At 33.0% G+C, this 72089-nt stretch overlaps 3 protein-coding genes and 1 non-coding gene across 18 annotated transcripts in view; 1 reads left to right on the top strand and 3 right to left on the bottom strand.

The window, feature by feature from the left end:
- The window catches only part of LOC133034848 (plasmodesmata-located protein 3-like), a 2187-nt gene extending 87 nt beyond the window's left edge, over positions 1 to 2100 (top strand). The window contains exons 1-2 of the mRNA XM_061110304.1: positions 1 to 720; positions 816 to 2100. The exon at positions 1 to 720 is cut by the window's left edge and continues 87 nt beyond it. Of these exons, the coding sequence (XP_060966287.1) occupies positions 1 to 720; positions 816 to 967 (872 nt within the window). The 3' untranslated portion in view covers positions 968 to 2100. The remainder of the gene's footprint in view (positions 721 to 815) is intronic.
- LOC133034847 (polygalacturonase At1g48100-like) lies at positions 1590 to 3946 on the bottom strand. The gene is made up of 6 exons (XM_061110303.1): positions 3223 to 3946; positions 2945 to 3112; positions 2811 to 2855; positions 2514 to 2721; positions 2335 to 2416; positions 1590 to 2223 (listed from the first exon to the last, which is right to left on the bottom strand). Exons 1-6 carry the CDS (start codon positions 3634 to 3636, stop codon positions 1722 to 1724), a joined length of 1419 nt encoding a protein of 472 aa, XP_060966286.1. The 5' UTR covers positions 3637 to 3946; the 3' UTR covers positions 1590 to 1721.
- Positions 3947 to 24310: 20364 nt separating this feature from the next.
- LOC115720831 (histone-lysine N-methyltransferase SUVR4) lies at positions 24311 to 44653 on the bottom strand. 15 transcript variants are annotated; one of them, XR_009686198.1, is made up of 10 exons: positions 43205 to 43900; positions 42652 to 42913; positions 41737 to 42157; positions 40219 to 40862; positions 39817 to 40079; positions 39361 to 39427; positions 39166 to 39216; positions 38973 to 39067; positions 27006 to 27072; positions 26240 to 26481 (listed from the first exon to the last, which is right to left on the bottom strand). XR_009686198.1 is itself a non-coding variant. In XM_030650015.2 (9 exons), the coding sequence occupies exons 2-9, from the start codon at positions 42832 to 42834 to the stop codon at positions 24553 to 24555; spliced, it is 1728 nt and encodes a 575-aa protein (XP_030505875.2). In that variant the 5' UTR covers positions 42835 to 42913; positions 43205 to 43900; the 3' UTR covers positions 24311 to 24552. The 15 variants fall into 15 exon arrangements, 14 of the variants coding, with proteins under 14 accessions (XP_030505875.2, XP_060966282.1, XP_060966281.1 ...); XM_030650015.2 differs by lacking the exons at positions 26240 to 26481; positions 27006 to 27072 and adding an exon at positions 24311 to 24556; XM_061110299.1 differs by lacking the exon at positions 27006 to 27072 and having other exon boundaries at positions 43205 to 43899.
- Positions 31401 to 31507, bottom strand: LOC133035300 (small nucleolar RNA R71). The gene has a single exon (XR_009686575.1). It is a non-coding gene; the product is annotated as a small nucleolar RNA R71 (small nucleolar RNA).
- Positions 44654 to 72089: the final 27436 nt, after the last annotated feature.

Below are 72089 nucleotides of genomic sequence, written 5' to 3'. Positions count from 1 at the left end.
TCACATTCTTCTTTGTAACACTTTATTATTTATTACCTTATGCTAACCCCATTTCAGATCATAACTTCGTATTCAAAACTTGTTCAAACCAAAAAAATCTTACCACTTCAACATACCAATCTCACTCACAAGCCCTCTCATTCCTTTTCCAAGAGCTAGTCTCTCGATCCTCCAAGTCCAAGTTTTTCAAAACAACCCAATTAAGTGTCTTGGATGACCAAACAGCCATTTCTGGCCTCTTCCAATGCAGAGAAGACATCACTAATGAGGAGTGCCTAAACTGCGTCAAAACTCTACCCGAAACAGCCACCACCAACAGGTGCTATGCTGCCCGGGTACAGCTTCAGCAGTGTTATATTCGTTATGAGCCAGAGGAGCTTGTTTTGGACGTGTACTCTTCCTCACAAGACGAACTAGTATTACTGCACAAAACTTGTGGCCCGGAATCAAACCATGTCGACGGGTTTGAGGCGATGAGGGACGCCGCGTTATTGGCTTTGGAAGATTCTGTTGTAGAAAAAGGCGGGTTTCGTAAGACTAACATGGAACTGGTTCAGGCAATGGTGCAGTGTGAGGGGGAAATGGAAGCTTGTGAGTGTGGTTTGTGTGTGAACAAGGCTGTTGAGATAGCTCAAGAAGAATGTGGTAAAGCTGTTTCAGCTGAAATTTACTTGGACAAGTGCTTTTTAAGTTATTCTTATTATCCCCAAGGCATACCTGGTATGGTTTTAAAACATCTCTTTTTAGTCATCAATTAATAATTTTGAATTATTTTCTTTTTTTTTTCTTAATGGAATTGCTCTGTTTCTAAACAGAGGATGGAGAAAACAAGGGAGGCAATAATAGTAGCAACAATGGGAAATTAATGGCCATTGTTATTGGAGGAGCAGCTGCTTTGGGTTTTGGGTTTATTTTTTTATTGTTCATCAAATCTCGAACAGAGAAAGAAGACGATGATTTGGTGTAGATTGTATATGTATTTCACTATTTTGTTTCTTTCAAAATAAGTTACTGTCCATATAGGTGTAAAAGTAGGTAGACTTTGGTAAATTTAATCTAAGGTTGGCTATCAGTTTGAGAATTTAGGGAAATTTACAAGGGGATAAAGAGCTGTAAAATTTACATTTATTTATTTATTTATTTATCCTCTGGCTCTAGCTACTATAAATTACGTCACCTAGGATCTATTGCCTTTCCCATTACTTGAGTGTCACTTACAATATTACCCCATATAGTAATATAAAATTTGGACAAATCTCTACACTAAGGTAAGTTTAATCTTCAGTATTTCACAAAAAGATATTGTTGGCTATCAATTTCAAGAATCTTAGAGTGGGATTTAAGGGCTGTAAAATTATATTATGGAAAAACAAAGAAAATTGATGGTTATATTTTTAGTTATTTATTCTTAATGAAAACCTTGCAGTGATGTCATTTAACATACTTGGTCCCCTAGCTGCTATTTATGTTGCCCACTACTTGAGTGTCACTTTCATATCCCCAACCCATATAATCATTTTTGGACAAATCTCTACAGTTTAGTACTCCAATTATTAGAATGGAAGAGAAGCAAAAAGCAAGCAAAAGAATAACAAGATACAGTGGCTTCTTTTCAATGGCTTTTACTATAAATACATGAGTAGTAATGACATATTCATACTTTTACTTTCACTAATACAGCTATAAAAACTTAACTCTTTTTTTGGTATCCATACCAATGGTCAACACTGGTCAACATCCCTGTCCTGCATTACTAGTGGATTTCCATCCAAGAGACAAAATGCTGGTGGTATAGAAAGTGTCTCCATAATTCCATAAGCATTCCAGCAAATTGGGTTTGACATAAACTCTCCTTTGGCTGGAAGAAGCTCTATTTCCGAAAGAGTAAGATTTGTGCAAGGTACTGAGTCACTGCAAGAAAAGTGTATAGCAGGGCTTCTTATGTCATAAGTTCCTTTTATGTTTGAGTAAACAATGTCTGAAACATGTACTGCAGAGGTTTGGTTTTGACAGCTCTTGGTGGAGCAATAGTACTGGTCTACAATAATCGGATTTCGAACTGTGTCCATGTGAATGTTGTGAAATTTTACTCCAGAAACTTGTCCTGATCCCCCTTGCCATGTTTTGATTCGAACTCCGTTGTCTGAGTGTTTGATGATCGAATCGCTCACTGTAATGTTTGAAACACAGGCTCGCGAATTGCGCATGCCAAGGCTTCCAATGCTGCAAAAAAAGAAAGAGAAAAACATTGTTTCAGTGGATTGGCTTTTGATTTTTGAAAAAGCGAATATTATATGCTGCTACTAACTCTGTTTTGAAGCAGGGGAATTTTACCTAATTCCATGACTTGGGCCACAAGTAAGGTTTTTTATGTCTACATTGTAACAACCAGCTCCAATTGAAACACAGTCATCTCCTGTAGAAAATAAAAAGATAATGAGTAATTTGAGAGTGAAATATTGAGAAGAATAGAAAAAAAAAAAAATGACTTAGTAAGAGCTTGAAATAATTACCATTGGCTATGAGTGAATTATGTATTCTCACATTGTTAGTGTTCTCTATATGGATTCCATCAGTGTTGGGACTCATAGAAGGTGATTTTATCGAAAGTGATTCGACATGAACGTTTTGGCAACCATCGAATCTAAAATGGAACTGAGGACTGTTCATGACTCTTATTCCTCTTACTGTCACATTGGAGCTCATGAAGAACCTTATAGCCTGTAAGGAAAGATAATAAGCACTATTAGTAAATAGATAGTAAATAATTTTAGGTTAATTTTAGCCTTTTTCTTTTTTTGTTAACTTACAACTGGGCTATCACAAGGACCAGGTGCTGTAGTTCCATTGACTCCCTGTAACATTGATAATGTGATAATAATGTCAGTTCATAAGTTTAATGGAGAAAGATGATGTTAGAGAGTACAAAGAAGAAAAGCCTTACTTTGTGAGGCTTGCAAGGAAGATCCCACCATTTCTGTCCTCTCCCATCAATAAGACCACCACCTAACAATGCCACACCATTGACTCTATAGAAAACCAGCCACTGTCTCTTAGTGATATTTCTTGGCCAGAAATCAGGTCCATCTGGTGGCATCAGTGTCCCATCAATCTTTTTTTTTAAAAACAAAACCAAAAAATGTTGAAATGTTATTCTTTTTGTTTTCACATATAAAGTAGTAGTAATAAAATGAATGTGACATGAACTATACTATTCTTTACCTGAAAAGAAATATTTGATGATTTGCAAGGCCCTGTGAATATTGTAGATTGTATCATGAAACTATAGCTTCGAGGAACAAGAATAACAATGGCTTCTTCTTGTTGTTGCTGTTCTGTCTGGCATGCTGTGTCCCAAGCCATCTTAAAGGCTTGAGTTTCATCGCTAAAACCATCCCCAACAGCACCAAAAGACAGTACATTGAAAACAGTACTGACTTTATTATTAATAGAATCATGTGCATTGTAACTTGGGCTAACAGCAGCAGCCTCAGGTGCAGGAGAAGGTGGCAATGAAATTCTAGATATTGCTAGCAAATGGTGGTGAGGTTTAGTATTATAACTAAGCAGCCTACATTGTATTGGAATGTAAAAAAGAAAGAACACCCAAATGAGAACCAAAGAAAAAGATACCATTTTTCTAATTCTTGAATGGTTTTCTTTTCACTAGATGAAATGCAAAATGTTAGGCTATACTTATAGAGACAAAACTAGATTAGACTATAGGACTTAGTTCACCACGCTTTGGATATTTGAGAGAATTTGAATTAAAACTTGTGGTACAAAATTGTCATCTTTAATTAGCTATAGGAAGTATCATAGGGTATTTATAGACACTATAGAGCAAGGCACCCACGTCCTTGGGAAGCATAAGACTTTCGTTAAGCTTTTTTATGTGACCACTTTAAGCACTAAAACAAGTTGCAAAGATAATAGAGAATGAGTTAATGAAGTCTCTTGTGTTATTTTTATTGATTAAAAGAAAAATGTAAGACTAAGATTTACTAGTGGAAACAACTTTTTAAAGGTCGGTCCACGCCTGACACTATTATCATAATGGAGTGAAAACCGACCATTACCATTTCAAGTTTGGCTTTCTTTTTCTTTCATTCTTTATATATTTGTTCTTTTAAATATGGGAGTCAGCAATGTATATGGACAGTATAAGAAGAAGTGTATAAGATATGGGGTAGTATTTGATTCAGTTTCTCCATGTTCAACCCCATTAGTTTCACTTTGAAAGTTTGGAGCATTTTAACTTATCCCAATTTTCTAGTATTGGCCAATCCATTATCAGTATCACAGCCCCATTTTAGAGAGTTTCATAGAAAATCCCACTTGAGCTTTCTTTAGTGGAAAGCCAACACTTAAGTGTGCATGACAAAATAGCTCAAAAGGAATATGTCACTGAATGATTTTTTTTATTCCCTATGATGTGTATCCTATTAGGCTATTAGTAACTAAGTACCATTATTACATCTATAGATCCAATCCAAGTTGGTATTAAAATATTGTATGAATATACTACACTTCGGATAATATTCCTTAATCATTGATATGCTACTTGTAATCAATTTAAAATCAACACTTTTACTTTGATGAGACTAACTTGTTAAGGAGCTAGCTCAACCTACTTAGTTACCAATCACACTTAGTGAGTGGTAGGTACTATTGATTTGAGTTTTGTCTCTTGTCTTGTTTTATTGACACGTGTCGTATGCCCACTTTAGTTTTGACAAAATAATTCAATAATAATAAATTAAAAGTAGTCATTTTGAATGGTTTTATGAATCATCAAATTTAAATGTTGAAGTGGGATATTGGGAAAGTTTTATTGTGAAGAAAATAGTGGTGGATAATGTTGTTGGATTAAAAAATGCAAGAATGTCACATGCTTTGGTAAATTAAATAATTAGGCTACCAACTTTTGAAGTGTACTAATTCAGCAAAAAAATAAATAAATAAACTTTTCAAGTGTACATATGTGGCTAAGACAAGGATTTGTGGTCGATAAGATAACACCTCATGATTAACTTTACAACTTATATATTTATATCATTTCAAAATGTACATAAACTAGAACTGTGTAAAAGATTCGATGCTAATCTCAAAATTACATGAGATTGTTTTGTAACTTGGTACATAAAACTTAAATTCACACAATAAGTATATTGTTTTTTCAAAAAAAAAAAAAAGAAAGCATCCTAATTGATTATTACTTCTTTTTCTCAAACCCAATCTTTTCTTCATAAGATACAATAGAAGCCATCCCTACAGGGCAGAAGCCCACCAACAACCAATTATATCCTTCTTTTTATGTATTTATTTTAAAACAATAATTTTTGGTGATTTTACCATAGCTTTAATGAAATATAATTTTGGAATGGATTGAGTTTCCTCATTGTACTTGTTGGAATCTTTATTCATATTAAGTGTAATGTTTCCGCTTTAAATTTTTATTGGGCTTTTACATCTATAGAATGATAGCTCTTATACACGAGTACGTCACTCTTGCTGCTTCATAAAATGACGACTGACCCTACAAACCAACACAAGTGTTTCTAGCATGTTTTGTCCTCACTCGCATGCTTCTTAGAAAAACTTCCTAGGAGGTCACTCATCCTAAAATTATCCCAGGTCAAGCACGTGTAACTGTGGAGTTCTTTCATGATGGGCTACCAGAAAACAAGATGCACCTTGTGTTAATTTTTTATGGTCCATATCAGAGTTAGAAAAGCGGAAGCAAATTTGTTAAAAAAAAAGGAGTTTTATCTAATATGAACTATAAGCCAAAGAATCTCATCATAATATAAATAGATTAAATCTAGACTAATAAAATGAAGACAATACCTCTTGTAGTCTATTAAGGGATCTTTGGTATCTTTTAGTATAATTACGATCATCCAACCCAAGAACTTCGCTGAAGAATTCACACTACAAGCTTCCAAGCCAGCCTCAACACTCATGAATAGAGTGGGATATTAAATTCTCTAGGATGAACAAATTTATGTATTACAATGTATTCTTAACTCATGAGATAGTATTGATCACAATCTCACACAACACTATACTGTGTGTGGTGTGTGAGGTTTAGGGGAGAGAGAGAAAGAGAGAGAGAGAGAGAGCGTGAGAGAGAGAGAGAGAGAGAGTAATTCAATTCTTAATTTCTCTCAATTGACACTTAATTTTTCTCTACTTTTTCGTATTGTCTCAGGTTGTTAGTTTATAATGATATGTCTTATATATAATGTTATAAACAAAGTCTTTTAATTAATCCTTTAAAATAAAAGAAAATATCTAAACTGATTAAAATTCATAATTCAAATTCAAATATAAATATCTAATAACTGAGTAACAAATATTTGTTAAATCCTTTATTTTATTATTATCTTTTTAATTAAATACATTATCCAATAATCTATTCAAATTAATAATTAAAAGATAATTAATTAATTTAATTTGAATTATTTTAATCAATAAAATAATCAAAGAAATTAATAAAATATGGCCAATAAAATATGGTCCAAAATAAATTATGGCCTACACGTGTGGGCCATATTTTAAGGTCCAAAATAGATTTCTCAATTTTTTTTTTTTTTTTTTTGAACAAAGGGAAGATTTTATTCAAAAACAGAACCAACGCAACAAGCTGGAAAAAACCAGCAGCAACACAGCCGAAAGGCCACTGCCAGCAACAAGCAGCAGCTGCAACCTACCAATCCTTTACAACATTAAGTAAGAATCTTGTCATTCTGTCCTCTTTGAAAGGACCTAAGCATAAAATTCTTATCTTAACCAAGCTTCTAACAACTCTACTAATCTTACAAGGAATGGCACAAGTTAGATTAAAAATACAATCATTCCTATTTAGCCAAATCTGGTATAGAGAAGCAGCAATCACAGAGTTTATCACTCTATTCCGGAGGTTAAACTGAGTTGTCGAGCATTTTTCGCTGAGATCTTTGACAGAAATCGGCCAGTGCACTTGCCCAAGCCACTCTTTCACTTTAGCAGCCACCTGTTTGGAGAAAAGACATACAAAAAACACATGATTATGGTTTTCCTCTGCTTGATTACAAACTGGACAATTTACATCTAGAATTGGCACAAATTTGTTCAGCAGGTCTCAGGTTATAAGCTGGGTGTTCACAACTTGCCAATAGATAAATCTATGTTTAGGCAACACAAGTTTATCCCACACTGCACCAGCATACTTGACTTTGTTCTCTTTCAGCTGCATGTTGTAAAACTTTGAGGCATGAAATTTCTTTCCATTGACAGCAAGGTTCAGATCAGCTTCACTCGTTGAACCCCTGAGATTCAGCAACTTCTTGAAGTACCAACTAGCATCCTGCTTTGTGTGGTAGCTCCAAATTGATTGACCTTTGAGATAGATCGAGTTAACCCATTTCACCCACAAGTTGTCTTGTTTACTCGAAATAGCTCGAAATAGCCCAAAGGTACTTCGCTATCAAAGCCTTGTTCCACTTCTTCCCTTCTCGAAACCCAATTCCACCTAACTTCTTAGGGAGACAAACTTTCTCCCAAGAAGCTAAATGAAATTTGCTTCTATTCTCCTTCTTGCCCCAAAGGAAATCTCGACAACTTTTGTCTATGGCTTCAGCAATTTTTTGGGGGATTATGAAGATGCTCATCCAGTAATTACGAATTCCAAGCAGAACTGAGTGAATTAATTGAGCTCTACCTGTAAACGAGAGATTCCTGCTTGCCCAACAGTTCAGATTCCTGTTAACTTTCTCAAGAATTACACCACAGTCTGAAGCCTTCCACTTTGTTGTTCGGAGATTGACCCCTAAGTATTTCAGAGGAAAAGTCCCCTCTTCGATTTGCACAAGCTCCAGGATCTTCTGCTTTGCATCTTCTTTGACTCCACCAAAGAAGATCTGCGATTTAGCTTTGTTTGCTGATAATCCTGTAGCATTACAGAATTTAGAAAAGGGTTCTTGAATTATTTTTACTGAATTCAAGTTGCCTTTGCTAAATAGGACAAGATCATCTGCAAAACAAAGATTCGTCAAACGAAGGTGTTTGCACAAAGGGTGATAGCCAAATCCTTCTTTCTCCGAATAGAAGCTTAACAGTCTAGATAGGTACTCCATTATTAGCACAAACAAAAGTGGGGACATAGGATCACCTTGTCGGAGATCCTTTTTACCTCTGAAGTTACCTTGGATTCTGCCATTCATTAAGAGATGGTAAGATTTCTCAATTTTACCATCAATAAGATTGATTATTTATTCTACCAATAAATAATAATTGATTAATTCTCATTAATCTCTTATTCTACAGGATTAAAATAAATATTATTTTTACTAAAATAATATATTTCTCTCCTTAATATTATTTAAGAATAATATTATATTTAACTAATTAATATAGTTTTATCTAATAAAACTAAATAGTTAAGTACTATTAATTATACAATTCATAATTATCATAATTATTCAAATGGGAGTTATATTTGCACCCCATAAAATTATAATTATACCCTATTATTATTAAAATTTAAAAATTACTCTTAATATTTTATTAAAAAAAAATTTCTCACATTATTTTATGTTAATTTGAATACTTATTTTGATTTCATTTTCATAATTTTTTTCTAACGCATGTATATATTTTTTTTAATTTTTACTAAGAAAATTCCATAAAATTTTTAATTTTAATTTTTTTTTATCATAATATTTAAAATATAATTTAATTTTGTTTGATAGGTATATTTTTTAAGAATATAAATTGGAAGAAAAAAAGTTAAATAACTTAGTACAATTAAATATATAAATTTTATATAAAATAAAATTTATAAAATGGGGTGTCTTTAGAAATTTTAGGAGTGTAAATAAAATTTTCCTTATTCAAAACAATAATTTCATAAATTACTATTTTGCCCTTAAAAATTTATTTCTCATAAAAATTAATTCTCACTTAAATTTACTCACCTAAAAAAACCTTCCCCTAGACAGTGTTGTATAGAGGTGACTCGAGAATCATGGACCTATATTTTGAAACTCCAATAAACACTTAATTATTATCGATCTCATCAATAGAATAATTTGGTTTATTAATTCTATTATTACTCCGCTATAAATATAGAATTGCACTCTTTGTCAATATAAAATTATATTTACAGAATTCTTGCTTGTAGTCCATTGATATAATCAATATAAGTAGTTTGTCCTCTAATTATTAGTTCATAATTAGAGTTTGTCAAAATTATCGTTTACCCTTCTAATTATTTCTTAATCCTTATGTACCATTAATTCAATGTGAACAGTTAACTTATTATAAATTTGGATCCAACTATTAGCACTCCTAGAATTAACACTAAAATTTAAACACATAATTATATGTTGATTAACATCCTAAATATGAATTTTTAAAACAATAGAATTTAAACACATATAAATTTATGAAACCTTACATTGATTGCAGAGGAATAATATGTCGCCTCCCACTCAGATCTCTAGCCCTTGTTCCTTTCTGTTACAGAGTATTATCAAGATTTGAGCCCTGTTCTCCTTCAACTTATTGGATTCTTCACAGTCTTACACACTATGATTGAGTAGTAGACTTACTATGGGTGGGCATGCACTCATTCACTATAGGCTTAAAATTTATGAAGAACAATAAAGGAGATTTCGAAATAGAAGAAGAAGGAGTGGAGGCTCTCAAAAACTCTAGTTGTCTAACAAAATGTAAACTAGGTTGAATGAATAGTTAGATAATGAGACCATCCTATTCCTTTTATACTATTTTAACTAGGGTTAGTGAAATTCCGTATTTTAATATTCCCAGTTTGATTATTTAATTAAATGATTAATTAAATGCGGAATAATAAAACTGGTACTGAAAACAGTTTTCTGTAGTTACAGAATGCAACTCTGTAACTCCAGAGAAACCCAGAAAAACAAACAGTGCATAAAAGTAAAAACACACAAGATTTTTGTACGTGGTTTCAACAATCCTTTCAGATTGTTACTAGTCCACGGGGCCACGCCCAGAGATAAGATTCATTAGATCGGTATCAAAAATACAAAGTAATTGACTTATGCATAAATAGACTCCCTCTTATTGTATGCCGCAAGCTTGATGTATTCCACCTACTAACCGAATCTTGATAAAACTCCAAGTGCTCGAACTCCCTTCGATCACCTTGAAGAGTGCTTGAATCCTCCCGATTCAAGGCTTAAAGGCTATCTCCCGAAAGCCTATACAACCATCTCCCGAAGGTTGTGTGCTTGTATCCTCCCGATGCAAGACTTCAAAAGCAATCTCCCGAAAGCTTGTAAATACCCTTCTCCCGAAGGTGCACTGATGTTCTTCTTCGTTGTAGACTTGAATACAGACTCAAGACAATACAAACAACAAATAAACAGAGTAAGCGTAGAACAACTCTTCTCTACATAACAAAGACTCTCTTTTCTAAAGATATGAATGGAATTCAAAGATACAAGAGAGGTACCAAGAGAGGTACTAAACAAAGACACTCTTTCCTTAAGATATGAAAGTGAATGAAAGAGATACAAAACCTAGCTACTATAAGATGTATTTATAATGAATATACATCTCATAGACAGCTTACATTCGGTCTGAACAAGACCTCAACCCACTAGAAACTTCCCTAAAATAATTCTTCAATCAGTCCAGGAATTTCCGTTTCTGTACATACAGAATCGTGGGCAGTAACTACAACTTTCCTTTTATAGAAAAGGAAAGTCTAGCTCCGGTTTTCTCTTCAAGAAACCTGATCTTAGAAAATGGGAAACTCAACACAAGATCAGAATAACAGCTGGTTAGATAAAAAACGAAATGGGTAACCAAACTTACCATTTTTACCTTTTTTTCCAAAAATAGGAAAGCTAGACAACTTTCCTTTCAAGTTTGATTTACACAAATATGGAAACCAAATCAATATATGCCAGCCGAAATATACATTAAATAATAAAATATTTTTGTCAATTAAATATGCCAAAAATGGAATTAACAATCTCCCCCTTTGGCACTTTGATTGACAAAACATTTTATTATGAGAAAACCTGCATCAAGTGTTAGAAACCAAAGCAAATAGCTTTTTAAAGATACAAGAGTATAGAAAATACTCCCCCTGCATGAAAGCTCTCTAACACATAAAACATATAACTTTTTTTGGACGGAAAAGCTTGCAAACCGAAGAACACAACTTTTTTTTTTTTTTTTTTTTTTTAAAAATGGAAAAGTGTTAAACCACAAACAACTTTTTAAACGGAAAAGTGTTAAACCACAAACAAGCAACTCCCCCTAAAACCAAGGGTCCAGAGTTGTAACAAAAAGTTCAATGAATCCAAAAAATATGACTACTCCCCCTTTTTGTCTATCAAGGAGCCAAAGATAACAAAAACAAACAAGAACAAAGTCATAAAGTCAAATAAACATTAATAAAAAGCAAAAGAGAAAAGATTGAACCACTTATTCATCATCATTGGGTCGGAAGTATTTCATGATGCTGTCCATCTTCCTAAGAAGCAAGGCCTGACTGGTCTCCATTCTTCCCAAACGCAAGTTGAATTCTGCCATTTCTGTAGGAGCAGAAGTGGAAGCAGATCCAGCAGCAGGATCATTTGTAAGACCAGGGGAAGCAGACCGAGCCTTTCTTTGAGCAGCTTTTCCTTGAGGAGGCTTCTCAGGAATTTTGAAAGTGGTTCCAACAGCAGGCATCTCAATTGATTCATTCTCAAGAATCAATTCCTCTTGATCAGATAAAATTTTATAGATTAAGTGAGGAAAAATGAGATTGAGCCTAGGTTTCTTACCCTTTCGAAGAGAGACAATTTGCTCCCAAATCATGTCAGCCAAATCAATTTTAGCACCAATTGAAACTTTATATAAAAAGAAAGCAAGTTCATTTGAAACATTTACCGGATTGGAGCAAGGAAACCAATTGGATAGGGCAAACCTCATGAGAGCAGCATGTTGATAGGTGAGTTGAGACATATGCATGGTGTCGGAGAGTTCAATTTCATTATCACCAGAGAGATAACCGAACACCTTTTGACGATCAAACTCCACATCAGTTGGCTCAATTCCCATAGGCAAATTGAGAGCCTCAGCAACATCCTTCACAGTGAAGGAATACCAGTGTCCTCTGACAAAAACTTTGCCAAACATGAAAGAGTCCTCATCGAGAAACTCATCAGTGATGTTAGCATAAAATTCCTTCACAATTCTATCCACATACCCATCAAAACCGATCAAGGTATCTACCCATTGTCTTTCTTTCAACATGTTATACACTCCAAAAGGCTTATGAGCAATAACATTAAAATTTTTCTCCACAGTAAAATTCCTATTCTCATAGAATTTCATATCTCTAGCATGATCATTATAACAAAAATAATGAGAGTGAGGCTTGAAGTTATCAAGAGAAATACCAGAGGGCCTCTTTCTTTTCTGTGGAAGAACAGGATTAGAGACAATGGGCCTTTTTCCTTTGTCCTTCTTTGGAACAGCAGGAGGCACTGGAGCAGATTCTGTAGTGACAGGTTCAGTTTCTGGTTCTTCACTCTCGGATCCAGAATCATCAACAACAGGAAGATCTTTGGGCACAAATTCTTCACTTGAATCGGACAAGCCCTCTGAATCATGATCCTCCTCACTTTCTTCTGGTTCAGAATCCGAGGAAGAGACCGAAGGGGGATTCTCCTTGAGATTTTTGCCCTTTGAAGATGAAGAAACCACCTTTTTCCCTTTGGAAGCAATTTTAGGTTTAACCACTTGAGGCTTTGAAGGAGTGGAAACCTTGGACCTTGTTCGAGAACTCACCGTGGGCAAAGTCACCAAAGCTTGATCGACATTAGGAGCACCATTCGAAGAAGAGGACTTCGATAATGTGTGATCGGATGAATGGGATTCATCATGATCACCCAACCCAGGTGTTGGAGAAGCAATAGGCGAGGCACCAACAAGAGGAGATGAAAATTTTGCCACTGATTTTCGAGCTTGGGTCTTCGATTTCTTGGCAGACCAGAAGCTCCGGTTGCTGGAGCAGGCGGCGCAGGCGGAGACACCGGTGAAGCAGAAGCAGAGCCACGAATGGGCTTCTTGGATGGTTGGGCATTCTTAGTTTTGGCCATTTTTTTCTTTGAAACCCTAGAACACAAACCCTCTTACTTTGAACAATGTTAGACTTTTGAGAGAAAACAATAAAAAGAGAAGAGAGAGATGTGATCGTGGGATAATGGGGAGTTGAGAATATATAACTTCCAATTTTAAATGCCCAAATTTAAAAAAAAAACTGAAAAGGAAGGTAACTTCCTTACCTTTGACCCACGTGTGGAGAGGAAACAAGGAAACCAAAAAACATTTTTCAAAATTTGGTCAATGTTTCCTTAAATGAAAAAGGAAACCAACAATCCCCACAAAGTCTAAGAATTTAAAGGCCCTTACCAAAACCGAAATTGCCACCAAAAAGGAAACCAACAAATAATTAATTATTTAATTACAAGTTTCCTATACACACCAAAAAGACCAAATCTCCACAAATAAAGGAAACATTCTAAAAAAAAATACAATTAAAACATGTTTCCATAAAATGAAAAATAAAAGAAAAAATATATTCAAGGATTCGAAAAAAATTCGAAAAAAGATATGCCCCCCTTTTTCTTTTAGTTTTTCAAAAAATGCCCCCCAAAGAAAAATTGCAAATAATGAACAAGAGAACACACCAAGACACAAAAGCACTAATCACCACTTAAGAGCAAAAATTGTGTCTAAGAACAAAATGAAACATAAAAAAATAACAAAATTTTTAACAAAGCTCACTTGACAACTCGATCACGAACCCTTTTTTATGTTTTTTTTTGTTTTTTTGTTTTTTTTTTATTTTAATTAAAAGACAGAAAAATAAAATAACCTTGATATTTTTGTAACTAGAATTCACAATGTCCATTTGTCTTTGTCCCTGATGAAAAAATCAAACTCATAAGAATAATCAGAAATTATTTTATCAAACTAATGAAGTAATAGAATGAGGTCATACCGGTTCACAGGAAAAATTGACTCCATCACCAAGAATATTAAAGCACATCAAACAGCATGTAATAGCTTTATAACACCATTTTCGAGAATAACCAAATTTTACCAAAACTGTGTCAAGCATTAGTGTGTGAAAGTGTAAGCAGGGAACATTGCCCAATTTGTCAAAAAGACTTTTTCTGATAAATTGTACCCATAGGAGACGCTGTCACACTACCTCAATGGTAGCCCTTTTCAATGGTAGCGTATCTTCTACATAACTCCCAATTACATAGTTCCAACTTACTCAGAGATGGCTTTCACACATTGAGATAGGTAGCTTTATTCATCCAATGGAGCTTGAACACACAGTTTTTGAACAACAACATTTGAAAATGGTAGCTTACATAACACTGTTTGATGAACCTGAATATTCCTGTGAGGAGTGGACAATTTTCCTGACAAACCTGTATGACATCATAATATTACAACATTAGCAATAAAATAATGACTGAAATTCTTATAAGGTTGAAATTTTCTTCTAGGACAAAGACAAGACATTATGAACTCTAAGACAACTCAAATATCAAGGATTATGGAAAAATAAAAGCATTAAACAGTACAAACCCCTAAGGATTTCCTTAGAGAAATAAATCGGACCGAGTCAAGAGCTTTAGTAAAAATATCTGCAATTTGTTTGCTAGTTTCAACATATTCTAAGACAAGAATTTTATTTTCCACAAGCTCTCTAATAAAGTGATGACGAATGTCTATGTGCTTAGTGCGAGAGTGTTGAACAGGATTCTTAGAAATGTTTATAGCACTAGTGTTATCACAAAAAATGGTTAAAGTTTTCAAATCAAACCCATAATCTGCCATCATTTGTTTCATCCATAACAATTGGGTACAACAACTACCCGCAGCAATGTACTCAGCCTCTGCTGTGGACAGAGAGATTGAGTTTTGCTTCTTGCTATGCCATGAAACCAAATTGTTTCCAAGATAGAAACATCCACCACTAGTACTTTTTCTATCATCAGCATTACCTGCCCAATCAGCATCACTAAAGCAAACAAGGTTAGAATTAGTGTCTTTTGAAAACCAAATCCCAAAATCAATAGTGCTATTTACATAGCGAATGATTCTTTTCACAGCAGAAAGATGGGATTCCATGGGATTAGCCTGATAACGTGCACAAACACCAACACTATAGCAAATATCAGGACGACTAGCAGTAAGATAAAGCAAACTTCCTATCATACTTCGATACAAAGTTTGATCTACCTTTACTCCTTGTTCATCTTTGCTTAATTTCAAAGTTGTGCTCATGGGAGTGTTGGTATGTTTGGCTTTTTCAAGGCCAAATTTTTTCACCAAATTCTTTGCATACTTGCTTTGAGTGACAAAAGTTCCCTCATCTGATTGCTTCACTTGAAGACCGAGAAAATAAGTGAGTTCACCTACCATACTCATTTCGAACTCCTTTTGCATTTGGGAAACAAAAACCTGCACTTCAGAGTTAGAAGTAGAGCCAAACACAATATCATCAACATATATTTGAGCAACAATCACATCAGAATTAATGTTTTTGATGAAAAGTGTTTTATCAACATTTCCTCTCTTGTAATCATGAGAAAGCAAGAATTCAGTTAGACGCTCATACCAAGCACGTGGTGCTTGTTTTAGACCATACAATGCCTTGTCTAACTTATAAACATGATCAGGAAAATGTGGATCCTCAAACCCTTTAGGTTGTTCCACATACACTTCTTCTTTTAACAGCCCATTCAAAAAAGCGGATTTGACATCCATTTGATACAATTTAATACCAAGAATGCAAGCTATGGAAAGAAGTAACCTGATCGATTCCAGTCTAGCTACTGGAGCAAATGTTTCATCAAAGTCAACACCCTCAACTTGAGTGTATCCTTGGGCAACCAACCTTGCCTTGTTTCGAATGATAGTGCCAAACTCATCACTCTTATTTTTGAAGATCCACTTGGTTCCAATGATGTTCACAAACGGTGGTCTTGGAATCATTTTCCAGACTTTGTTTCGAACAAACTGATGAAGCTCATCCTGCATAGCTAAAAACCAATCTTCATCCATTAAAGCTTCTTTTACAGATTTAGGTTCTAAAGAAGAAATAAAACATAAAAATTGAATTATATTGGCATATTTTCTTCTTGTAACCATGCTCTCATCCAAGTTTCCAAGGATGAGATCTGAAGGATGATTCTTTTTAACCCTGGAGGATGGTTCCCTCTGTATTGGATCAGTGATTGAATTTAAAGGATACTCAGATTCTTTTGTTGTCGGATTTTCTGTAGCAACAGATTCCTGCACAGTAACCTCGACGACTGCTTCTGAAGCTTCGTCAGGTTCCTTTTCCTCGGCAGCAGGCTTTTCAAGCAAATCTTCAATCTGTTCTTCTGTGGAAAACTCAGAAAAATCTTTTAGATCATCAACAACAACATTAGCAGATTCCATAATAGTTTGGGTTCTCATGTTATACACACGATATGCCCTACTATTTGTGGAATATCCTAAGAAAACACCTTCATCACTTTTAGAATCAAATTTACCAATGTAATCACGATCTCGTAAAATATAACACTTACATCCGAACACATGAAAGTGACTTACATTTGGTTTCTTACCTTTCCAGATTTCATATGGTGTTTTGTGAGTACCTGGACGCAAGAATACTCTGTTGATGGTATAGCAAGCAGTGTTAATGGCTTCGGCCCAAAGGCGCTTTGTGAGCTTCTTGCTATTCAACATTACTCTAGCCATTTCTGTTAGAGTACGATTCTTTCTTTCAACCACTCCATTTTGTGGAGGAGTTTTAGGAGCAAAAAATTCATGAGAAATACCGTTAGCTTTACAAAATTCATCATATACGGTATTTTCAAATTCCTTACCATGATCACTCCTAATCCTAACAATTTTGCCAATGTTACAATCTTTTTCAACTCGTAATTTCAAACACAGAGATTGAAAGCTTCAAAAGTATCAGATTTTTCTCTCAAAAAATCCACCCATGAGAATCGAGAAAAATCATCAACACAAACAAAAATATACCTTTTACCATTTAAGCTTTCTACCTGGATTGGACCCATTAAGTCCATGTGCAAGAGTTCGAGAACTCTAGAAGTATTCACATCTGGGACACTCTTGTGAGAAATTTTCAGTTGCTTACCTAACTGGCATGGACCACATTTTCCCAATGACTCTTTACCTAATTTAGGTAATCCTCGAACAATCCCTGAAACAGATAATTTTTTCAGATTTTTAAAGTGAATGTGCCCAAGTTTTTCATGCCATAGGTCAGTAACATTTTCAATGACAGAATGACAAGTGGCATGCGTAGTGAGAGTATAACAATTATCACTAGATCGCAGCCCTTGTAACACAATTTCATCAAGAATATTATATACATAGCAATGATTGCTATCAAAGCTCACAGTATAACCCTGATCACAAATCTGACTAATGCTGAGTAGATTAGCTTTTAGTCCTTCAACTAACATGACATTCTTTAGTTTAGGAAGCCCTTCGAACTTGAGAGTTCCCATTCCTATGACTTTACCAGTAAGACCGTTACCAAATGTAACTTCTCCACAGTGCATTGGTCTTATGTTCACAAGAAATTCTTTTTCACCTGTCATGTGTTTGGAACAACCACTATCAAAATACCACATGTTAGAAGCAACAGTTTTAAAACAAGTAGAACCTACCAAGCATTTGTTTTTGACAACCCATTTTTGTTTTTGTAAAACATGTTTATTTCCAATGTAATTAGATTTAAACATGTTATGCATGGTTATGCATTTAGGTCGAATGTGACCTTTTACTCCACAAAAATGGCAAATAGGAATGAAACGTCTTCCTTTCCCTTTGAAATTGTCAAACTTACCGTGCTGCTTCTTTTCTGTAGCAACAGAGTGCTTTGCTGTCGAGACAGAAACCTGCGAGGTAGAAACAGTTTTTCCAGAAACAAAACTATTAGTGGTATTAGACACAGGTTGATTTGGAACATAACCCAGCCCAGCATGATTGGTTTGCCCAGATTTTTGAACTTTTTCAAAGATGGTGGAACCTGGATTTAACATTTTAACATTCTTTTTAATGTTATCAATTTCCTTGGTTAAAGAAATAATTTTTGATTCTTTTAAAGACAATTCAGATTCACAACATTTGAGTTTATCTTCCAACTCATTAATGTTGTTACACAAAATTTTATTATCTTTAACCAGGGAGCGATTTTCAGCACTAGTTTCCAACCACTTACCAAACATTACCTTGTAGGATTCAATCATGGAATCCTCATCAATTTCTGACTCATCTGATTCGGATCTGGATTCTTCCTTGTTGTCATTGATCAGGATATTGTTCAAGCAAATGCTTTTTCCTTTTTCCTGCAAATTTCTTGACAAAACACTTGTTAGGACAACTTTTTCTTTTTCATCCTCACTACTCTCAGAATCATCACTCCAAGTAACATTCAATCCCTTTTTATTTTTCTTTAAGGTATTAGCACATTCGGATTGAGTGTGACCAAAACCTTCACATTCTCTGCATTTAATACCCTTTTTATTGTTAGATGAAAAAGGTTTAGAGGGAATGTTACCAGAAATGTTACCTTTTGGGTTCTTTGAAAAGAACTTTTTATTTCCACCAGATTTCATGAATTTTTGGAAATTTTTTGCCAATAGAACCATTTCATCATTATTTTCATCATCAGAAACAATATTTTCAGAAGCATTAAAGGCAATACCTTTGCTTTTCTCATTCGAGAGATTTTGCTTACTCTTTTTCTTGATTTGTTGATTCAACTCAAAGGTTCTTAAAGATCCCATGAGTTCCTCAACCTTCATTTTGCCAAAATCTTTTGCCTCTTCCATTGCAAGCAATTTTGTATCAAACCTGTCAGGAAGAACTCGAACAATTTTTCGAACCAAGACAGATTCATCTAGTTTTTCTCCCAAGGCAAAAAACTCATTAGAAATATCAGATAATCTTTCATAGAAATCATTTAAAGTTTCAGTATCTGACATTCTCAATTCATCAAATCTAGTTTGAAGCATGGTAAATCGTGATCTCTTTACATCAGCAGTACCTTCAAATTGAATTTGAAGGATTTCCCATGCTTCTTTTGCAGATTCACAAGATGAGATTAATTTAATAAAACCTTCACCAACACCATTAAAAATAGCATGTAAAGCCTTATTATTATAACCAGACAGTTTTTCATCTTCAGTGGTCCAACCGAGTTCGCATTTTACCCGAGTATTACCTTTTTCATCATTTTCGCAGGTTGAGACCAACCGTAAGAATAGCTCTCCATGCTTTCTCATCTTGCGATTTGATGAAAGCTCTCATCCTGACCTTCCAATAAGGATAATTCGACTCATTCAATAGAGGAGGTCTAGAGATGGAACTTCCTTCTGCAAACAAAGACATCTCACACAAAACAAGTTAAACGGAATAACCTCAAGATCTCACTAAGAATTTAGTGACTTGCTCTGATACCAATTGAAATTCCGTATTTTAATATTCCCAGTTTGATTATTTAATTAAATGATTAATTAAATGCGGAATAATAAAACTGGTACTGAAAATAGTTTTCTGTAGTTACAGAATGCAACTCCGTAACTCCAGAGAAACCCGTAAAAACAAACAGGGCATAAAAGTAAAAACACACAAGATTTTTGTACGTGGTTTCAACAATCCTTTCAGATTGTTACTAGTCCACGGGGCCACGCCCAGAGATAAGATTCATTAGATCGGTATCAAAAATACAAAGTAATTGACTTATGCATAAATAGACTCCCTCTTATTGTATGCCGCAAGCTTGATGTATTCCACCTACTAACCGAATCTTGATAAAACTCCAAGTGCTCGAACTCCCTTCGATCACCTTGAAGAGTGCTTGAATCCTCCCGATTCAAGGCTTAAAGGCTATCTCCCGAAAGCCTATACAACCATCTCCCGAAGGTTGTGTGCTTGTATCCTCCCGATGCAAGACTTCAAAAGCAATCTCCCGAAAGCTTGTAAATACCCTTCTCCCGAAGGTGCACTGATGTTCTTCTTCGTTGTAGACTTGAATACAGACTCAAGACAATACAAACAACAAATAAACAGAGTAAGCGTAGAACAACTCTTCTCTACATAACAAAGACTCTCTTTTCTAAAGATATGAATGGAATTCAAAGATACAAGAGAGGTACCAAGAGAGGTACTAAACAAAGACACTCTTTCCTTAAGATATGAAAGTGAATGAAAGAGATACAAAACCTAGCTACTATAAGATGTATTTATAATGAATATACATCTCATAGACAGCTTACATTCGGTCTGAACAAGACCTCAACCCACTAGAAACTTCCCTAAAATAATTCTTCAATCACCAGAATTTCCGTTTCTGTACATACAGAATCGTGGGCAGTAACTACAACTTTCCTTTTATAGAAAAGGAAAGTCTAGCTCCGGTTTTCTCTTCAAGAAACCTGATCTTAGAAAATGGGAAACTCAACACAAGATCGAATAATGTACCGGTTAGATAAAAAACGAAATGGGTAACCAAACTTACCATTTTTACCTTTTTTTCCAAAAATAGGAAAGCTAGACAACTTTCCTTTCAAGTTTGATTTACACAAATATGGAAACCAAATCAATATATGCCAGCCGAAATATACATTAAATAATAAAATATTTTTGTCAATTAAATATGCCAAAAATGGAATTAACAGTTAGGATTCAAATTATATGGAATGAAAAATGATAAAATAATAGCAAAATTAACCCTATAGTGGCCGGTCATATAGATGCGTCCTAGTAGTTATAATTTTGCTATTTTTTCAACCATTTATCTTTTATTCACAAATGTCATATTTTTTAATTTTAATCATATAAATGCCAAGATTATTTATTTAATACTTATAATTAATTATCAAATAAAATTGTCATTTAACTTATTTATTAATTAAACTTTACAAAGTCTTTTAATTAACAAATAAATCCTAAAATCTCTTTTCTTCACAATCAAGTCATTGCTTAGTGAAAATTCATAAATAATACATAGTCTAATTTTAAAATTATAATTGATTAATTAAAACTAATTAACTGAGTCTTACAAGCAGTATTGTCTCAACTTGTGTGGGGACATGAGCCTATATAATCAAGCTTCCAATAAGTAGCTCTAGAATTTACCAAGTAAATTCTCTAACTTATTAATTCCTCCTTGTGCCACTATAGGTTTGAAATTACACTTTTTATTATATAGAACGCTTTATATGTTCCACGATATAGATACGCTATGAATTATCTATCGTTATAATCCTAATAATCAATGATCCTCTATCGATGATCTACATCGAGTAGGGACAAATTTACACCCTTCAATAAATTTTATCATTAAAACACTTAGCTATCTATAAATGATATTTCAATTTACTAATATAATTACTGAAATGAGTACTCAACCATTTATCTCTATTAAGCCAAGCTCGAAGGAAATTATCATTTCACTTCTATGTCTAGATAGAAGCTATAGATTCTGTATCTATGATTAGTGCTCCCACTCAATTGAACTACCATGTCCTTAATCTGTATGTCACGAGAAGATCCATTGTTCGACTTTAACTAACTAATTGAAGAACATAAATAATACAACTGAACTAGAACCTAACCATCTCAGGATTGACATCTTTTGATCTAAGATCAACTATGTGATATTGAATTAGATAGATATTAGGGTAAGTTTATTATATCTTATTCAAGTTCAATATCGGTCTCTTCCGATGCATACTCCATACATCTGATTCAAGCTTACTTTAATCAATGCCCTAGAAAGGACATAGTACTTATCCAAGGTGCAAGTAAACTACATTGTAAATTATTATATCAGTAAAATACTGTGTACTAATAAATTATAGGAATTCATTTACTCACATAATCTTGATTACATTTCACTGTGCTGACATCACAATAAATAGGAATATCAATGTGATAAGGATTTGAATGAATTTATAAATCAAACAAATAACCATATAATAAACATGTGAATCAAATCACACATTAAACAAGTAATGAAATAAATATATTTCCTTATTGATAAATGAATATTCAAGATTACATTGAAATAGAGTTTTATTTAGGGCACAAAACCCAACAGTTTCGAGAGAAACGGGCTTAGTTCACGTCATTAAGTCAATCTCACACAAGTGTAAAGTTGACTTGGGGGAAAAATATTCACTAAAAGTAGCCTTAATGACGTGGACATCAATGTTTGACACGTGGCAAGAAAGATGACATCTCGAAGTTGAGTACTCTCGAGTCATAGCAAGTCGACCTGGGAGGGGTCCCTAGCCCTGTGCCCAAGTTGACTTTAGGAATTCCGAAATAGAAGTTCGAACTTTGATAACTCGTTTTCAACTCACTATCTTTCATTATTATGTACCATGAAGACATTGAGCAACCAAATCCAGGCCCCAGGAGCTAAAAATACATGAACCTGCACCCTGGAAATCAACCTAGGCACCTAGGGTTTTACCAATTCCTAGGTTGACATCCTCAACTAGGATTTCAGCTTCTAAGATCGTCTTAGTGCAAATGGGTAAAACTTTGTATTGGGACATGAATTAGACATACCACGAAAATATTTGAGGCATCAAAATCAGATTCAAAGAAAGTTCTTTTTGAGCACCCAATGCGCAGGTTGAGAATTTGTCAATCTGGGTGACTTCTAAGTATCAAATCGATAATCACTTTTGCATCATCTTCGTCTTCATCAAATAGGGGGAAACAAGTACTTCCAGGGAAGAAACAACACTTCCTGGATGCTAAAAGCAAGGCACAGCGCCCAGGTTGATATGTTGTCAACTTGGGCCGATTCCGATGATGTTTTTTGAGAACTCTTCTGGGCATATTTTCCATTTTCAGCAAAGATTAAGGTTCAACTATTTCCGAGGACCAAATGGAACTTCCAAGGGGCCAAAACTAGGCCTTATCTTTTAAATTAGATTCTCGAAAAAAGTGTCCTGGACATTTTTTTCGTCATCAAAAATAATAAAGATTCAAGCAAACTCGGGGAGAAAACCACAAACCTAAGGCCCCAAAGCTGAGCCCAACGCCCATGTTGACCCGGTGCTAGGCCCAGCGCTCAGGTTGACAATCAACTTGGTGCGCTAGTTTCGATCATTCAAATGCCAAATTTGATCTGAGCATTCTCTCCGTAATGGTTAAAATTAGGGTAGGAGACCTCGTCCTCAAGTTTTAGAACGATGGAAGTATCAAAACAACAACCCGAAAGCTCTAAAATGAGCAACCAGTGCCTAAGTTGATAAATGGCTTGGTGCGCTAGTTCTGCTTATTCGATTCTGATTCTGTTTCGATCGTTCCTCTAATTTTTCATAACAACTAAGATCCATGAAGTTAGAGAAGTCAAATTCATAACTTCGCATTTCTCATTTCTAACATGGAAAAACCACTCAGAAATGAAGAGTTTTGAGTCTCTCATTTCCGCATAACAGCAATATCTCCGAAAACTAGTGACCAGCTTTGCAAAATACAAAATCAAATTAAGTGATATTAAAATATCACTTAGGCATCAAAAAGCACATCACTGGAATATTTTCTCACTTATCCAACATCCAGGTTGACGTCATATGTCAACTTGGGTGTTGGGTTATGAACTGCTTTCAGTAAGACAATCATAACTCACTCGATATTGATTCGATTAACGCAATTCAATTGTATTTTGGAGCTATTTCAATGTTCTATCAAGTTATTTCTCACACTTCAATTGTAATTCTGAAGTTATCTACTATAAATTTTACCCCAAGAGAGTTATAAAATAAGCTCTGACTTACCCAAAGCGAGTCCCGCCGCCGCGACCCAAGCTCAGAAAATTGACTATCAACTTCAGAAGTTAATTTTGACCATCAGATTATCATCTACGGTCAAAATTCACCAATTTAGATTTTTTTTCATATTTTGAATTATTTTTCCCTATTTTTAAGGATCTCCTTCACCAATAAAAGGAGAGTTCCTCTAGCATATTTTTCATATTCAGAAAACTAACCAGAAGTTCAGAGTATATCTCTCTAGTTTCTATCTCTAAAAACTAGAGCTTAAACACTTAGCATCTTTCTGTAATTACCATCTCATGAGAAATAAAAATTCGAAGTAGACATAGCTCCATTACCATAGCTATAACGCCCTAATGCTAAGGCACGCTACTGTACTTTTTCAGTTATAGTGCTATCTTTGCTAATCAAAGAATTTTCTCGAAAAATGTGTCAAATTAAAACTTTTATATTAAATACTAAACTTTATGTCTTTACAAAATTATTTACAAGTACCGGGATCCCGTTTTTAAACTTTTATACTAAATATTCAAAATACATAACCAGGTCGCACAGCGACTACAAAATAATAACCCCAAATGTCTCGAGACCGAACACCCAGGTCCCGCTGCCACGACATGTACAATCTCATCTCAGCCAGGCTCACTCCTGTTCAGCTTTTGCCTTTCCTTTACCTACACATGGAAGCAGAACTGTGAGTCGACAAACTCAGTAAGAAAAGCACATAACATATCATATAATACTGACTTGTATATCTAGGCACTCATACACCTATTTACAAGGCTTAACAGATGAGTAAGAACGTTCCTTACTAGGGTACAGCCACTATACCACATACACTACGTATCTCCCTGTACAGGTGTTGGTAGGGTTTGTTTCGTACCCTGAGTACTACTGAGTGATATACCACAAACACCTTGTACTTTCCCGTACTTGTGTTGGTATCACTGTAATGTACTTTTTAACAATATACACTATACCAATGCACTTTGTACTCTAATCGTACAAGTGTAGGTAGTGTAAGAAACATATAAGCATGCATATACACTTAACATATACTCACATTTGCATATTCATATTACACATTATACACAGTTCTTATCTCCTTTCCAGATTCAAGTGTGTTGGCCGACCTGAACAGAAAGTCTCGTGCTGGATGGATGCCCTAATCACACAGTGAAACCGGGTAAATCACATGTTTAAAACCCCAATTCGGGAAATCTGAGTCTACAATTAAGGCTCTGTTAAACTCTCTAGGGATTACTCTATCTCAGGAAACAGGGAAACACCCAACTACAGCACTGAAATGGACAGGGATTGAGAAAACTGGTTTTTCGGGGACCTTGCCAAAATCGATTTACCGGTTTTACAGGTACTGGTAAACCGGTAAACCTGTTTATACATGTTCTCCCCAAAAACTCACCAATTTGCTCAAAACTTGTCCAATTGCCTCCAAACTTTCCAAAGTACCTAAACAATGTATACACAACATATTCTAACTAGAAAAACACAGAAAATCACACTGAATCAAAACATTTCGTGGATGAACCAAGCTTGAGTTTTCAAACTCAAACTTGTGCATCCACAACCCCAAAATCCTAAACCAACAGTTAGATCATCAAATAAACCCAATTTAAACTTAGAAACCAAATTATACTTCACCCAAACCTTAACAGCCCTTAAATCACCAACTAGCATAATCAAACTAAAATTCAAAGTTTCAAATTACACAAGGTTAGAGTTCTAGAGTTACCTTTGATTATCACCACTTGAATTCAGCTTAACACCACCACAATTTCAATCCAAAGTCCCAAATCCTTGGTTGTTCTTGCTAGGCTCGAAGAGGAGTGAGGAAAAGGGAGAGGGTTTTCTAATTCTTTTGATTTTTTCTCTTTATTTCTCATAATTAATAATTCCTTTTTAATTCCTACTCAAAATAGCCAGCTGAAACTATTAAATCGATAACTGCAAAGACCAAAAGGAAGCCACCTAATCACCTCCTTAAATGACTAAAATGCCCTTTGGTGCTTAATCTTAAGCATTTTCACAACTAGGGGTAAAATGCCCTTTGAAAATTAAAGACATGCGCCTATTCTACTATCAGGCTACTAACATACTTCCTATCAGGCTTTTCTTATTCATAATAATTTAATAAACTACTAAAGCAATAAAAGCTTACTGAACCGTAGAACGAGCTAACTGCTGATGATGATTGTACATGTCGTGAAGATCTTTGGAAGACAACCTGGCGGCTCTGATACCAAATTGTAACACCCTAACTAGCATAGGCGTATTACGTGATTTTTAAACGTACTGTGCAGCTCGTTGCTAATCAACGAGGTATATGGAAATCGTGATTAATTAAAAATTTTGCTTTTTAATTAAACTTATAAAATATTTTATACAAAAATACTCGGGATCCCGATTACAAAACATTTTACAAAAGTTTACTGTCTAATACAAAATACTTGTCGCCTAGCGACTAATTACAAAAAGCACTGCTGTCCCGAGGATCGTACGCTCCAGGCCTAACCGCCCCGACATGTACAATCTTCACTGGCTCGTCCTCACGGTTCCTCAGCCTTGGCCTTGCCCTTACCTACACATAAACATAGCACTGTGAGTTGACAGACTCAGTAAGAAAAGCATAAACATAATCATACACAAATCCCGAGTTATGATCAGACGCCCATACCCCTGACCATAACCCTAACTGTTGTGTCCCACACGATACTGAGTCCCGAACGTTCATAAGACGGTACTATTGACAAGTAACGGCCTATACTCGGTTCACTGGTCATACTCCAGCTGCTAGTCATACTCTAGCCTAACCGATGTGTTACAGTATCAGCCTATACTCGGTTCACTGGTCATACTCCAGTTGCTAGTCATACTCTAGCCTAACCGATGTGATACAGTCAAATAGCACAGTACCACCAACCCTAGAATCAGCCTATACTCGGTATACTGGTCATACTCCAGTTGCTAGTCATACTCTAGCCTAACCGATGTGATATGGTCAGATGGTACGAAGCCAACATTCATATCTAATGCAATCTAACAGGTTTTCTAACATGCACGCTAAACATGTAATATATATGCATACTGTTATACTAATCTTACCTCAATTCTGAATTCAGGTGTGCCGGTCAACCTGAGTGGAACTATCAGCTCGGCGGATTACATGCTCCTAAACCGTAAAAATCACAACACCGATAAGTGACACGCTAAATCACAACCGGGACAAAGGTTTTAAAACCAAACTTAACCTACTTTATCATAATACAAAAATACCCCAAACAAGCAGGGAACAAACAGCCTGAAAACCCGAAACTAGCACAAAACGACAAGTTGAGAAAAACCGGTTTCACACCTTCTGCAAAATCTGGGTAACCGGTTTTACAAGCAGTGTAAAACCAGTTAGCCGGTTTTACCCAGAAAATCATCAAAAATCAATTCTCCAACCAAAACGTTTCCAAACTCAACCAAACTTTCCAGACCTGCTAATTAGACCCTAATAAACATTTTCCAAGTGATAAAACAAAGCTTCATGCACAAAATCAAAATCTACCATTAAAGCTCCAAGCTTTGAGTTCAAAACTCAAACTTGGTTAAATCTAACAAACATGCATCCAAACCAACTCAAATCTTCCTAGATATGCATCAAATAATCTCAGAAAACAACAGCAAGAAACAACAATAAGAGCAGCAACATATTCATCAATTTCTTTGAAAAACATAGTTTTGAGTAAAAATTTCATATCTTGATAAAACCAACAAATCACCAACACAATCATGCTTGAATCCACATTTTAAATCATGTTCTAACTCCAGAAATCAACAACAACATACAGCAGTAAGAACAACAACAAAACTAAACATGCAACCCATTCTTACTTAATTTTTCAAGAAACTAAAGAGGAGAAGAGTAAGAGCTATACCTAGAGCATGAATTGCACACAAAAATCGGCTTGAAAACCAAAGAAACACCAAGATTGTTGCTGCTCAAAGAGGGGCCAAAATAGAGAGGCTTGAGAGAAAAATGATTTTGCTTTCTTTTCTAATTTTCTAATTTTTGAATAAATGAGTTATAATATTCACTTTTCCTTATTTGTTTCAGCCAAAACTAAGAAGTCAAAGTCAACAATAAACCAATTAATTGATCCACATAAAGACAAAACACTAAAAGGCAAAAAGACCAAAATGCCCTTGCCCACACAAAACTAATTAAAAGGGTACTAAAGGGTATTTTTGGGAAATTCTAAATTCCCGACCACTCCCGACATTTCTAATGTCTTATAAACCGTTCCAATATACTAACATACTAAGTTGTAATTTTACTGAGCCAAACCCCGAGTTCCATGTTATCAGGCACCGGAAATGCAAAATTATTAAATTCACTATATGACATAAAATGCATTTCAGAATTCAAAAATAACAGCGTAAATAATTATTTAAATATCTATAAATAATTTTCCATAATTAAACATAATTAACTGCTAATTTCCAAATTAAACTAAGCGGTCTTTACATTAATAATTTGAGCACAAAGATTAACAACCTAAACAATTACAATTACTATAAAAAAAAAAAACCGCGAGAAGAGCAAATTAGTTACCTAGTTATATAATAAATAGGATTTGTTTCCCCAAACCTTAATAGAATTTTGCCCATGAACTTTTTGTTGTTATGAAAATTTTTGCTAAATTGTAAAAAAAAAATATTACAAATATCCCCATTTAATTACATTTTGTTTATTTTTTTAAACAATTTGTTGATGTGGCGCTAACATAACATTAATCCTTAACAGCATAAGAGTCCAAACAAAAAATAAATACATAAAGAGTAACTTAATAATTATATTATAGAAATATGCATGTGGATTCTTAGAGCTAATGGTTGTATATTTAATGAAAATAAACTTGAGTTTGCCTAGCTAAAAGTTGTTGAATTGACCCATGTACCATATCTATACATGTGTCTCATAGCCACATAAGTAAATTCTTTTAAAAAATGGAGCTTAAGAAGACATTAGCAATGATTTTTATTGTTAAAGAAGAATTTTTACAACAAAAAATAAAAATAAAATGAGGAAGCAAAACTCTAGAAGGGTCCAAAAGTCTTATTTATTTAAAGTATTATATCACAAAAATACACATCATTTCATTATGCAATCATTTAAATTAATAAATTATTTACTAAAAATATTTTTTAAAGAAAAATAATATTATTCTTTTATTAAAATTAATTGATATCTATATTATAAGCTTTAAAAAAATTAATTCATTCTAGTATTATATTATATAAAAACAATATTATTATTGTCAAATAAAAAGAATTCCCATTCAACTATAGTTTCAAATTCAACCCATCTTATTTGAAAAAGTGGATGCCCAAACGTTGTCACTAGAAGAAAGGAAGTGAATGTTTTATGTACATGGAAAAGAATGCCATTTCAAAAGAAAAATGTTCTCTCAAAACCCAAAACAAAAGGTGTAAAAGTGATATAGGGTTAGAGATGCCCTCAAAAAGCATAGAATTGTGAATTGTCAAAATCTGCACATGATTTTCTTTTTTTAAGAAAAAAATCATGGTTGATCTCATACGACAAAAAGTTTGTTGTATGAAATCTTAAAACCAATTGAGGTAAGCGGCTTCCTATCCCTACTCTCTTTAGAAATGTTGTAGACATTAGATTTGTTTCCTGCACCAAAATTTGAATAGTCAGGAAATAGCTAAGTTTAAGAATACTTTTATGGACAGCGGATCTCATCCAACAACAACACAACAAGAAATGAAAAACAACAAAACCGCAAAAAATGTACTACCGCAATGTTATAATTTTTATTTTATTATTTTATTTTATTTTTTTTTTGACTTTTTAGCTAAATATGAAATAATCCCATTAACAAAATTATAAGTACAGAGTAATTACTAATATATCAATTCACTATCAATAAATATAATGGAAAATATATATCATACAAAAAAAAAAAATATATATATATATATAGGATAAATAACGGTATAAATACCTAAAATTTTATAATTGTAAGTGGCATAATTGCAATATTACTTTAAGCTCGATGAAATTGAGTTTATTGGTATTAAACAAATATTAGCTATAAGAATGGGATTCTCAAAATTTGCAATTACACTGTTGTTTATAATTGTGTTTTCTATGTAGATTTTTGAATTGTGTCTATTGGCCTTAATTTCTATGTATTCTATTTCATTCGTACTTAATTACTTTTAATTTGTCTTATCACCAATTAAATGTTTATAATTTTGATGTGAGATCTAAGAAGTGAGTGTCAATTATACTATAGTGAAATAAAACTGAATTTCGATATAGGATGAGAGTACCTATATAGTTTAGATAGCATATAGGGTTTCTATGTTTAATGTCTGTTACATGTTTAATTTATTACGAGAGTAGGAAATTTGCATGTAATTGACGTTTATATATCTGAGAAGACTATAAATTACCTTAATAAACCTGCTATTGCATAGAAATTAGTAATAAGAATAGAATCATGTTAAACCATAATCAATAGATACAATTAAAATCGAAAGCCTTAACTTTTATTCATTGTTAATTCCCTTATTAATTTACCTACTTCTTACTTTCATTGTTTTTCTTGTTTTTCTAATTTTAATTTTCTCTTCACATTTTATTTAGTCAAATAGAAGAATTTAGTTTTAACATATTTAACTACAATTCTCGTGGGATCGATCTCACTTTTTGTAGTAATACTTGTTCAAACGATACGTATACTTGCGTGTTGCAAAATATCATAATAAGTTTTTGACACCGTTGCTGAAGATTGTTAGTTAATATTAATAAAAATTAAGTTTTATTCTAATTTGGTTTTTCTTTTCTTTTCATATTTAGCACTAATTCTGTTGGTTTCAAAATCTTATCTTTTTCAAGTTCAACTAGTTTATGAGATGTCAAGGTACAACTGCCAAATTACCTATTGATCCTGAAATTGAGAAGACTTGCAGACAAAACAGAAGAAGGAAAAGATTGGGAAAAGCTACAATAAAGATTGAACACAAAGTAGATATAGCTAACAACGCCAACGTTGGCAACAATGGTAACAATAGAGGAGCTATAGAAAACCAGGCTAATGATCGCAACCACAATGACCGTAGCCTGAGGGACTATTTACTACTGAATTTAACAGACGTCAGATCATGTATAAGGCCACCTGACGTTGATGCTAACAACTTTGAGATCAAGCCAGCCATACTACAGATGGTCCAATCTTCAGTCTAGTTTGGGGGGCTGCCAACAGAAGACCCAAACATGCATCTCGTTAACTTTGAAGAACTCTGTCAGACATTCAAGATGAATGGAGTTAGTAACGACGCCATCAGGCTAAGGCTGCTCCCATTCTCATTAAGGGGCGAGCCAAGAGTTAGTTGGCACTTTTGCCACCCAATTCTATCAACACCTGTGAGGAATTGACCCTAAAATTTCTTTCCAAGTTTTTTCCTCCTATAAAGATTGCAAAGCTGAGGTCAGAAAATAACAACTTCACCCAACAAGACAACGAATCTCTTTATGAAGCATGGGAGAGGTTCAAGGACCTATTGAGGAAGTGTCCTAATCATGGGATTGAAAAGTGGCTGCAAGTGTACAACTTCTACAATGGATTGGTTAACAACACCCCAACACTCATAGATGTCGCAACTGATGGGGCTTTTATGAGAAAAAGTGTGAATGAGACCTTTGAACTACTTAAAGAGATAGTCATGACTAACCAACAATGGTCAACAAAAAGAGGTCAATCTAAAAAAATTGCGAATATGCATGAACTTGATGCTATAACCAAGTTGACAATCCAGGTGAAGGCCTTTAACTAAGTTGGTGACTGCTCAAGCAAAGTAAGCTCAAGTTATTGATAGACATTGGGATATTAAATAAAAAAGGGCATAAGTGTAATTGTAATAGGGGTATTTTTATTATATATAGGACTCAATAGTGAAAGAAAAAGGTGTGAAGAATTTGGTTTAGTTTGTAACTTTTGGGAGAGAACCAGGCTCTCGAAATCCGGGGTTTTAATGAAAGGCATTCTGCCATTTTATCCAAACACTACTGCTCTTTCTCTATTTTCTGCAATTGACTAATCTTGATAGGAAAATTCCTACCAAATGGTATCGAAGCATAAGTTCATGGGACCAAGGACACTAGTATGGAGCTACTGGGTGAAAGAATGAAGGCTTTCCGCTCAAAAATTCAGAAGGAGATTTCAGACGTTAGATCTCAGTTGAAAAAGAGGTTTCAAAAACACGAGCAAAAATTTAGCGGTTACTGGAGATAATGATGGCTCAGTTAACCTGTTTCTTTGCAAGGGGAAACGAGACGATGGAGACGAACACCGCCAACAACGAAATTCGTCCTCCAACCTTCCTCTAGGATGGCTCTCCGTCCTCGGCTCCGCCAAAAGTCACTGCGGCACTCCAACACGCTCCAAATGGCGCCAAAAAAGTACCAACAGATGAAGGTGATGCCGGAGAAGACCCAATTGCTAGGACAAATGTTGGCCATGGTGAGGATGAAATCGCTAACGTTGAGCACACAAGAAGTCACTTGTGAGAAGAAGACGACTGAAAGAAAGAGGCAAATTGATCAGATCCCTAAACCATGTCTAAACAGGCCCAATCCATTAACTCATTACCCAAATCTGGCCCACATCACCAAAATTCTAAATTTAATTAACCAAGCTTATGGGCCAGCCCTTTAGGACCCAGGTAAAGCCCAACACACTTCTCAGATTTCTTCTTCGTCTCTTTGTCATGAGAGGGTTCTCTTTTCCAATAGCTTCTCTTTGTCAAGCGGCTAAGACGACAACCATTGGGTTACTCAAAATCAAAGATGTCGACTTCTAAGTCGTAGGATCGGAGATACAATCGCTGCTAACGAGTTGCTGGCGGCAACAAGCGGATGGCGTGGTGGTCGGTGCGCAAGTTCTATCCATAGCTTCACACGTGTGGGATCTAGGTTGGACTCCTAACATCAACTTCTCTTCTTCGGGTGTTCTGGTTTTTTCCCTTCGCCATCAACGACTTAGGAAGCATGGTAAACCTAGTTTGAACGTCACCTTCCTCGTCCAAGATCCTCCTCATGTTAGGGTGTACTGCCCATCTATCAACTACCACCACTTAGTGACGGAGGAATATGTTTGGCTACTACAAGAATGGAATTCGGGTGGCAAGAGGTTATCATCATTGTATCACACGATTAGAAAGGAAACAGTGCGACTTACAGACTAGGCATCTCAAGGCAACCGACGAGGAAACAAGGGAGGCGAGACTCCATGAGGGTGGCTGGAGGGAAGACTACTCGTCGAGTCTTTGACAGAGAAAGAAGAACCACTATTAGAAAGTGTGACCCATTCAAGAGCATATTCTTCCCTCACCTTGGAGACAAGCTCCTAGTTTCTGGCACAGGCAAAGTTATACCCGCTTTACTCAAGGTTTTGAAATCTAACCTGCAATATCTTTTTGTTGTGAGTTGGTCATCTCTAGTTGAAGTTCCAAGTTTGGCAAAAGATACAACTATCTGCATTAATATTGCTGGAAACAGTTTCATTATAGCACCCCATAGGAATTTTAACAAAATAAGAAATGTATATGTGGACATAAGGATTGGTAGACAAGAGAAGCTACTTGAAATTGATGACAAAAATAAAATAGTGTTGGTATCTACAAGGAATTTTGACAGAGGGAAGAGAATCGAAATGGGTGTGTCAACCCAGAATTGGTACTCAACTAGCCAACTTGTGATTCTTGGAAATTTTTTCTCTTATCCCTATTTCTTTTCTAGTGGTTTGGGGCAAGAGCACAAACAAAAAGCTATAGATTTTGAAGTATCCCTTTTGGAAAAAAAAAATCTATGGATTTTGGGGGTGTATATCTTGTTATTTTTTGTTTATCCACTGGAATGGGTTGTTTCCGGGTGTTCGATAGGGGCAAGACAAGGTATTTTGGGAAAAAATCATAGCACCATCTGATGGCAAGGCAGTGGCTCTCTTTCAACTTGTTCTGTACACCAAGAGAGCAAATATCAGCTGGTTTTTTGATCGAGGTAGACTTGTTGAGCAATAGCGTCTTTCTCATGACTCGAACACCTTGCATTTGTTGGCTTGGTTCTTTGACAAGGGGCGATTACGGGTTGCACCTACTAATGTTACAAGTTGAACTCCATCACCTTGAGAGGACAAGCTAATTTTTCGGCAACTGGTATTGATAGGCATTGGGATATTAAATAAAAAGGGCATAAGTGTAATTGTAATAGGGGTATTGTTATTATATATAGGACTCAATAGTGAAGGAAAAAGGTGTGAAGAATTTGGTTTAGTTTGTAACTTTTAGGAGAGAATTTGGTTTAATTTCCTCTTCACATTCTATTTAGCCGAATAAAAGTAAGAATTTAATTTTAACGTACTTAACTACAATCCTCGTGGGATCGACCTCAATCTTTGTGAGTAACACTTGTTCAAACGATACGTATACTTGCGTGTTGCAAAATATCACAACAAATATCTCTCATTATAAACATAAAAATTAACTATATTTCACATAAAATATAACTTTGTAACCTATTTACATCAAATTTTAATAATGTGATCTAATGTACAATTGCAAAACTTAATACAAAATTTAGTATTTAATTAATAATTTTATTCAAAATATAAAAAATAATAATTTTATCATTAATTTTATTATGTAAAATAATAATAAAAAAAGTATAAATATACTAATAAAATCTTTATATATATGGAAAACTTTTTAATGGGTAATACCGATTGATGGGAACTAAAAAAAATTAATAAGGTAATAATCTAATAACTTTTTTATGGCAAGTTTCTAAAAATTATTTTTTTTTAAAAAATATATATTTATTTTTTATAAAATTAGAAATAATAATTACAACTAATAATTTGAAAAAAAAAATTATAAATTATTTTTAAAAATTAATTAAAATAACTACTTTATTATTTTATGAAATTATGAGTTTATTAATAATTTATTATTGTAAAACTAAAAATCATTTACATGTATATTAATGTGTTTTTGTTATTAGAAGAATAGGAGCTTGATTGTGGAATCCAATTGTCTTAATACTATTCATATTCTTAAAAATAAAACACTACAATACTTCTTAGTTCTTACTTAGGCTATCATTGTTAGAAAAATATTATTACCATCCAATGATTTTTTTGATATTACCATGAATCATTCTCCTAGAATAACTAATGAAGTGTTGTTCATTATTTATATTTTTAGGATTGGAAGATGATAATCTTGTCTAGGAGTCAAATATAATTTTTTGTGCTGAAATTCTTGTGTTGGCAATTGCCATTATTCCATAATGTTTATGACAATTTTTTCTTCCTTCATTTTTTTTTTTTTTTTGTTAAAATTTTTTTCATTGGTTTTGTTCTTATAGATTTGGTAAGCTCAAGTATTTTTTTAAAAAAAAAACATATAAATAATTGTTAATTATTATAAAATTAAAGATTTTAGGTTTAAAAAAAATCTTATACATTTTATGTGTATTACAGTTTAAAGCTTAAAATTATTATTTTTTTATTTTCAGTAATGCAATTTAGAATTCTAGTATGAAGAAATTTTATAAAAAGATAAATATACACTTTTTTTCTTTTTAATCTTTAAAATGATTTTTATTAAAAAAAATAGTTTGTTAATTTTTTTAGTGTGTTTTATTTTTTAAATAACATTTCCATTTATAAATTTTTTTTATTTCTATTAATAGTTTTATCTATTTTAGGAATATAGAGAATAACAAAATAGAAAATATTAATTTTTTAATATTTAATTAATGATTATAAATATCAACCATTAGATATTTGATCCAATGGTCAAGAATAAAATACTCATATATGGGTAATACCCATTAAGAGCATACCCTTATATATATATATATATATGGAAGAGGTTTCAATGGTTACATTTTTATTGTAACCATCATGGTTACATTTTTTTTAAGCCATTGGATTACTATTTAATGGTTGTGATTAATTTAGAAATTAAATAAAAATAAATAAAAAATAACTTGTAACCTGAAAGTAACCTAATCATTTATTTCCTTATAAAACTTTAATTAAGATTAATTATATATTAAAATTAAATTAATTATAATTATTAATTAATTTTTTGTAATTTATTACTATATAAGGATCTTTTAGCAATTTATTTTTTTATACTTAAATTATTAAAAATTTTATAGCAAAGTTTTTTATAATTTAAAATTATACACATATAATTTCATAATTTAAATTTTATTATACTTGTAATTTTAATTTTAAATTATTACACATAATTATTTAATTTATTTATTTAAATATTTAAAAAGTAAAAAATAAAATAAGTTGAAGGATTTTTTAGAAGAAAAAAAATGGCTGCACTTGTTATCGATTGATTAGCTTGAGGCCTCATACTTAGTTCATATAATTGTAACAAAATAATTAAATATCATTTAAAAATAATTAATTATTTGAAAATTTATTATAAGAAGAGAATTTTAATTTGTGTCAAAAGAAGTTTAATTTTTGTAAAAAAAATAATTTTTTTTGTAAATATTATAATTAAATGGCTTAATTATTAAAATAATTCAAGTAAGGATTTAAATATAAATATTAATTACTAAAAGAGGTCTTGTTAAATATTTAATTAATTATTTTAAGAAAATAGTTAATTATAATTAAATAATTTTAAAAAAGGAATGTCTATTTAATTAATTATTTTAAGAAAATAGTTAATTATAATTAATTAAATCTAAAAAAGGAAAGTCTACCTATTAGTAACCTGCTATTACAGGTTAAAGAAAAACGTAACCATATGGTTACAATAAAAATGTAACCATTGAATAGTCACCCATATATATATATATAAATATATATATATAAATTGTAGTTAGTTTGATAAATATTAATTAATTTTATATTAATTTAAATATATATAAATATTAATATTATTTATTTTATGTTAATTGAACTTATTACAATTTTAAATTACTTTAAATATATATAAATATTAATATTATTTGTAATATCATTATTTTTAATATAGGGAATATGTTCAATTTTAATATTTTATATTTTGTATTTATTTTTTTCAAAATTTTAAAACTTTAAATATTATTTTTCAAGAAAAATAAAAAAATTAATAAGCAATTCCCTTTAATTTATAAAATTTTAAAAATACACATAACAAAAACAAAACTAACAATATAATTAAGTATACAACCTAGTACTTACTAAAATATACTAGTAAAATAATAAAAATGACATAAAATTAAGTAAAAAAGGAATATATTTATGGTGAACATTTGCATAATCCAAATTTGTATCACTTTCGTCTTTTCTTTTTTTTTGGCTAACTCAGCTACATTTAAGCTATTAGCATCTCCATTGGAAATTCTTTAAGGATAGAGGTGTAAATTGATGATTTATTGTTAAAATATAGGTATCTTCTAGATTACTTGCTCCAGTGGCGTGCCAACATCTAAAAGTTAATTTAAATTTGACTAATTTGGATTTTTGCCCCCTGAATTTTGACATGTACCAAATCATATTCCCTGAACTTTTAAGGTCGTTGAAAATGCCCCCTGAACTATTGAGATTGTTAAATTTAAGAACTTTTTTTCAATTTTAGTAAAAAAATGTAATATGAATGAAAGTTTAGGGGCATAATTTAGTACATGTCAAAGTTCGAGGGACATGATTTGTTAAATATCAAAGTCTGGGGAGCATGGTTTAGTTCATAAACAATCACTGAAATAGTAAATTTGAATGAAATTAGACAAAAGTTCTTAAATCAAACAATCTTAATAGTTTAGGGGGCATTTTTAACGACCTTAAAAGTTCAAGGGGTATGATTTGGTACATGTCAAAGTTCAGGGGGCAAAATTCCTAATTAAATTTAGACCACAATAAGATATAATAAAAAATTTACATCACAATAAATGCATTACTTTTACATTTACTTTTATCATCTTTAATATTTTATCACTAAGTTTAATTATTGCATTAAATAATAAACATTTTACATTGTTTTATATAATAAAATTAATAATAAAGTTATTAGTTTTTATATTTTTGATGAAAATATTGATTAAATATTAAATTTTACATCAAATTTTATAATTTTGTATTGAAGTATAATACTAAATATTAATGTAAATATATTACAAACTTTATTTTTTGTGTGTCAAATATAGCACAAATGCACAATTTGGTGATGGTTTAACGTGTAATAAACTTCACAATATTGCATGTATAAATAAATAATAGGCCAATTAGGATTTTTTTCCCCCGAACTTTGACATGTACCAAATCATGCCCCTTAAACTTTTTTTACTGTTAAAAATTTCCCTTGAACTATTGAGATTATTAGATTTAAGGACTTTTGTCTAATAAAAAAATTCTAACATGGATGAAAGTTGAGAGGGCATGATTTAGTACATATCAAAGTTTGAGAGGCATGATTTGGTAGATATCAAAGTCTGGGGAGCATGGTTTAGTACATGAACAATCACTGAAACAATAAAATTGAATGATATTAAACAGAAGTCCTTAAATCTAACAATCTCAATAATTCAAGAAGAATTTTTAACCACCAAAAAAATTCAAGAGACATGATTTGGTACATGTCAAAATTTGAGGGAAAAAAATCTTAATTAGCCTAAATAATAATATGGAGATGAAATTATTTAGACACGCTCTTTTTACATATACGCAATGATGTGAATTTACTAGAAGTGGACAATGTGACTTATCATTAATGGTTAACAATATTGCTACATCAGTGTGTAAAATGAGTGTTTCGATCATTAATCTTTTAATATTGAATTAAAAAATATTTTGATCGTTTAATAACGAATTAAAACATATCAAATGCTATATTACTACGAAAAATATTTCAAATAGTTGTTTTCCATATTAATTTGAGTTAACAGCTATGACATATTCATATGCCAGTTTCGTCATAGTGTTTTCCGTGGTTTGGCAATGGCCATAAAAATTAGTGACTGATGAAAGGAAGTAATAGACTAACCTCTTTCGTGTTTTGTCCCTGCAATTTGGACTTCCACAAGAGCAACGAAATGCCTTAATTGGATGATACTTATCATTGAAGTCAATCCCATAATCCTGAAAGTGATATTAATGCCAAACAAAGAAATCCAACTAATAAAGACACGGCAACCATCTACAAAATTAACAACACTACTTAATGTAGTTGTACCTACCCAAGTAAGCTCTTCTAAAGCAGCAACTTTCCTAGTGGTGAAGAATGCAAGCTGCATAAAAGAAGCAAACCCACATATAATGATTTTGTTATTTAAAAATAATAAAAGTAGGCATTCAATTTGTTCAACTTACAAAGTAAATCCTTCTTTTGTGCAACCAAAATAAATAAATAAAGTAAAACATATGTTCCATACATGGTAAAAATGGCGGTCAGGTGTCTCCACTTCCACAGGAATATCAACCAAGTTTGGATCAGAGCACCTATAGTGATTAAGAGGAGAAAAAAGATCATAAAGATAAATAACAATGTAATTTCTCAAAAAACTGTTGATTCAAATTAATCAAACCTAGCATGGGATCATGTAATCTCATTCAAAGAAAAAGAAAAAAACTTGGAATAATTTTATAAAATTCAAAACTCTATCTTCATGTAAATCAATAGTAAGAAGAAAAAAAAAGTACAACTTCACATCCATTTTTGTTTTCGTTTATTATTGACAAAATAATCAGCTCATTCATCTTCTATGTTTTTTATTGTGTCTTCTTTTCCAAATATGACATTGAAATACATCTTCTCCTTAACAATAGCACTAAGATTCTCCAAAATGGAGACAATAAAAATTGACAAGATGCAAAAGCAACAACTATACCTATGATTGATAAATCTGGAAACGTTTCCATGATATGTTCCATCCAAACAAAGTGCCTCCTCATCTTTTAGAAACCCCTCGGAGCCCCAATCTGCATCCAGTGTTACAGGATATGTATGCCTATCTTTGCTGCTTTTTTTATTCCTATTGTACAACTCCATATTGGTTAACACTTCTCCAATGTATTCACAAACGAATGCTCCCTCAGGCAATGGATCAAGTGGTCGAACACCCCATCCTTTTCCTTCACTGGTAAAGAAAACCTGAATCGTTGTAGCAGCTACTCAGTACAGTACATACATGAAAATATCTTACAAAAACAATAAAAGAAATCGTAGCGGATAGCAGCAAAGTGCGAACTGTTACCAACATGTATTCATAAGGGTTCAGCCTTAAACTAACCTGTAATCTTCTTGAAATACCTCGTTGGACTACTCTGTTTCCACATTTCATGTCACAGCCACATTTTCTCCAGCATTCTTTAATAAACTTTCTTACCAGGTGTCCCTTACATTTCTCAAATTTGTCATCATTCCTAGACCTCTCAATAGGGCAATCTGTGCAATAAACAAAGTGGTGGTCCTCTGGCTGCTCTTTCATATCAATACAAGCTTTTAAAAACTTTTCTTTTAAAAGTCCTTGTGGTGTGTATGCAAACTCTCCACCAGTTTCACAAGCACAGGCACACGGTAATGATGAAGAAAGGCAATCTCCAGAACAACTTGAACAGCAATCCTCGTCCACAATTCGAGCCAGTGAAATATTTATATTGGCATTTTGATAGATAATGCTTTGAGGAATGTAATTAAATTTTGGAATACGCTCATTGCCAATTTCATCCAAGAGTGAAATTCCCACTTTTTCTGTCCCTTTTGAAATGTCCTCAAGAAAGTTATAAGGTTTCTTTTGTACCTTAAAAAAAGGGTGTGTATCTCCATTTTCACACCTATTCGCTTTTTTAAGAGGTGGATTATCCATTTTCACACCAACTTTAAGAGGTGGATTATCCATTTTCACACCAACTGTAACGGGTGGATTCTGTAGTTCTGCAACATGACGAAGAAATTAAAAGCAATAAAAAATTTCAGTAAATACATTTGAACAATAAACAGAAAGGAGACAGTCAATGTCAGGACACATACAAACGTGTAAGATTTCTACGGCCAAAATAAATGAATAAATATATAAATAATCACAAATCCAAATGTTCATATTCACAGATACACTTATGGAGGAAGAAATACAAGACAACAACTTCTAGTTTATTCCAAATTAGGACTAGGCCTTGTTCCAACTTTCAACTTAGAAGCAATAAGTGCTAAGTGGAGTAACACCATATCTCAATATGGTGTTTCTCAAATTGTTCCAATGTGAGAATGTTTGTAGTACACGTCTTCATATCTAGGTCGAATTTCTAAATACAGCAAACCAAATGAGAGAATCCCACACGACCACATTAAAAGATTTGTAGTATATATTCAAATGTCATAAGGGTAGAATGTAAAATTTGTTGGCACTCATATCATCCAAGGACAAACATCAAAGACTCCAATATGACATATGGACAAACATCTGCCTACATGTCCAAATAGAGGTCAAGGGTGAAGAAATGCATAAGATAACTCTTGATACTATTATTGCAAATTGGAAAAGGATAGGCCTTCTTAGAAAAGGATTGGACTTCCATCTTCAATACAATTGAAACTAAGTGGGGTAACCCGTCCGGATATTGTATTTCTTTTCTTTTTTCTTATTGAGGAGAATATTGTGTTTCTCATATTGTTCCAATATGGTATTACTCTTAAATAATTGATAACTGAAACATTAATAATAATAATAATAATAATAATAATAATAATAATAATAATAATAATAATAATAATAATAATAACAATAACAATAAAGAAAAAGATAATATACCTGGGTGAATTGTCGAAATAGGCCTAGGAGAAAGTGGCGAGTAGTGTTTCTCATTGCTTGACTTTGGCAACAACTTCTTTTCTCTAGAAACATGCAAGGAACTCGGTTCACCCAATGGCCTGTCAAATGGTTTTGCTGTAGGTGGTTTATTCAAAGAAATTTTATTTTTAACTTGTTCAATAAAATTCGAGTTTTCTACATTGCTTCTTGGTGGTGGATGGACTAGTCGATATTTGGATTCACTTGGTTTAGAAGGTTTACTTAGTTGTGGTCTAGAAGATGTTAAAGGTGTTTTACTCTCTTTTGATATTGGCTTTTTGCTTGTGTGATCCAATTTAGGAAAAACACGCTCTTCTTTTCCAACTGAAAGAAACCTTTCAGGTTCTTTACCAGATTTCATACCCTTAACCTCTCCTTCCTGCTGAACAAAAAACCACCCACCAAAATAAAATAATAGAAAAAGTTAAGTAACGAGCAAAAATAGTCACAGTCATACTAATTCTATACTAGCACTAGTTAATAAGGCAATGTGGCTGCACCATTTGAGCCTTTCTATCGAGGAACATGTAGGAGCTTCAAGTGAAGTTAACATCTATATAATCTAGGAAGATTGTTAAAAAGGGTTGCTACATATAACTAACTGTACAGAAATCCATTTAAACTCAATGAAGTACACTAAGTCATTAAGCTGAGATAAATTCATTTCAAAAGCCTGCCCCCTCTGTTTTCATTTCTTCATTCCTTATATCAAAAAAGTTAACTTGCCCGAGTACGGAGCTAAATAAGTTGGAGTAAAACTTTGGCAACAAACTAGTATGCAGCTACAAAATCATCAATGCTTTTATTGAACTATACAAACCAGTTCCTTATAACTCATCATACACAATGGCCAAATATGAAAAGTAGAGTAATAACCTTACTGTCATCCTTCTGCTCAAAATATGCATCCACTAGAGCACGGTAGTTCTCCTCTGCAATAAATTCCAAATTATCCCCATACACTTTCAACAGATTTTTATAAACAGGTATGACCTCTTGATCAGGAATTCCTAAACCTCTTGTCACAGTCAAGGCTTCATTCATGTGATTGTAAGCCATTTATAGGGGTCAGTAACTATCAATCAGCTTGGAATTTGAGCAGTACGTGATTCTTAAGATTCCATGACCCTGCAACTGCCTGCATTTACTGGGGTTTGTAAGAATGATATACAAATCTCCAAACATGATTCAAAATAGCCCAAATAAACTCATTGAAGCTCGTGTGTTAGAACCCAAAAATAAAAAGCTTAAACAGAAGGTAAGTTCATGTCCGGTATTCGATTTAAATCCAATTTCATGATTTGAAACACAACATAACAATACAGGCTATAAAGAAAGTGTTTAGTGGCCATTTTTTGAACCAAATATCTGAAAAACTCACTCTAAAACAACTTTAAAATTTGAAAACGTAAATTTCACGTTCTCTAACCGTTATTATCTTTTCGACTTCCTCCTCCATAATTCCTTTCTCCAATTCAAAATCTATTCATTGCTCTCACCCGCACTGGAGTAGCTCCATTCATGAACAGCGACTAGAGAGGGAAAGCAACGATTTTCAGTACAAGCTCCCACGGCGATGACTGAATTAGGGAGATTCGAGAGCCTGAGTTTCAGTATTTGGGCCGCCTATTGGTTGCTCACGGCGGCCGGCGAGTGGAGAATGGCGTTGGCCGTGAGCGAGAAAAAGGGAAAGATAGAATAAACGGGAGGAGTGGGTGTTTTTGTGATTTTTATAACTTCCGAGGGTTAAAAACAAGTTTCTAAAATTCTAATTTGGCCACAATATCTTAAATATCATTTCATCTTTGCCCTTCCTTACCCCTAATATTTTATTGAATAAAAGGATTTTCCATATTCAAATGAATTGATTTTCCAATTCCAGTCAACCAAGGAGAGAAAATATAGCTTAAAAACCAACTCAACAAAGCAGTATCATTTTTCAGTTTTCAAATATATATTTTCAATCACACCTTTCAGATTCTCAGCTTAAATACATTCTATTCAAATCAATTATCTTTAATTTCAGATCTTAAAAAACTATTATTTGCTTTGATGGAGAATCATCAACATTATATTTTCAAACCGAAACACATTTTAGCTGAATTTTTCTGTTTTACGAAAATCACTCCAAAAAATAAAAATAAAATTTAAGTGAACCCATATCTGAAAAAAAAAAAAAAATGAAGCGACCTTAAGAATAAAGAAAACAGAAAATACTATTCAACTCCAATAATGTCTCATGCAATAATAAACAATAAAAAAAATAACTGTAGAACAGAGCTCGATAAAAGCAGAAAAGTAATAGTTTTAAATTCATAGCATGAATAAAAGAATAAAGACAAATGATCAATCAATCATTGTCATACAACACCAACTCATAAGACTACACACAAACATATATATATATTTATATATAAAATCTTGAACATACTACCATGTAAAACCATGTTTGGTTGGCGAGAAAAAACAAACGCATGCCTAAGAAACGATCAAAATTTCACGCAAGAAAAACCAAATACAAAACAATGAAAACAAGAAAGAAAATAACCTAGAAACATCGCTGAGAACCGAATGAAATTATTAATCGTCGCGATTAAATTTGTTTGGTTGCAAAGAAAATGTGGGAAAATCCTATTTTCCCTGCATTGCATTTTCCAACCAAAAAGGGGAAAAAAAACGTAATGAGGTTTAAGGAAAGAGAACGTACACTTTACCAGAATGACGTTTGAGCGATGAAGGAGAAGGAATATGAGGAGGTGATTTTCCGTATTGGCCGTTGCAGAGAGAGTGTACTCTCCGTCTCACCCAGATATTTTCAATTGGTACCTCTGTTTTCCAATTTCATAATTTATTTTCTTTTTTCTTTAATTGTTTTTAAGGGAAGTTTTTACAATATTCTCATTATTCGGCTTATTTGTACCACATATCCTTAAACTATATAGGTTTGGGTAAGTTGATCCTTAAATTTTATTTTTTAACAAATTAATCCCCAAAATATATACTTTTTGGTAAATTTATTCTCCAACTTTATTTTTTAGTAAATTAGTTCTTAAATTTTTATTTTATTAACAATATTAAATCACTCTTAGATATTGATATTTTTATTATTTTTTTTTATTTTACTTACTTTAATTTATTTTTTTATTAAATTCAAATAATTTCATTTTTTTTACAAATAAAGATGCATCTTATTCGTAACCGGACAATCATCTATTAATGTAGTTTTCTGGTAATTCAAATAAAGAAACAGGTAGTTATAATCAGCTCTAAGTTTCTTAGACAATTAGTTTTCACTTATGTTCACACACTCTTAAGCTTGGGTAGTTAAGTTTGTTACTCTTCTAGTTTATTGTTTTTCTATGTAAGCCTACATATAAAGGCATTTTAGGCTCTCATTTTATAGTAAGAGAGAGTAAGATCAATTTGGTTGGAGAGTGAAGAAACAGAGGGGAAGAGAGTGAATAGTACCGTCCAAGGTGTGTTCTTAGAGTACTCGAGTGAGAGAGTTGGGTTTCTCTTGTATTACTCCAGAGTTGTGTTCATCATTATGTGTTTGTAACCTTGATCATGGAATAAATACAATGGATACCTGAGGGGGTAGCAGGAAGTAAGTAATTGGTCGAACCTGGATAAAAATTGTGTTCTTATTCTTTGCTTTAATTTCTTGTTTTCTGTTGATTATTAATGTGATGTTTTGTCGAATTATGTGTTGTTGATTTACAACAGTGGTATCAGAGCTTTGGTTTTGTAGGAAGGAGAATAAGCTTTCAAATTCGACACTTTAAGAACATCAAAGGTTCAAGAATTCAAGAAGCAGACAGCAATGGCTTCATCATCAACAAGATTCGACCTTAAGAGGTTTGTGTTGGAATTATTTTACTAGGATCTTAGATTTACTAACAAGTATGTTATTAATATCCTAAATATGAACTTCTAAAACGATATGAAATAAACACATATAAAGTATAAGAAACCTTACAGTGGTTGCAGCGGAATATAATGTCTCCTTCCACTCAAATCTCTAACCCTTGTATCCTTTCTGTAGCAGAGTATCACCAAGATCTGAGTCCGAATCTCCTTCTCTTGAAACTGGATTCTTCACAACCTTACACATTATGATTGAGTACTACTTGATGTGTGTGGGCACTCACTCTTTCACTACAGGCTCGGTTTAGAAGAGAGGAAGAGAGAGAGTATGGTTTCGGCTAGGGTTAGGCAGGAGGCTCAAATTTTTATTAGAATGAGATGCATCATCTTTTCCCTTAAGCCATCACTACCTATTTATAGGAAACTACCTAGGGTTAGGTTAGATTTATTTGGCATTAAAATAATGGAAAAAATAAATGGTAAATTACTATTAGAGTGGTCGGCCATGGGTAGGATATTGGGCCCCTCTTTGCAATTTTGCCATTTTTCTCATTTTCCTTCTTATTTTCTCAAAAATGTCAATTTTCTAATTTAACCACTTAAATGCCAAATCTAATTATTTAATAACTGAAAATTAATTATTAAATAATATTGTAATTTAATATATTTATTAATTAGACTTATCAAAGTCTCTTAATTAACAAATTAACCCTAGAAACTCTTTCTTCACAATTAAGCCCTTGCTTAGTGAAAATCAGAATCAATTAACTGAGTCTTATAAGTAATATTGTCTCAACTAGTATGGGGACCATGGGTGTAATATCCCAGAAAATAAATAATATTTAAATGGACATATTTTATTAAATATGTAATTACTTGGGAAATGAAGTAGGATTATGATCTTACTTAGGTAATTGTTGAGCAATTAATTAATGAAATACGTTATTTTGGGCCCGGTAATTGTGGAAATTTAGCTATGTGATTAGCAATGTCACGACATTAAATGAAAGAATTATTTTGAGAATATCCCGGATTAAGTTAGAATTTTATTAGAATGTCGGATTGGGGAGTTAGTAAAAATTACCAAAATGCCCCTGGTTATAATTTTAGTTTAAGTTTTTTTAAGGGTAAATTAGTCATTTTTTTCTTTTTTATGTTTTGACTTCTTGACTTTTCAATTGTTGGTGGGCTGATTGTTAGTAAAAAAAAAAAAAAAAAGAGAGAGAGCAACCTTATTTAAGTTGCTTCCAAGGCAAGAAAGCAAGCAAAAACACATAACTTCAAGCTCTTCTTCTTCTTCCTCTCTTGCCGATTCTTGAGGCAGCTGGAAACCAAGGAAAACTCATTTCTTTTCTTCAATTTCTTGAGCTAATCCTAACCCTAGAAGCTAGCTAAGTGAAGGTATGATCCTTTTACTCTTCCCTTAATTAATTTCTTTGAGTTTAGTTAGGTTTTGGTAAGGTTTTCATTTAATCCTGAGCTGGGGTATAAACTGAGGTTAGGGTAGGTTCTTAGGGTTGATTTGAAACTTGTTTGAATGAAGATTGAGTGAGATTAAGGGCTGTTCAATTAAATAGGTGTTGAAAGTGATGTTTAAATGCAAATTGTCAAGTAAGATGTTGATTTTGAGTTAAATGGTGAATTGTGATTAAATGATGTGTTGAATATGTTATATTTGGTATATTAAACTGTTCTGGAAGTGCAAATTAGGTCTGAAATGGTTTTGGTTCGAGCTGGGGGAGAAAAACCAGAAATTTTCTGGTCTGACAAAGAACCGGCCGATCGGCTGGTTCGCCGTATCGAACCTGGCCGACCTACAATAGCAGGGGAAAATTTCTCGGGTTTTTTCTCTGAACCGTGTTTAGCTCGGGGTTGAACCTAGTACCTGCCTTTGAATAATTTTGAGTTATTTGAATTATTATATAGATGGTGAAGGCTAAGTCTAATCGGTTTTAAATTAGGGTTTTAATCCAGAATATTATGTTAAGGTATTTATTGTGTTTCAATTGTCGTGACATAGGACCGGGATTGCCTAGCTTGTTTTTCCACCCAGGTCGGCCATATTCTTGACTTCTGAATTAAGGTAAGAAAAGTGGTAAGCACCGTATGTGGTTAAAAATCGATGAATGAATGGAGGTGACCTTAATTATTATCATGATGTTGATTAAAGCTTATTAAGCCTAGGTTATGACCTAGGGTTGGAAACGGTTGTTACCGTTATGAGTAATTACTCTTGAAACCGCGGTTAGGTTTCTTACTTATCGTTTGCTTTATCGGGCAACGATAGTGACATATTCAGCTCGTATGTGACGAGTGGTAAAAAGTGGTACTTTATTAAGTACCAAGAATGTGTGATGTTTAAAGGAATGCTTATTATTATCGAATAGTGAGTAAACATAATGGCATGAGAATAAGTTGATAATCATTTTCTTTCAATTATTGTTTTGATCACTTTCGCCGAGTCTCGTGACTCACCGGTGCTTTATGGTGCAGTAAAGGAAAGGCTAAAGTCGAACAACCATGAGTTATGGTCGCAAAGAAGAATGTACATACCAAAGCCGTAGGCAGCCCAGTTTACAGGATGCTCTATTTTGATTGTATTTTGGAAAATATAAAGCTTATGTTGTAAATTACTTTGAAACCAGTTTGTAAATATTTTGAAAACAGGGGGACCCCATAAATCATGTTACTTATCTTTTGTTAAACAGTTTAAAGGTTGAGTTTTAACTATCAAAAATTTAATTACCCACACTTTTAGTATAATTACATCTTATATAATTATTGGTATTTTAAATAAAGCACACACACGTGGCGTCCCTGTTGGACAGGGCGTTACAACATGGTATCAGAGCGCCAAGGTTTTTAGATCCTGAAGACTGGTTTGATATGTACATTGGCTGCAAGGACCTGATCGACTCATGGTTTAGTAAGCTTTAAGTTAAAAGATAGCTTGTTAATTTTCTGATTACCTGATTATTTGAATTATGTTGGTATCGGAATGGTGTGGGAAGAATTATAATATATGGAAATACTTATCAGTAATGTTATTACTTGGAATGTGATCGCAAGTGTATAGTTATGCACCCGAGGCGGACTGGTAGGGGTACCCGCGAGCTAGCTGGGCTCGGGGCTGCCGGTGAGGGTGAGAACCCTTTACCACCACCTAATTGGGAAGAGTTATATGCTGCTATGCAAGAAACTATTCGGCAGCAGGGTGAGCAAATCAGAGAATTAAGAGAGCAGCGAGCTCAGCCTGCTCTAAATCTTAATCCTGATCCTCCGGCACCTCTAGTAGTTCCACCGGATGCAGGGAATCGTTTAGAACCATTGTATGAGCGGTTCGCAGCTGCATCCGCCAAAGTTGTTTGAGGGTGGTGCTGATCCACTCAAGGCGGAGCAATGGATGAGTATGATAACATCCATTTTTGATTTTATGCGAGTTGAAGATAATGATCGGGTCAGGTGTGCTACCTATATGCTTCGAGATGATGCCCGTATTTGGTGGGAGATTGTATCTCAGGGCCATGATCTGAATAACATGACCTGGGAAACTTTTCGGGCCTTATTTTATGAGAAGTATTATAATGAGTCTATTAAGGCAGCAAAGGCAGAAGAGTTTATACGGTTAACTCAGGGTAGTATGACTGTGACAGAGTATGCTACTAAGTTTGATCGATTGGCAAAGTTTGCCTCAGATGAGGTGGCTACTGAAGCTGCTAGAAAAGCAAAGTTTATACGGGGGCTGGATGAACACATCGCCCGGGATGTGATTGTTGCTTCTAAACAACCGGGGGTTGCCCGAACTTATGCTCAAATAGTTGAGTTGGCTTTAGTTTCTGAGGGTGCAGAGGCTCAGATACGAAAGAAAAATATTGCCAGAAGAGATTCATGGAAGCAAACAGCAGGTGCTGGTTTGGGTAGGGGTACTGATCTTGGTGACCGCAGGAAAAGACCTAGTGAATCATCAGCGGCAGGCCCAAACAAAAGATTCCAGGGTAACCAAGGTTTCCGTCGTAGTGGAAACGAAAACTGGCGGACTTTTCCTGAATGTCCGAGGTGTAAAAAGCATCACCTGGGCGAGGCTAGGGCCTGTTTCCACTGTGGAATGGTGGGTCATATGAAGAGAAATTGTCCACAATTGCTACGGCTAGAGCAAAAGAAGGATGATACACCCGCTCCTGCCCGAGTGTTTACCCTGACTCAAGCTAAGGCTGATGCTGGTCCTTCTACTGTGACAGGTCAGCTTTCTGTTGTTGGTACTTTATTGACTGTGTTAATTGATTCTGGTGCGACGCATTCTTATATTTCAAGTAGAATAATTGAGCAGCTGAATAAACCTAGTGATGTGCTTTCTAGAGGTTTTGGAACCTTGTTGCCTACTGGGGAGTTGGTTATCTCCAGCAGGTGGGTTCGATCCCTTCCAGTGTTTGTGGAAGGAAGAGAGTTATCAGTTGATCTGATAGAATTAAATCTGGAGGATTTTGATGTTATTTTGGGGATGGATTGGCTTGCTAAATACAACGCCACCATTGATTGTAAAAGAAAGATGGTAACTTTTCAGCCTGAGGGCGAGGACCCTTTTGTATTTGTAGGTAAGATGCAAGGATCTCGATTCCTTAATTTCAGCCCTTAAGGCAAGGGATTTGTTGTGTGAGGGGTGCATTGGTTTCTTGGCAAGTGTTGTGGATATTTCCAGAACCACTAGCGGGACCGGAGCATGTCCCAGTGGTTCGAGAATTTCGGATGTGTTCCCGTAAGAGTTACTGTGGTTGCCACCAAAACGTGAAATTGATTTTGAGATTGATTTAATACCAGGAGCTGAGCCTGTATCGAAAGCTCCCTACAGGATGGCACCTGCAGAGCTGAAAGAGTTAAAAGTTCAATTACAGGGGATGATGGATTTAAAATTTACTAGACCTAGTACTTCACCTTGGGGTGCACCAGTTTTGTTTGTGAAAAAGAAAGATGGAACTTTACGAATGTGTATAGATTATCGGGAGTTAAACAAATTGACAGTGAAGAATAAGTACCCTTTACCAAGAATAGATGATTTATTTGATCAGTTGCAGGGTAAAACTGTCTTTTCTAAGATTGATCTTCGATCTGGTTATCACCAACTGAGGATTCGAGAGGAGGATATTCCCAAGACAGCTTTTCGGACCCGGTATGGTCATTATGAATTCCTGGTAATGTCCTTCGGATTAACAAATGCCCCGGCAGCATTTATGGACTTGATGAACCGAGTGTTCAAATATTTTCTGGATGATTTTGTTATTGTCTTTATCGATGATATTCTAACTTATTCAGACTCGGAAGAGACTCACGAAAGACATCTTCGAATGGTATTACAACGTCTCAGGGAGCATAAGTTGTATGCCAAGTTTAAGAAATGTGAATTCTGGTTACCTCAGGTGAGTTTCTTGGGGCATGTGGTGAGTAAAAATGGTATTTTAGTGGATCCAGTAAAGATTGAAGCAGTTCGTGACTGGCCTCGACCTAAGTCAGCAACTGAAGTTAGAAGTTTCCTGGGGTTAGCAGGGTATTACCGAAGATTTGTTGAGGGCTTTGCAAAGATTTCTACGCCTTTAACTGAGTTGACCCGAAAGAATTGTAAGTTTGTTTGGACTGACAAGTGTGAAGGTAGTTTCCAGGAATTGAAGCAAAGGTTGATTACCGCTCCTGTGCTAACCTTACCAAAAGGTGATGAAAAGTTTGTGATTTATTGTGATGCATCCAAACAAGGGTTAGGTTGTGTTCTTATGCAGTCAGGGAAAGTGATTGCTTATGCATCCAGGCAATTGAAGGAGTATGAACAACGATATCCTACCCATGATATTGAATTAGCAGCGGTTGTCTTTGCACTAAAAGTTTGGCGTCACTATCTATACGGTGAGAAGTGTGAAATTTATACAGATCACAAAAGCCTCAAGTACTTTTTCACTCAGAAGGATTTAAATATGAGGCAACGACGATGGTTAGAACTGGTCAAAGATTATGACTGCGAGATTCTCTACCACCCTGGTAAAGCAAATGTGGTAGCGGATGCTCTAAGTCGGAAAGGACCAGGGCAAGTTTGTGAACTAAAGGAAATCTCAGCAAAGTTGGCTGAGGATATGACGAGAGCGGGAATTGAATTTGTCATTGGAAAACTTGCTAATATCACCATACAATCTAATCTATTGGAAAGAATTAGAGTAGCCCAACAAGGTGACCTTGAGCTACAGGGACACAAGGAGAAGTTAGAGGCTGGATTGGCAAGGGACTTTTCGTGCTTATCTGATGGGTTGTTGCGATACAAAAACAGAATCTGTGTACCGGTTGATAAAGAAATCAGACAAGAGATTCTTGATGAATCTCATACTACACCGTACTCCTTACACCCGGGAACAACCAAGATGTATCATGATGTGAAAGCTTTATATTGGTGGCCGGGCATGAAGAGGGATATTGTTGAATATGTGTCAAAATGCTTAACCTGTCAACAAATTAAAGCAGAACATCAAAGGCCGGCAGGTTTGCTTCAACCTCTAAAGATTCCTGAATGGAAATGGGAAGACATCAACATGGATTTTGTGGTAGGATTGCCCAGAACAGTAGGGTATTATGATTCTATTTGGGTGATAGTGGATCGATATACGAAGTCTGCTCACTTCCTCCCGGTGAGGACAACGTATACAGTGGATCAATATGCTGATTTGTATATTAAGGAAATAGTTCGACTTCATGGTGCCCCAAAGTCGATAGTTTCAGATCGAGATCCAAAATTTACATCCAAATTCTGGGAAAGTTTACAGCAATGGGTACTAAGTTGAAATTCAAGACATGCCTTTTCATCCTCAAACCGATGGTCAATCTGAAAGGACTATCCAGATACTTGAGGATATGTTGAGGGCATGTGTAATGGACTTTGAAGGTTCTTGGAACAAGTACCTACCTCTGATTGAGTTTTCTTATAACAATAGTTATCAGAGTACCTTTGGCATGGCTCCGTATGAGATGCTTTATGGAAGGAAATGTCGATCACCTATTCACTGGGATGAGGCTGGTGAACGTAGGTACCTTGGACCCGAAGCTGTCCAAAGAACGAGCGAGGCTATTGAAAAGATTCGAGCTCGTATGCTTGCTTCCCAAAGTAGACAGAAAAGCTACGCAGATCCAAAGCGTAGAGATGTTGAATTCCAAGTTGGGGATTTTGTTTTTCTTCGGGTGTCCCCAATGAAAGGAATTCGAAGGTTCGGGAAGAAAGGAAAGTTGAGTCCCAGATTTATTGGTCCATTTGAGATTCTTGAGAAAGTAGGTCAGGTAGCTTATCGGTTGGCTCTACCTCCTGCTTTATCAGGGGTTCATAACGTGTTTCATGTCTCGATGCTTTGGAAATATGTATCTGATACAACTCATATCTTAAGTTATGAAGACATTGAGCTTCAAACCGACCTGTCGTATAAAGAACAAATCCAAAAGACAAACATCTTAGACAGGAAAGAAAAGGTGTTGCGAAACAAGACTATTCCACTAGTCAAAGTGTTGTGGCGGAACAGCAAAGTTGAAGAAGCGACTTGGGAATTAGAGTCGCAGATGCGGGAGTTGTATCCCGAGCTTTTCAGGTAAATTTCGAGGACGAAATTCCTATAAGTGGGGGATAGTTGTAATATCCCAGAAAATAAATAATATTTAAATGGACATATTTTATTAAATATGTAATTACTTGGGAAATGAAGTAGGATTATGATCTTACTTAGGTAATTGTTGAGCAATTAATTAATGAAATACGTTATTTTGGGCCCGGTAATTGTGGAAATTTAGCTATGTGATTAGCAATGTCACGACATTAAATGAAAGAATTATTTTGAGAATATCCCGGATTAAGTTAGAATTTTATTAGAATGTTGGATTGGGGAGTTAGTAAAAATTACCAAAATGCCCCTAGGTAGGGGTGAAAATCGGTCGGTTATGGTCGGTTTTTAAAATTTTATAACCGACCGGACGGTTACGGTTTTTATTTTACGAAAACCGTAACCGACCGTTTAGAAATTATAACCGTATAAAACCGACCGTACGGTTTTTGGCGGTTTTCGGTTTGGCGGTTTTAGGCGGTTTTGGGCGGTTTTGGGCGGTTTTTGGCGGTTTTGGGCGGTTTTTGGCGGTTTTGACGGTTTTTTGGTTAAACTATTTTTTTATTTCAAGAACCGAAACCGACCGCCGTGTCAAAAAAACCGAAACCGACCGCCAAATTCGGTGATGACGTGGAACCGAAAATTCGGTTACGGTCTGGTCGGTTTGATGGTCGGTTTCGGTTTTTCGGTTTTTATGAACACCCCTACCCCTAGGTTATAATTTTAGTTTAAGTTTTTTTTTAAGGGTAAATTAGTCATTTTTTTCTTTTTTATGTTTTGACTTCTTGACTTTTCAATTGTTGGTGGGCTGATTGTTAGTAAAAAAAAAAAAGAGAGAGCAACCTTATTTAAGTTGCTTCCAAGGCAAGAAAGCAAGCAAAAACACATAACTTCAAGCTCTTCTTCTTCTTCCTCTCTTGCCGATTCTTGAGGCAGCTGGAAACCAAGGAAAACTCATTTCTTTTCTTCAATTTCTTGAGCTAATCCTAACCCTAGAAGCTAGCTAAGTGAAGGTATGATCCTTTTACTCTTCCCTTAATTAATTTCTTTGAGTTTAGTTAGGTTTTGGTAAGGTTTTCATTTAATCCTGAGCTGGGGTATAAACTGAGGTTAGGGTAGGTTCTTAGGGTTGATTTGAAACTTGTTTGAATGAAGATTGAGTGAGATTAAGGGCTGTTCAATTAAATAGGTGTTGAAAGTGATGTTTTAATGCAAATTGTCAAGTAAGATGTTGATTTTGAGTTAAATGGTGAATTGTGATTAAATGATGTGTTGAATATGTTATATTTGGTATATTAAACTGTTCTGGAAGTGCTAATTAGGTCTGAAATTGTTTTGGTTCGAGCTGGGGGAGAAAAACCGTAAATTTTCTGAGTCTGACAGCAACCGGTCGACCGGTTGGTTCTGCTGTATCAGAACCGGTCGACCGGTTACAGCAGGGGAAAATTTCTCGGGTTTTTCTCTGAACCGTGTTTAGCTCGGGGTTGAACCTAGTACCTGCCTTTGAATAATTTTGAGTTATTTGAATTATTATATAGATGGTGAAGGCTAAGTCTAATCGGTTTTAAATTAGGGTTTTAATCCAGAATATTATGTTAAGGTATTTATTGTGTTTCAATTGTCGTGACATAGGACCGGGATTGCCTAGCTTGTTTTTCCACCCAGGTCGGCCATATTCTTGACTTCTGAATTAAGGTAAGAAAAGTGGTAAGCACCGTATGTGGTTAAAAATCGATGAATGAATGGAGGTGACCTTAATTATTATCATGATGTTGATTAAAGCTTATTAAGCCTAGGTTATGACCTAGGGTTGGAAACGGTTGTTACCGTTATGAGTAATTACTCTTGAAACCGCGGTTAGGTTTCTTACTTATCGTTTGCTTTATCGGGCAACGATAGTGACATATTCAGCTCGTATGTGACGAGTGGTAAAAAGTGGTACTTTATTAAGTACCAAGAATGTGTGATGTTTAAAGGAATGCTTATTATTATCGAATAGTGAGTAAACATAATGGCATGAGAATAAGTTGATAATCATTTTCTTTCAATTATTGTTTTGATCACTTTCTTGCTGAGTCTCTGTGACTCACTGGTGCTTTATGGTGCAGGTAAAGGAAAGGCTAAAGTCGAACAACCATGAGTTATGGTCGCAGCAGCAATGTACATACCAGCCGTAGGCAGCCCAGTTTACAGGATGCTCTATTTTGATTGTATTTTGGAAAATATAAAGCTTATGTTGTAAATTACTTTGAAACCAGTTTGTAAATATTTTGAAAACAGGGGGACCCCATAAATCATGTTACTTATCTTTTGTTAAACAGTTTAAAGGTTGAGTTTTAACTATCAAAAATTTAATTACCCACACTTTTAGTATAATTACATCTTATATAATTATTGGTATTTTAAATAAAGCACACACACGTGGCGTCCCTGTTGGACAGGGCGTTACAATGGGCCTATATATCTGAGCTTCCAATAAGCATACCCAGAATTTACCAAGTAAATTCACTGACTTATTAATTCCTTGCTGCATCCACCATAGAAATTAGAATTGCACTCTCAGTTATATAGAACGCTCTATATGTCCATGATATAGATACGCTATCAGTTATCCATTGTTATAATCCCAATAATCAATGATCCTCTATAGATTATTTACATTGTATAGGGATTAAATTACCGTTACACCCTTCAATGTATTTTATCCTTAAAACACTTAGCCACTTATAAATGATATTTCAGTGAACTAAACATAATCACTGAAATGAGTACTCAACTATTTATCTCTGTTTAGCCAAGCTCGAAGGAAATTTTTTTTGGGTTTTATGCCCTAAATAAAACTCCATTTCAATGTAATCCATTTTATTCAACATCAATAAAGAAACAGAAGTATTTTACATTCATTTGTGTATGTTTTAGTTCATCTTATCAATTGCTTGTCTATTTGATTTATAAATTCATCTGAAACCATTTTCACATACTTGATCCTGTTTATTGTGTTGTCAACACATTGGAAAATAAACATGACTATGTGAATAAAAATTCCTAGATTTATCAGACACAGGGTTTTACTGATATGATAATCTACAACAAAGTTTACTTGTATTTGGAGAAATGTTATGTTCTTTCCAGAGCATTGGTTAAAGTAAAGCTCAGGTTGGGTGCATGGAGTATGCATCGGAAGGGACCGATATTGAACTTTGACATAGATTTATCAAACTTACCGTAATATCTATTCAAGTCAATATCGCCTAGTTGATCCTAGATCAAATGATCTTAATCCTGATATGATTAGGTTCAATCTCAAGAGTGTTATTCGTCTTCTTTGATTTGTTAGTTAAGCCTACTTTTGGGTCAGGGTTATACGTATATTTTGGGAACACGGTAGTGCAATTGAGTGGGAGCGCTAACATAAATATGGAATCTATAGCTTCTATCTGGCGAATAGAAAGTAAAGGATGATCTCCTTCGAGCTTGACCAAACGAAAATAAATGGTGGAGTACTCATTTCACATAGCTGAAATATCATTTATACGGGGTTTAGTGTTTTAAGGATAAAATACATTATAGGGTGTCACGGTAATCTAATCCCTTTACAGTGTAGATCATTCATATAGAGGATCATTGATCAAATTAGGATTATAACAATGGATAACTAATGACGTGTCTATATGGTGGAACATATAGAGCATTCTATATACTGAGAGTGCAATTCTAAGTTCTATGCGTGGATTCAACAAAGAATTAATAAGTCAGTGAATTTAGGTTATAAATTCTTGATCTGCTTATTGGAAGCTCGGTTATATAGACCCATGGTCCCCCCACTAGTTGAGATAATATTACTTGTAAGACTCATTTAATTGGTTTTGATTAATCAATTATAATTCTCAAATTAGACTATGTCTATTTGTGAATTTTTCACTAAGTAAGGGCGAAATTGTAAAGAAAGAGTTTTTAGGGCATATTTATTAATTAAGATACTTTGTATGGTTCAATTAATAAATATGATAAATGACAATATTATTTAATAATTATTTATAGTTATTAAATAGTTATAATTGGCATTTAAATGGTTGAATTTGAAAATTGGCGTTTTTGGAAAAATGAGATGCAGAAATGATAAAACTCCAAAATTGCAAAAAGTGAGGCCCAAATCCATATAGCCATGGCCGGCCACTTTTATAGGCATTATCATTTGATATTTTCATTATTTTAATGCCAAATAATTCAAACCCAACCCTATGTGGAATGCTATAAATAGATAGTGAAGGCTTCAGGAAATTTACACTTTTACTTCTAGTTTCCTTCAGGAAGTTCATATTTAGGGTGTTAATCAACATACTTGTGAGTAGATCTAAGATCCTGGTAAAATAATTTCCAACAATTATCATTTCACTTCTATACCCTGATAAAAGCTATAGATTCCATATCTATGTTTAGCGCTCCCACTCAATTGCACTACCATGTTCCCAAAATGTACGTATCACCCTGACCAAAAAGTAGGCTTAACTAACAAATCAAAGAACATGTATAATACTCTTGAGATCGAACCTAACCATATCAGGATTAAGATCATTTGATCTATGATCAACTAGGTGATATTGAATTGAATAGATATTACGGTAAGTCCAGAACATATGAATTTGTTAATGATTATAGTGTTGTCAGCACAGTGGAATATAATCTTAATTATATGATCGAAAGTTTATTCCCTGATTTGTCAGTTCACTGGATTTAGACTGACATGACAATCAGCGATAGGTATTCTTACACCTTGGAAAAGTGTTATGTCCTTTCCAGGGCATTGGCAAAGTTTACCAGTATCGGATGTATGGAGTATACATCGGAAGGAACCGATATTGAACTTTGATTAGATATATTAAAACTTACCGTAATATCTATTCAATTCAATATCACATGTTGATCCTAGATCAAATGATCTTAATTCTGATATGGTTAGGCTCGATCTCAAGAGTATTATACATGTTCTTTGATTTGTTAGTTAAGCCTACTTTTGGGTCAGGGTGATACGTACATTTTGGGAACATGATAGTATAATTGAGTGGGAGCGCTAACATAAATATGGAGTCTATAACTTCTATTGGAATTTAGAAGTGAAACGATGATATCCTTCGAGCTTGGCTAAACTGTTAGGTTTTATGCCCTAAATAAAACTCTTTACAATCTGATTAGTTATCAATATAAGAAATTTGAAGTGATTGATGTTTGCATGAATTTTACATGCTGATGGTTTAATATGTTTAATATGTTTATTACATTCATACACACAAAATCAGTTAAATCCAGATCATATGTTTATTCACAATTACAGTATCGTCAACACAGTGGAATGTGATTGTGATCATATGAATCAAAAGTTTTGGTCCTTGTTTCATCAGTGTTATTGGATTTACACTAATGTGATAATCAGCGATGATGTGTACTTACACTTGGAGTAAGTGTTATGTTCTTTCCAGGACATTAGTAAAGTATACTAGTTTCGAATGTATGGAGTATACATTGGACTGGACCGATATTGCAACTAAGTTAAGATATTACAAACTTACCGTTATACATATCTTTCCAAGTCAATATCAGTAGTTGATCTTAAGATTGAAAAGAATCTAAATCCTGATATGCTTAGGCTCAACTCAGGAGTGCTATTCATGTTCTTTGATTTATTAGTTAAGCCTACTTTTGGGTCAGGGTGATACGTATATTTTGGGAACATGATAGTATGATTGAGTGGGAGTGCTGAACATAAATATGGAATCTATAGCTTCTACTGGTGTATAGAAGTTAAGTGATGATTCCCTTCGAGCTTAGCAAATAGAAGTAAATGGATGAGCTCTTGTTTAACTGACTAATTATTAGATCATTAAACACCATTTACAGGTAGCTAAGTGTTTTAAGTGGGCAAAATACATCGAGGTGAGAACGGTAAAGAAATCCCATCTCGATGTAAATCATCTATATAGAGGATCTTTAAATCACAATAAGATTATAACAATGGTTAAATGAGATAGTATATTGGTATCGTGAAACATACAATATGCTCTATATAAGTCTGAGAGTGCAATTCTAAGTTCTAAGAGTGGATTCAACGAAGAATTAATAAGTAGGAATTTACTTGGTAAATTTGGTTCACTTATTGGAAGCTCGGTTATATAGACCCATGGTCCCCATTCTAGTTGAGAACATTCTGCTTGTAAGACTCATTAATTGATTCGTGATTGATCAATTATAATTCTAAAGTTAGACTATGTCTGATTTTATGAATTTTCACTAAGCAGGGGTGAAATTGTAAGGAAAAGAGTTTTCTAGGTTTATTTATTTATTAATAGACTTTATATGTCTAATTAATAATTAAATTAAATGACAATATTATTTAATAATGTATTTTAATTATTAAATAATTAGTTTTGGCATTTAAAAGGTTAGAATTGGAAAATTGGTATTTTTGAGAAAATAGAGATAAAATTTGATAAAATTGCAAAATTAAGTGGGGCCCATTACAACACCTATGGCCGGCCACTTATAAGGCTTTTTCAAATTATTATTTTCATTATTTTAATGCCAAATAATTCTAAACTTAAACCTAGTAAGTTGCCTATAAATAGAAAGTGATGGCTCAGTCAAAATACAAGTTTTCAATAATCTTTTCTGACAGAAATTTCTCTCTTCAGAAAAACTGAGCCTTCCCCACTTTCTATACTTTGGCCGAAACCTCTCGCTCTTTTCTTCTTCATCTTTTTCGTGACCCTAGTGAAAGAGTAAGTGCCCACACACAGCAAGCAGTAACTCAATCATAGATTGGAAGACTGTGAAGGATCAAAGCTTGAAGAAGAAGGAGATTTGGGCTCAGATCTTGATTATACTCTGCTACAGAAAGGAATCAAGGGTTAGAGATCTGAGTGGAAGGAGACATTTATTCCGCTGCATCAATGTAAGGTTTTCTTAACTTTATATGTGTTTATTTTATCGTTTTAGAAAGTTCATATTTAGGATGTTAATAAACATACTTGTGAGTAGATCTAAGATCCTGGTAAAATAATTCCCAACAACTGGCCTCAGAGCCATGGTAATTGATTTACTTGCATGTAATTTGGACTTTAAAACGATTGTTTGTATGTTCTTTGGATGGTATCATGTTGTATTGAGTGTTATTTGATGACTGATTGATGTTTGTGAAATTTTCGTGAACAATAATTGTTATTTCGGTTCTGGAATTATTTTTATTGGATGGTATGGAAAAAATTAAGCAAGTTAGCCTTTTACAGAACTCAATTTGGATTTTATTTGAATTAGTTATGATTTTTTGAAGATTTGACAAAATCGGGGCTGTGCTGATAGTTTCCTGCGATCGCAGAACTGTCCGTACAGTTTCGAATTTTTTCAATTTTCTTCAATTTTTCATACTTTTTCATGGAATTAACTTCCAATTTTTTGTATGGTTTTATATATATACTATTACTATTCCTAATTCAATTCTAATTATCATTTTGAATTAATTTATTTTTTTTTAATTTAATTCAAGATATTAGTGTAATTTGAATTTGAATAGAACTAGTATTTATCTTTTTGCTTAAAAATTTATCTTATTTTTAAATTTGATTATATTTTTTTTAAATTTAAGGTCAGATCTTTTTAAGATATTTAAAATATCTTTTAAGATATTTATAATATCTTTTAAGATATTTAAAAATATCTTATCTTTTAAGATATTTATAATATCTTTTAAAGATATTTATAATATCTTTTAAGATATTTAAAAATATCTTATCTTTTAAGATATTTTAAAAATATCTTATCTATTAAGATTTTTTAAATCTTTTTAGATATTTTGACCTTATTTAAATTTAAAATAAGATATTTATAATCATGTAATTTTAAATAGATATAAGATATTTTGCTAACTTTTAAATTTTGTTATTTTATTTATTTAAATTAAATTTAAAAATCTGAAAAGATATTTTATTTATGTTTTCCATTTTTATTTTATTTTTATTTTTAAAATAACATTTAATTCTTAAAAGTAGTTAGCAAATTTTGAAATGATATTTAGGTTGGTTGAAACCTAATTTTTCAAATAGTAGGTTTAATTTTAAATATTTTTTTTTTAAAATAATTTCGAAATTTTAAATTTATTTTTATTTTATTTTCGAAATTAATTAATTTTTTTTATTATTTTTCGAAATTAATTAAATTTTTTTTTATTTATTATTTATTTTTCGAAATTATTTATTTAAAATTAAATAAATCATACTTCCAACTATCCAGCTAACCTTGTTGCAGGAGTATGTGTTTTTAGCTTGTGTGTAAGTTTTAAAAACCTATTATTACTTGATTGCAAATAGCCATGGTTACTTTTTGCGAGATCTAATGATCTGATGGCTCCCTTGGTCAAGTTAATAATTTGTAACAGGTAAATTTTACAATCTTCTTTCATCTGTGTATGACCTAGCAACATGATAGGATCCATCCAAAGTGTGCCTGTGTGAGCCTATATGTTTATTTTATTATATAGATGCATATAGGTTGTTGCTAAATAAAATGTCACACCATGATAGATTTTATTTAGGTCCATTTAGTTATTGAACCTATTCAATTAATAACAGTTATTTATTTTAAGGTTAAATTCCTCTCTTTTGGGCCTCGTGTGAGAGTTGGGAGCCATAGAAGTGGGTACGACATACTGAACCCAGCACCCCCTCACATGAACTACCCCAATTGTGAAGGCCCATTTGCCTGATTTGAATAACTGTACTAGGTTAATTATATTAGTTTGACCTAATAAAATTGAATTAGCAACATAATTAACTTTTAAAATATATGAAAATTTATTTTTCATTTTAATATTTTAAAGTTAATTTTAAGAAAAACACTTCTAGTTTTAGATATTATTTCTAGACAAACTATTTGTATTTTTCTTGTATTTAATTAAATATAGAATTTTAACTAACTAGATTCTTTCTGGAGCTTATTTAATTAAATATTCCTATTTAAGTTATAAATTAGTTGTATCAACTGATTTTTCTTAACTAACTTAAATTTGAATATTTGATTTAAATTTTAAATCAAGTTGAGGAATCCTAGGCATTAGTTATTAAAGATTCTTAAGATATTTTTTAAGTTAATATCTTTTCAAATATTAACTTAAAATGGAATATTTTAGATATTTTTTTTGGTTAATATCTTTTCAAATATTAACTTTAAAAAGATATCTTCAAATTAAGTGGTTACAACTTAATTTGTGATATTTAATTAAATCTAGATTTGAAATTATTTAAGTTTTAGATTTTTTCTATATAACTTAAATTAGATATTTTTCAAATTTTTGAAAAGATACTTAGTCAAATAAGATATTTTCTAGATAGTAATTTCTAGACTACTTATTATTTCTAATATTTAAATAGGAAAATTATACTTTGTGAAATTAATTATTTAAATAATTAATTTTGGTACAATTTTATTGAGTATATTTTTCCTAGTATTAAATAGAAATTAATAATTAAGCCTTCTCTACACTTAATTATTATTTCTTGAATTTATTACATTTAATTAAGTTGAAAAATCTAAATATCTAAGTTGATTTTCATCATGATACTTAAATATTTATTGATTTTTCATGACACTTAATTAAATAGAAAATTATTTTTAGGTTGAAATTTAATTTTTCAACTTAAATTTAAATAATTTTCAAAATATATATTTTTTCTTTACTTTATTAATCAATTTCGAAATTTGCATTTTATTTATGCAATATTTTCGAATTTTTTTTTTATTTTGAAAAATAGATTGGGTTGTAAATTAATTATTTATTTTAATTAATTCTTAGACCAACTTCAATCAATGATTTTTCATATAATTGATTAATTTAAATAAATGAATTTAAAATATATATTATTAGAAATTGAATTAACTAGTCAAAAGAATATCTAGATAGGTGATATTTTTGCTTGAAGTATTTCTTTTCTATTTTTATTATTTTTCGAAAATTGTATATTTTTATATACTTTAAATTTTCGAACCCAATAAATATATTCTCAAAGGAAATTTTTAAGTTGCTAATTATTTATTTAATTCAACTTAAATTAATTTCCTTAATATTTATATTTATGATTATTACTAAGATGGAAATAATTAATTTTATTTCAATCACCATCTAGTATAATTTTATAAATATTATATTAAATTCTTATTTTTGAATTTTAATTCTTAAATTTTGAATTTAATGAGATTTATTTATTAGAATAATAAAGAAAATACATTTTAAATAATGAGCTTTATTATTATTAAGATATTCGATCTCCATTGTGGGTTTTACACCGCGTTTGTTTTAGTGAGTAATCCTCCCTAATGGAGGAACGTTCATTAGCAATTTCGCACCGTTTAATCTCGCATGATAAGTGGTTTGTAAGTGTTTTATATGGTATAGATCACCCTAATGGTGGCGACCATATTTGACTTGCAAATTGCGAAACAATGGTAGAAGCTCATAAGATAGAATAGCCTTGACTCTCGCCTAAACGGGACAATGCTGGATTCTGATCTTGATCGAATAAAAGGTTGCTAGAATGTTTAACATTTTAGATGAGCTGACAACTCTATTCAATGGATGATAGCTTTGACTCTCGCCTAAACGGGACACTGATATCAGTTTGTTGAAAACCTTGGAAATTATTTAGGATTGATTTTTTTTTAAGTATTTTCTCATATCATTCCTACTTGCTATGTGCTTATAATTTCTGAATTGATTTTGTGTGTTAAACCATTATTAATTTCTATTTCTTGATTTCTATTATTTTGTAGTATCCTGTTTTGTCAAAATGAATCCCATGTTATCACTGTTGACTGAAAACAAGCTGACTGGATCTAACTTTAATAAATGGAATGAGAACATTAATATTGCTCTCATAGGAGAAAGTGCCTTGTTTGTTTTAACTGAGCCGTCACCTGAAGTGCCTGGGGATAATGCATCCAAAGCTGTGAAAGAAAAGTATGAGCGTTGCGTAAAGCAAATGACAAAGCTCTATACTTTATGCTTTCTAGCATGGTTGACACCCTCAAAACTCGGTTTTCTAAAACTGAGAAGGTCTTGAAGTTATGACGAAGTTAAATGAGCTATTCGGTAAGGCATCACTTCAGTCACGCTTTGACGCGACTAAGAAGTACATTAACGCACGGATGGAACCTCATCAAAACGTGCGTGATCATGTCCTCCTCATGTCCAGTTATTTCCAAGAAGCCCAGGATCATGGTGCTGAAATGGACAGTGCTACTCAAGTTAGTCTTATCTTGAATAGCCTGACTCCAGCATTTCTACCATACACATCAAATTATGTCATGAATAAGAAGGAAATTGACTTTCATGAATTAGTCAATGACCTTCAAACTTATGAAAATTTGATTGGAGGACCCAAGAAGAAAGGGAGTAAACCTCATCCTGGTAATGGTAATGGGACGATGAAACCTGAAGCAAATGTCGCCTCTGCTTCAAAGCCCAAATCGAAGAAGAAGTGGAAGAACACCAAGAAGCGAACAAAAGCCAATAAAAAGGCTGCTCCTTCTGGTGATGCTACACTTAAAGGAAAGTGTTTCCACTGCAATGAAAAAGGTCATTGGAAACCCCAGTGTCCTAAACTTCTTGCAAAGAAACAAGGTATTTCCATTAATAAACTTTAAAAGTTTTAGTGAATTATTATCCAATTGGATTTATGATTCTGGACTAAACTTTGTTTATTTTCTTCTTCTGATAGGCCCAGCTACTTGAACTCAATTGAGTTCATTCAGAAAGCTGGACCAAAGGGTAAAATCGTCCAGATGAAGATGAAGCTCTTCAATTTGAATTAATTGTTTTAGTTTAAGACAATTTGGATTTCAAATTTTAATTAGGGATATTTATCCCTGTTTTTTCTCATATTGTTGCAATATTTTTTTTATTTTATTATTAATAAAGTTTTATTTTTCGAAATTCAACATTGCAACTTATGAGATTGAGCTTCATTTAATTTATCTTCATCAATTATTACCACATTATATTTGTATATTTGTATGTGTAAGTGTTTTTATTATTGATGCAAATTCTGTAATATATACAACTCTTCATAGAGTTATATTATATAAACACTAGAAATTATTTCTATGTTTATCAATAATTGTTAATTCTAATACAATTATTAAGAATTTATTTAATAAAAGGATCTTATGATCTGATAGGGGTGGAGAAAAGTTAAGAAAACTATGCAGTTCAACGATCTTTTATATCTAATGAACTCTGGATAGTATTCAACTCCACATAAACTCTATCACACTAAGAGAATCATGATCTTTACAACCTTTAGGGGTGGATCATAATCTCTATATACTTAGGGGTGGAGATTTTCCATAGTACCCTATATGTATATTCTTAGGGGTGGAGTCTATTCCACAATTCCCTATGAAACACATATCTTGTTTAAACATAGAAGTAATATAATGAGTCAGCTATTGTCAATATAAATTCTTGATCTTGATTGTATGTTCCATTTCGTTTTTACTGTTGTAAGTAAAAGTATGATACCTTTGAAAGTTCTTTGTTAAAGTTTCACACTACCTTAATTGAGTGGGAGAATTTTAAAGTTCTATACCCATCTTCATTAGGTTGATAATTGTGATAGGTACTTAAGAACACTACTGAAAAGCAAATCTATCCATTCACATGGATAGATATAGCTTATCAGAATTATGAGAATAAGATAAAGAACTCTAGTTCAGTCCATTCGAATGACTTGAACCAAGAATTCTTAATCCTCATAAAATTTTATGGTATCTTAATTTTGATTACTTTATCTCTGGCATGTATTTTTCACTTCAAATACTAGTCTGCTAAGTTGATGACTTAGTCTTAACTTAAAGTTTTAAGACTAATACAAAAGTCACAACTAGGTAACTCTCTAAACAATCAGAGGTTAAAAGTATTATTTAACCAGACATCTGCTATTGAGTGGGAGCTATCTGAGATGTAATCAAATAGGGAACATTAGAAGATATTCAAGAAGGATTTATGTAAGTGATCTATATGTCAGATATTAAGAACCTGTGTATCAGTCAGTGGCAGACCCAGAATTTAAAGTGAGGGGGGGCGTAAATAAATTTAAAAAAAAAATATAAAATGTAGTTAGTAGGATTTGAACCTTCACCCTCTTACCTATTTACCAACTACCTTAACCATTACACCAAGGTTACTATTATGTCTATAAATATCATCTTTTAATACAAATAGATGCTGTAACTAATTAAAATACATATACATTTTTTTCTCGATTTTTTTTTTCAGGGGGGGCGGCTGCCCCCCCTCGCTACAATGTGGGTCCGCCCGTGGTATCAGTTGTCTTTGTATCTCACCATCTAATTTCGAAATTCTATAAGATGGTGCTTACTTTGGGGGTGGAGGAATTATTGAATAATAATTCAAGCTCTACCAGAGAAGAACTATAACTTGGTCTATTCGAAAATACCAGAAAGTTATATCACTGAAGAAAAGTCTACACTGTATTATCTCAATTACATATTTTAAAATATGAGAGATATGTCCTCTGTTAATTCAGATGTACTTTTAAAACAGTAAAGATTTCAGTATCCCTTGATGAGTAAAGCATATAGTAAAGGATGTTTCATAAGAGTATTTATGAACTAGTTTCCAGAAGTTTGGGTGGATTCAAAAATACTACACTTGATCTGAAGATCAAAACATCAGATTGACCTATTTGCGCAGTTTGTTTTATATTAGTGCAAGTGGGAGTTTGTTAGGTTTTATGCCCTAAATTAAACTCTTTACAATCTGATTAGTTATCAATATAAGAAATTTGAAGTGATTGATGTTTGCATGAATTTTACATGCTGATGGTTTAATATGTTTAATATGTTTATTACATTCATACACACAAAATCAGTTAAATCCAGATCATATGTTTATTCACAATTACAGTATCGTCAACACAGTGGAATGTGATTGTGATCATATGAATCAAAAGTTTTGGTCTTTGTTTCATCAGTGTTATTGGATTTACACTAATGTGATAATCAGCGATGATGTGTACTTACACTTGGAGTAAGTGTTATGTTCTTTCCAGGACATTAGTAAAGTATACTAGTTTCGAATGTATGGAGTATACATTGGACTGGACCGATATTGCAACTAAGTTAAGATATTACAAACTTACCGTTATACATATCTTTCCAAGTCAATATCAGTAGTTGATCTTAAGATTGAAAAGAATCTAAATCCTGATATGCTTAGGCTCAACTCAGGAGTGCTATTCATGTTCTTTGATTTATTAGTTAAGCCTACTTTTGGGTCAGGGTGATACGTATATTTTGGGAACATGATAGTATGATTGAGTGGGAGTGCTGAACATAAATATGGAATCTATAGCTTCTACTGGTGTATAGAAGTTAAGTGATGATTCCCTTCGAGCTTAGCAAATAGAAGTAAATGGATGAGCTCTTGTTTAACTGACTAATTATTAGATCATTAAACACCATTTACAGGTAGCTAAGTGTTTTAAGGGGCAAAATACATTGAGGGGTGAGAACGGTAAAGAAATCCCATCTCGATGTAAATCATCTATATAGAGGATCTTTAAATCACAATAAGATTATAACAATGGTTAAATGAGATAGTATATTGGTATCGTGAAACATACAATATGCTCTATATAAGTCTGAGAGTGCAATTCTAAGTTCTAAGAGTGGATTCAACGAAGAATTAATAAGTAGGAATTTACTTGGTAAATTTGGTTCACTTATTGGAAGCTCAGCATATAGATCCATGGTCCACATTCTAGTTGAGAACATTCTGCTTGTAAGACTCATTAATTGATTCGTGATTGATCAATTATAATTCTAAAGTTAGACTATGTCTAATTTTATGAATTTTCACTAAGCAGGGGTGAAATTGTAAGGAAAAGAGTTTTCTAGGTTTATTTATTTATTAATAGACTTTATATGTCTAATTAATAATTAAATTAAATGACAATATTATTTAATAATGTATTTTAATTATTAAATAATTAGTTTTGGCATTTAAAAGGTTAGAATTGGAAAATTGGCATTTTTGAGAAAATAGAGATAAAATTTGATAAAATTGCAAAATTAAGTGGGGCCCATTACAACACCTATGGCCCGCCACTTATAAGGCTTTTTCAAATTATTATTTTCATTATTTTAATGCCAAATAATTCTAAACTTAAACCTAGTAAGTTGCCTATAAATAGAAAGTGATGGCTCAGTCAAAATACAAGTTTTCAATAATCTTTTCTGACAGAAATTTCTCTCTTTAGAAAAACTGAGCCTTCCCCACTTTCTATACTTTGGCCGAAACCTCTCTCTCTTTTCTTCTTCATCTTTTTCGTGACCCTAGTGAAAGAGTAAGTGCCCACACACAGCAAGCAGTAACTCAATCATAGATTGGAAGACTGTGAAGGATTGTAACGCCCCGATATTTTGCCTTATTTTACAAAAATACTATTTTCATGCATAATTTGAAAAGATAAAAAAAATAATTTAAATACAACAGTGGATTTTAAAAAAAAAAATCAAAATGCAACAGAGAAGGATCCTTCATTTGTAAAACAAGATACAGTAAATAAATAATTTTAAATAATGCATTTCCACTGTGTTAGATTTATCAACTGCTTAAAATAAAACTAAGGCACCACTGGCGTTCTAGATCGTTTGTCCGCCCGTAGCCGCTCACAGTATACGTACCAGAACTGACCCTGCTCACTATACATACTTCCCTGTCTAATACCTGTAGGGGGAAAGTAAGGGGGGTGAGCTAAAAGCTCAGTAAGGAAATGCTTATCAAACAATACCATATAATATCACACATACCATTAATGTATTTCTTAAGTTTTAGCAATATCATACATGCTCTTTTATAACTATAACCAAATAACTGTACATATGGAAACCTTTATCATACAAGTCTATACTATTCGTTCACACCGTACACATATACAGAGATCATAACTCCAATATCATACTCATAACATAATCATATCAATACTATAGATAATAATAACATTATCACAACATTGGCATATCATAGCCATTACTTACATAACCCGGGCCTAGCCTGACCCTACAATATCCTGGGCCTAATCTGCCCATATAATAACATGGGCCTATGCAGCCCTACCATTGTTATAGGATAGGGTATCTCTATATTCAACAGTAACATCACTGTATCATACCCACCATAACAATCTCATACACGACTCAGTAAAATGTAGGGTAGGGTATCTCTACATTCAACGGCCTTATCCCGTATCATACCCCACCATGGTCCCTCACTTTACCTGAGACGTTAGCATACAACATACAACATATAACATGCAACATACATATATATCATACAACATACAACCTGAAACATACAAATACAACATACAACATATACAAGTCATACAACCATAATCTATGTATCAATTCACAAACTCATATTGTGTCCATACCACACATTCTCAGTACCATATACATATTCATAATAACAAATCATAAATCATATTTCAATATATAAAGAATTTAAATTTATGCAGATAAACACATAAAAAAACTATCTAATTTCCTTACCTCAAATCCCGCTGCTTAAGAGTTGTTATCTCGTCACTACTACCTATAATAAGACATGGGTCAAGGCCCTAATATTAAAATTCGTACTCTTACAGTACAGCAGAAAGATTACTATTTTTGACCAACAACTACACTAATTCAGTAAAAGTTGTCTTCATAAAAATTATAGGAAATTCCATTATCTTTCCAACGATATAAAGATCATTAAAAATGGATTAAAACTGAGAGAGCTATGATTGTTTTACTGAAACTATTTCTGAGAAGAAATATGGAGTAAAGAATTATACGACTTAGCAAAAATACAAACTTTTTGTATTGAAAGGTTCAGAACTAGAAGATAACATCTTCATGAAAGTTTTAGGAAATTAAATCCCCTTTCCAATGATACCAAAATCTCTGAAATTGGAATTATATTCAAAGAGATATTACAATTTTACCAAAACAGTTTTGGAAGAACAAGATTCAAGAAACGAATTACATGATACAGAAGGAAACTAACTTTTCGACATAGTATAACTCCGAATTCACGAAATGTTTCTTCATGAAACTTATGGAAAATTGAATAAGCTTTGAAACCATATATAGATCATTAAAAATGGACAAGAATTGAGAGAGTTATGGTATTTTAAGTGAAAGTACTTTTTCTAGGAATATGAAAAAAAACGATTTACAGCAACATCAGAAAGATGATAATTTTCGACATAGAATATCACCGAACTGGTGAATAGTTTCTTGATAAAAATTTTAGATCATCGAATAAGCTTTCTAACGATATAAAAATCGCTGGAAACGGATCAATATTGAGAGAGATATGACTATTTTACTAAGACAATAATTTTCAGAAAAAAATAAAAACGAGATTTCATAGTTTAACCTAAAAGTTCACAACAATAAGTGGAAGAACTCTCTTACCTCTTGATGACTCTTCTTAATCAGTGCTAGATCTTGAAATCTCAAATTATTAGAATGGTGATGATGATCTCAATGTTATGTTGATGAAAATCATGAGTGTTGTTTGGCGAAGAGAATGAAACAAGAAGGAAAATTATAAATCTTTGATAGGTAGAGAGATGGATAACTTGTAGGATATAGGATTTTATGAGTGTCCTCTCTAAGAATTGTATTCAGGCTGAAAGAAAGAGATTGAGATTGAGTTTTATTTTTCTTAGGGTTAGAGACTCTGCATATTACGTATCAAGAATGTGATAGATTTAGGTTTTATAATCTAATTAAATCTATAAAAGAAAATAATAAAATAACCCCTATAATCTGATGCTAATTTAACTCTAAATAGAATAATTAAATAAAAATCTTATTTGTTAGATATAAGTTTTAAATTTAAATTTTAAAACTTAGGGTTTCTATACTAAACTTAACAGGTCGTCACTTTGTAACCTAATTTTGACCCCAATAAAGTTAAAATTACGATAAATCTATTTCTACATAATTGATAGATCTTTGAATTATCTTTCCAACGCCACTGAAATCACCTCAATCCGAGCTCTAGAACTCCAGATATGATCATTTTAGTAAAATAGTTTTTAATCCTGCGAATTTATCCAAACCTACGAATTTTTAACATTAACTAATTAAACTCACTAAATATATTATAAAACCCTAATGGACCTTCATATTGGGCTTTAATTAAACGATTACTTACTCTGTAAAAATACCATAATATTTTACTTTCGTAGTTAATACAACTTTAACTCTCTCTAGAAAATTGGTACAACTACTCTAAGCAATAATATCAACTCACTAACAACACAAAGAAACAAGATAATTATCCTCGCTCAATTAATATCCAAAAAAAAAAATAAAATTAAATACTATTTTTATCTGGATATTACAAGGATCAAAGCTTGAAGAAGAAGGAGATTCGGGCTCAGATCTTGATTATACTCTGCTACAGAAAGGAATCAAGGGTTAGAGATCTGAGTGGAAGGAGACATTTATTCCGCTGCATCAATGTAAGGTTTTCTTAACTTTATATGTGTTTATTTTATCGTTTTAGAAAGTTCATATTTAGGATGTTAATAAACATACTTGTGAGTAGATCTAAGATCCTGGTAAAATAATTCCCAACATAAACAGAGATAAATGGTGGAGATCTCATTTCACTTCGTTGAAATATCATTTATACGGAGCTAAGTGTTTTAAGGATAAAATACATTGAAAGTGTAACGGTAACTTAGTGCCTATTCAATGTAGATCATC

Source organism: Cannabis sativa, chromosome 2 (genome assembly GCF_029168945.1).
Source record: "Cannabis sativa cultivar Pink pepper isolate KNU-18-1 chromosome 2, ASM2916894v1, whole genome shotgun sequence".
Classification (NCBI taxonomy): Eukaryota; Viridiplantae; Streptophyta; class Magnoliopsida; order Rosales; family Cannabaceae; genus Cannabis; species Cannabis sativa.
Note: the sequence above shows the minus strand (reverse complement) of the source record. Positions and strands in the feature narration are given on the sequence as shown.

What these genes read in the sequence shown, in the direction of transcription:
- LOC115720831 (XM_061110294.1), bottom strand. Translation starts at nt 42,834, where the DNA reads ATGGCTTACAATCACATGAATGAAGCCTTGACTGTGACAAGAGGTTTA. An exon ending in TATTTCGACAATTCACCCAG is followed by an intron (nt 40,863 to 41,736) that starts GTATATTATCTT and finishes GTCATGTTGCAG; the next exon opens with AACTACAGAATCCACCCGTT. An exon ending in TCCAGATTTATCAATCATAG is followed by an intron (nt 39,428 to 39,816) that starts GTATAGTTGTTG and finishes TAATCACTATAG; the next exon opens with GTGCTCTGATCCAAACTTGG.
- LOC133034847 (XM_061110303.1), bottom strand. Translation starts at nt 3,636, where the DNA reads ATGGTATCTTTTTCTTTGGTTCTCATTTGGGTGTTCTTTCTTTTTTAC. An exon ending in CATCAAATATTTCTTTTCAG is followed by an intron (nt 3,113 to 3,222) that starts GTAAAGAATAGT and finishes TTAAAAAAAAAG; the next exon opens with ATTGATGGGACACTGATGCC. An exon ending in GTCCTTGTGATAGCCCAGTT is followed by an intron (nt 2,722 to 2,810) that starts GTAAGTTAACAA and finishes CTTTCCTTACAG; the next exon opens with GCTATAAGGTTCTTCATGAG.